Here is a 72089-nt window from a genome sequence, read left to right as displayed (position 1 = left end):
AATACTGGTTCAAGCTGTCCCAGATTCCATTTTCACTTTATACATAACCTTAAGTGTTGATCTTCCGTATTTGACATTACTTTTTATTTTATTTTGTATTTTTATTATTGTGCATATTAGCCAAAACAAATTACAACTTTTTACACAGAGTAAAACATCATTGAGAACAAATATACCTAAATTACATCATTTAAAACAAATAAAATAATTACGTAAGACTTTACAGGCCATTGACATTACAAACATGAGTCTACATTTCCAGGTTGAAAATGGCCATCTTGTGCTTCTTTTCGCCCCCTCTTCTTTCTTCATGTGCTGGAGTGTAGAGATATCGCGAGACCTCTTGGTCTCGCGAGATCTCGTCAGTGCGGCTCCTGCGCTTCCCATGCAGATACACTCGGAGTAGAGGCATGGAGCAACATCAACTCCTGTGTGCTTCTCCACTGGACTGGCCCCTGAGCCTTTATTGACACTATATACTTATATCACCTGCACCAGAGTTCTAGGGCATGTTGCCCCTTTGGAAGTTATATGATTTATGATACACATTTCCAGTTGATGTTCCAGCTAAATAAAGAAGCAACATCTGCAGCTGCACAGTTTCTTGTCCATCATTTCTGTAATTATACAACATAATTGGCGATGAGGATCAACGCTGAAACCCACGCGGTGCCATGCAAGGAGCGACACCACCACCTCCTTTCCTGCAAACTCCAGGTAAGCCTGCCATTCCGTTGCCACAATGGCAACCCCTATTCACTATGTACATAGAGGCCTTAGGCGGTGCAGGCTACTCGGCAGCGAGATGCAGGGCGATGTTACTAAATGCCCTGGGCATCGAAGGACAAAGGGTGTTTGAGAGTCTCACCTCAGAGCCAGTTGCCGGCGACAACAATGATGTATTTAAGGAAGCCGTAAGAAGAATTGTCAAGAGATTCGCCAGCAAGGAGTATACCGTCCTACAAAGGATAAGGTTTTATAGCCACAAGCAGGAGGTGTCTGAACCTGTAGATGACTACGTTACCAAACTGCGCGAATTGGCGGTGCTATGCAACTTTGGAAATAATGCGGACAGTCTGATCTGTGACATGCTGGTGGTCCATACCAACAGCAGGAAGGTGCAAGACAAGTTCATTCTAGAGAAAGAACTACAGCTGGAAAAAGCAATTGAAATAGCGAGAGCAGTGGAAGCGACGGCTGGTAGAAGAAAAGAATTTTCAAGCGGCCACAGCCCTGCCGAAGTGCAAGCAGTAACGTTCCGTCCAAAGAAGGAGAGGCCGGTCTTTGACGCGTGAGAAGGTTAATGGGTGAGGAAAGAACCATTAAAATGCCACAGGTGCACCAGCACGGAGCACTTAGCTTTTGATAAAGAGTGCCCGGCAAGGGATAAGGAGTGCTTAGTGTAAAAAAAGATCAGACACTTCTCAATTGTGTGCCGATGGCGAAACAAAAAAGTCACAAGTGTCAATGTTGAACACAATACGGAGAGGGAATCGTCCTCCGAAGATGAAGGGAGACCTACCGTCATAATGGTGAACAGCCCACGAGCCAGAAGAGAAAAGCCCCACTGCACCATCAAAATCAATGGACTGACTCGGGCTCTGACCTCACCATAAAACCCCTGCACATATACAAAGAGATGATGGGAACAGGGACGGTCCAAGTACTCAGCACGCGGCACAGGCCTACAGTTTTTGGCGCTGCGTCAGTAGACCTGCTGGGCTACATCAAAGGGAAAGTGGAGTTCAAAGGAAGAGAGACTACCACAAAAGTTTACTTTAGTCAAGAAAGCCCAGCAGTACTAGGTTGGGATGACCAGGCAAAACTGAAAATTAAACTAGACCCCAGCACAGAGGACCAGGTACTGTCGGTCAATTGGAGAGGAGCGCCAGTAGCGAAAGGAGATTATCCAAAACTATTTTTGGAAGAGCCAGGACACATCAAAGCCTTTGTCCACAAAATACTATTTAAGTCCAACGCAGTCCTGGCCAAAAACAGAGTAAGACCAGTACCAGAAACCACAAGAAACACACTCAGAAACCAATTGGACAGAATGAGGAAAGATGGCACCATCGAGGAAATTGAAGCATCAGAGTGGCTGAGCCCAGTGGTACTCATAAAAAAGCAGAATTCACAAGAGCTAAGTGTCATGAGCGCTACTCCCGAGGAGTCAAGACTGGCCCAGCGTCCCCGGAAGCAGGCTCATCATCCACACCCCCGGTTCCAGCAGACCCCTACAGGGGCCCTTTGGACCATGTCCTGGCGCCTCTGGCGCCAGGCTCATAAGGAACCACAGTCCCGGCGCCATGGGCGCCGGGCTCATATTCTTAAAGTGTGCAGTAGTGATTGGGTGGACTTACCTGTGGCAGACCATGCTGCATACTCACCTAGAACAATCCAAGCTGGGTGAAGTCCCAGCCACTGGCTGGGAGGGACCAATCCTCTGTTACAGGAACTCTTTTCTTACCTGGGTTGGGCTGATGCTAATCCTCTGACACTGGAACTCTTTTCTTACCTGGGTGAGGCTGGAGGAAGAATACACACCAGAGCACTTCTCCACTATTTAAACCACGCCCGATAGAATTGACGTGCTTCGCGTTATTCTGCAACAGCAGCAGGACGCTCACCGAGTCGGCTCCTGCATTCCAGGTCCAGACACACCCTCAGCTTCTCGAGCAGCAACCTGTAGATGAAGAAAAGGCACAGGAACATCTACTCACCAGAATTCAGCCACAAGAGTCCAGTCTCCGACAACCTGCAAATAAAGACATAAGGTTAGAAAACGGGCAACACGCTCGCAGTTGCGCTCGCTTACCTTATCCATCCGTGATCACACCGGAGTTCACCGCGGCCTTCGCTTCGGCAGCATCCCAGTACCTGGAAGACAAAAGACATTGTTAGTGGTGTCCGAGCCGAAGGGTTCACAACTCAGTTATACTTACGCGCTTCTTCACGCGCAGCAGCGGCAGCATCGCCCTCAGCATTTCGGCATCTGAAAGAAAGTAAAAGACATTATTAGAGGTGCCCATTTTGAAGTGGCCACAATTCAGTAATACTTACGCGCTTCTTCTTGCACAGCAGTGGTGGTGTCGCCAACAGCTCCTCGGCACCTGAAGGACTATTACAAGCCACAAAAGGACACTGAGCCTAAACACTGAAATCATCCAGTGACATAACTGGATTCCACGCGCCCCTGCACCAGAAGCAGGATGGAGAGCTCGGCTTTACTAAACCAAAGGTGAGAGTTCGTGGAGACCAGTCGAGAACCAAGAAGTGGGAAAAGCAGAAGATCGGTGGGAGAACTTATCCAACCAGTTTGTAATTACCCCTTTTTCTTCCACCTGCAGAAAACTCACCTTACAAGCCAGACAGTCAATATTCGGAGGTCGTGCCCAGAGCGTCTTCCGAGTTCTACGCCTCATCATAGACATAGAAGCAACTGTAGCAGTCCAGTTTGGGTCAGCGCCTCCGTTGGAATCAGGTGAGCGTTACACTAAGGGTATGCATTGATCTCTGCAGTCTAAACCTGGAAGTAATCACGGACAGCTACCACCTACCGAGCATCAATGAATTAATCCTCATGATGAAGGAGGCCAGAGTATTCTCGAAGTTGGACATAAGGAATGCTTACCATCAAATACAATTACACAAGGAGTCCAAGCCACTGACTGCTTTCATCACGCCGTTTGGCACTTATCAATTCACAAAGATGTTGTTTGGCCAATCATCCGCAGCCTCAGCATTTCAACGCATGATGGACGCTCTACTACGGAACATCAGGAATGTGTCCTACTTCCAGGATGACATCCTGGTATACGCAAGGGATGAGCAGACGCATGATGCCACATTAAAAATAGTCCTCATCCTCATCAAGCTCCAAGAAGTGGGAGTGAGATTAAGGTATGAAAAATGCGTATTCAAAGGAAAAGAAGTTGAGTATTTAGGGTACAAGATATCAGATCAAGGTATAAGTCCCAAGCAAAACCTACTACAGGCTATAATTAAAGCACCCAAACCCACCAACAAAGACGAAGTGAGGTCATTCCTAGGGCTGGCGGAATATTATGAAAAATTCATCCCCAAATTCTCTGAAACCTCAGCGTCACTCCGCAAGCTTCTCAAAAAAGGGTCGGAGTACACGTGGCAAGAAGCCCAGAAGAAAGCGGTGGAAAGCATCAAATGACACATAGTGGAAGTGCTGTGCTTGCAACCATTCAACCCAGAGTGGAGTACAGTCATCACTACGGACGCCAGCGCACACGGATTAGGAGCTGTTCTCACCCAGAAAAAGGGCGACACAGAGCATGAGGTGGCATTTGCCTCTAAAGCCCTATCGTCAGATGAACAAAACTACTCCACTATCGAGAAGGAGATGCTGGCGTGTACATGGGCTGTGGAACATTTCAGGACATATGCGTGGGGCACAAGGTTCAAGTTAGTCACCGACCACAAACCCCTCATCCATATGCTCAGCCCAGGTGGCACCAAAGTGTCAACACCCAGATTAGCACGGATAGCAGCCAAACTGCAAGAATATACCTTTGAGGTACAACACATCTCGGGGTGGAAGAATTTGCAGGCGGACTGCATGTCAAGATTGCCAGAAGGCAAGGACAATTCCACCACCTTCTTACAAGAAGAATGCATTGTAGCATCCATCACAGATCACAAGGCCCAAGACTACCTAGAGCTAAGTGAGAGACACTGGATGGAAGAAGACGGAAATGACCCCACCATGGCAAGAATTGGAGAATGGGTCAAGAACGGATGGTCAGATGAAAGGGCAGCGCCGGAAGGAATGAGGCCATATTGGAAAGTGGCAGATGAAATCTCGGAAGCTGACGGCATAATTATGAAAACTGACCAGGTGATTCTGCCCACAGGTATGAGGAAAACCATCCTGTGCAGAGCTCATGCAGGCCATTTGGGGAACACCATGATACATTGCAGAGTGAGAAAAGCCTACTGGTGGCCATACATGGATCGGGAGATCCGTACCGTGATTGAGAGATGCCATGAGTGTCTCAACAGTGATAAGTGCCTAAAGATCAGACAGGCGCCCATGATTCCTACAGAAACCCCTGAAGCAGTGTGGTCAAAAGTGGGCCTTGACTTTATAGGACCATTGGAAGCAATGGCGCCCGAACATCGCTATGGCATAGTGCTAGTGGACTACTTATCAAAGTGGGTTGAGTCCGAGTTTGTCCCCAACATTACGACTGCCACTGTAATAGAAGTCCTTACTACCATCTTCCAGAGGGAAGGACTCCCCGATAAATTAGTAACAGACAATGGGGTAAAACTAATATCCAGAGACATGGAACAGTTCTTGAAGAAGCACAAAATACACCAGAAGAAAGCAGCGCTGTATCATCCCCAAGCCAATGGGCTCGTGGAGAGGGCCAACAGGTTTATCAAGGGAGCCATCTAATTGGCGACTGCCTCGGGAATGAATCCCCTCAAAACTACCAAAGAGGCCATCACAGCTCACAGACTGACTCTCAATAGGATCACCCAAATCTCCCCTTTTCGCATGTTGAGAGGGAGGAGAGCAGCCCCCACACTAGTGCCATCATGGTTGGCCAGAGTAAGAGAAGATGAGGAAGTAGACATGTCGGAAGTGGTGTGGAGAATAGAGAACAGCAAAGCATGCATGAAAAGGTAGAGCGACAGAAGAAGAAGGACAAAACAAGGGTCAGACGTAAAGGAAGGAGATTGGATCAAAATACGTTTGCCGAACAAGGATCAAATGACAGGCTCAAGGTTCAGCAGACCCGTAAAGGTGATTCACAGAGGAACCAACCACTTCCGCACCAAAGACCTGCGCACATGGAACATGGAGAGGATAACCATGTTTGAAAAGAGGCAAGAGAGAGAAAAGACCCATGAAAGACCCAAACCCGAGCAGGTAATGGAAAATGAGAGAGAGAGAGAGAGAGAACGAGAGCCGGAGACAGACAGAAGAGAAGTCGAAGGAAATGTGTTCGAAGCAGATGCACCCGCAGTAGAGCAAGAAGATGACCAGAAGCAGGAGGCCCGTAGCGAGAGAGGTGACCGGCCGCAAAGGGAACACAGAAGACCGGTGAGATACAATGACTATGTCCGGCAATAATATGTTTTACATTATCAGAGGGAGGTGGGTAGAGTTATCGCGAGATCTCGTCAGAAAAGCAGAAGTGCGGCTCCTGTGCTTCCCGCACAGATACGCTCGGAGTAGAGGCACGGAGCAACATCAGCTCCTGTGTGCTCCTCCACTGGACTGGCCCCAGAGCCTTTATTGACACTATGGGCCTTTATTGACTATGGTACCGAGTGCGCCCTCATTCAATGGGGACTTACCGGTCTAGTCGGACCTTTCCAGGACCAGTAAGTCCCCATTGAAAATACCATTCCCCATTCCCATTTGGGGCCCCATAGGGCTCAATGGGAATGGGGAAGGTGCAAATAACGCTACTGCAATTTGCGGTACCATTATTTGCTCCCTGGGCCCTTTGTGGCTCCCCCTAAGACTGCCTGGTAAAACCAGGCAGCCTTAGCGGGACCCGCAAAGGGACCTCGGAATAGGGCACAAAGGGATTACCGGCACTGATGTCCTTAACGGTGCCCGGTATCCCTATGCGCCCACCTCGTAATGAGGCCCAATATACTTATATCACCTGCACCAGAGTTCTAGGGCATGTTGCCCCTTTGGAAGTTATATGATTTATGATACACATTTCCAGTTGATTTTCCAGCTAAATAAAGAAGCAACATCTGCAGTTGCACAGTTTCTTGTCCATCATTTCTGTAATTATACAACATGGAGCTCAGTCAGCAAGCAGGCATCATGGTACTATGGAAGAGAGGGAAGCAGGCTGTGGTGGGAAGCTGCGCTCTAGATGTCCATTCCTCAGGAGCAGTGCAGTGGTTTTGCTGCGGTCCAACTTTTGCCTTACTTGGGTACATAGTCCTTGCAGGGAGCAGGCCATGGGTTTTTGCCAAGGCTCCTGATTAGGGCCTGATGGGTGATGATGCGCAGGAAGTGAAGATACACGCTGGATTCATAGTCAATGAACCATCATGAGCGGGTTACTGAGTTGCAGGACGGCGCAGCTGGCAGCAAGGGGATGGCATGAGGGATACACGTCATGATGAAAAGGGAAAGCCTAGCCATGGTTAGCCTTCTGTTGATCTTTCTTCTCTCTGTTGTTATTGCAACCAGTACTGTAATTAGAATGGATTTTGTTGATGTTGGAATGTGGCAAAACATTGCTCCACAGATCCCAAACTGGGGTCGGGGGGTGGTTACAGCACATGCCCTTGCGCCCTTGCTGATTCTCGTTTGTACACAGCATCCACAGTGATGAGCTGTTCTCGTTGGTCAGAGAGATCCCGACCACTAAGGAGCTCTGCACTGGCCTGTCTTTTTGTTTTGTTTTGTTTTAATCCTAGGCACATAAAAGTGCAGTAACGGTTGGATGACTGAAGACACAACAGCAGCGAATGACTAGGAGAGGCCACCCATTCTGTCTTATTAGGTGAGAAGAATAGTTGATTAAACATGGGAGAGTTGCATAAAGATGCATGCTGTACCACACAATGGCTAAATAGTTTTTTTTTGTTTTTTTTTCTTGCAATGCTTCTTTCTAGATTCAGAGCCAATATTTTTAGGCTAACATTGATATTCATGTTGGTAATGTTTTCTTTCAGGATGTGGAAAATAATGCAAGAGCAACATACTCTCTTTGCTGAACTGTATTGTTAGGTTTGTTCATTATGTCATTTCTGCATATTTCAAGTCATCTCTGTTATTTGAGCACAATGTTTTTAAACTGTTTACTAGCCTGTCACTTGTGTATCAAGCATACAGCCCTAGTCCCACCTGATCAAGCCCTCCCTTCCCACCTCATGGGAACCCATACTAATTTATCTCCATCTAAAGCACTGATTGCAATCCGCAGCATGGTAAAAGATGCGTTGTGCCTTTCATTGCACTCAACCATCTTGTTTAACACCACTCACATTTCAAGCAGTCTAGTGCTGCCACGACCATTTATTTGTGTCTAGGTGTGAGGCCCTGTTGCAAATTAGTTGTTAGCCTCTCACCCGACCCAGGTTGAGTGATATGATTTTAAAAATGTCATGAAAATATTATTGACGTTTTGTTCCTTCCTTTTATATGTACCCTGAAACATGAAGAAGCCGAGTCCTGTGCCTGAATTATGAAGGATTGCAGAAGAACCCTTGACTGCAGTGTTGAGGCTCACTGATGCGCTGAGAAGTCTCATCTTTGTGAGGGTGTCATTCTATATGTAGCTTGCCTGACAGGATATCTAGGAGACTTTAAAAAATCCCAATAAAGTTTGATGAAAGATATGTAAATGAAAGATACTTTCTGAACTTTGACTAAACCTACGTTCTATTTCTGCTCCAGAGCGGGTGAATTTCTATTTCAGAAATTCTCAGTTCTCTGTGGCCCATTTGTGGATTTCTGACATTTATTTCAGAACCTATTATAGACCTTCCGATTATGAGTCTTCAGAAGCCTATGAAACTCCACCTACTTTGCTCAATTACAAAACTAGCCAAAATACATCTTCAAAATATCTATGTGTTTGAAATTACTCTTGCATTATAGATAGTCTGATGATAGCCTGAGCTCTGGGCCTATCCATACTCCCTCTGATGAGTCCATCACTGGCATTCCTAATAGTACTGGGATACATCAGGGCATCTTGCTCAGTCCCAGTCACATGCACTACCTGACTTGGCAGTCCCAAGCTGCACTGTCCTCCAGGAGTCACATCTCCTATGGCACAACTTGCTCCCGCAAATCAGTGCCACAATTATAATTTGCCCTAGGGATTTGGATAGCAACCTCGCCTAGACTCAGAACCAAGCTTACGGCAACCTGCAAGACACATAAGCCAACAAAGTCCATCACCCAACATAAGGATGCCACTAAGGTCCCCCTGGCCTGCACACTGGGCATGCACCCACCCTACCTCTGAAATGTGCAATAATCAATGCATGATCCATCCACGCCCATGCTCTTGATATCAACAACCTTATCACAACCCTCAACTTCAACATTTTAGTAACCACAGAAACATGGTTGCATGCTGCATCCAACCCTGCCAACTCGATTGCCCTTCCCCCTGGATACACCATCTACCGTTCTGACAGATCAAACGCCAGAGGCAGAGGAGTAGCACTCATAGCAAAGAACTTACTATCCACCATTAGAGAACTGAACTTGACTGTGTGCCCCCAATCCCTCCTCTGCTCCCGCATGATGTCTGTGTGCCCCCACCCCCTCCTCTGGTCCCCCATGATTTCCATGTGCCCCACCACCTCCTCCTCTGGTCCCCATTGATGTCTGTGTGCCCCCATAACCCCTCTGGTCCCATGTGATGTCCGTGTGCCCGCCACCCCCTCCTCTTCTCCCCTGTGATGTCTGTTTGCCCCCACCCCCTTCTCTGGTCACCCATGATGTCTGTGTGCCCCCCAACCCCTCCTCTGGTCCCCTTGATGTTTATGTGCACCCCACCCCCTCATCTGGTCCCCCATGATGGCTGTGTTCCCCCACCCCCTCCTCTGTTTCCTGTGATGTCTGTGTGCCCCTACGCCCTCCTCTGGTCCTCTGTGATGTCTGTGTGCCCCCCACCCCTTCCTCTGGTCCCCTGTGATGTCCGTGTGCCCCCACCCTCTCTTCTGGTCCCTCATGATGTCTGTGTGCCCGTCCTCCCCCTCCTCTGGTCCCCAGTGATGTCCATGTGCCCAACCCCTTTCTGGTCCCCTGTGATGTCCTTGTGCCCCCCTCCTCCCCTTATGGTCCCCCATGATGTCTGTGTTACACCCACCCCCTCCTCTGTTTCCTGTGATGTCTGTGTGCCCCCATGCCCTCCTCTGGTCCTCTGTGATGTCTGTGTGCCCCCCACCCCTTCATCTGGTCCCCTGTGATGTCCATGTGGCCCCACCCCCTCTTCTGGTCCCTCATGATGTCTGTGTGCCCATCCTCCCCCTCCTCTGGTCCCCAGTGATGTCCATGTGCCCCCAACCCTTTCTGGTCCCCTGTGATGTCCGTGTGCCCCCCTCCTCCCCTTCTAGTCCCCTGTGATGTCAGTTTGCTCCACACCTCCCTTCTGATCCCCAGTGATGTCTGTTGCCCCCCACCACCTCCTCTGGTCCCCTGTGATGTCTGTGTGCTCCCCACCACCCTTTCTGGTCCGCTGTGATGTCCATGTGCCCCTACCCCACTTCTGGTCCCATGTGATGTCTGTTTGCCCCCACCCCCTCCTCTGGTCACCTGTGATGTCTGTGTGCCACCCCACCCCCTCTTCTGGTCCCTCATGATGCCTGTGTGCCCGTCCTCCCCCTCCTCTGGTCCCCAGTGATGTCCATGTGCCCCCACCCCTTTCTGGTCCCCTGTGATGTCTGTGTGCCCCCCTCCTCCCCTTATGGTCCCCTGTGATGTCAGTTTGCTCCACACCTCCCTTCTGGTCCCCAGGGATGTTCGTTGCCCCCACCACCTCCTCTGGTCCCCTGTGATGTCCTTGTGCTCCCCACTACCCTTTCTGGTCCCCTGTGATGTCCATGTGCCCCCACCCCACTTCCGGTCCCATGTGATGTCTGTTTGACCCCCAACCACCCGCTTCTGGTCCCCCATGATGTCTGTGTGCCCCCCAGGCCCCTTCTGGTCCCCTGCGATGTCTGTTTGCCCCCACCCCTTCCACTGGTCCCCTGTGATGTCCATGTGCCCCCACCCCCTCTTCTGGTCCCTCATGATGCCTGTGTGCCCGTCCTCCCCCTCCTCTGGTCCCCAGTGATGTCCATGTGCCCCCACCCCTTTCTGGTCCCCTGTGATGTCTGTGTGCCCCCCTCCTCCCCTTCTGGTCCCCTGTGATGTCATTTTGCTCCACACCTCCCTTCTGGTCTCCAGGGATGTTCGTTGCCCCCACCACCTCCTCTGGTCCCCTGTGATGTCCTTTTGCTCCCCACTACCCTTTCTGGTCCCCTGTGATGTCCATGTGCCCCCACCCCACTTCTGGTCCCGTGTGATGTCTGTTTGCCCCCACCCTCTCCTCTGGTCCCCTGTGATGTCTGCGTGGCACCCCACCCCTCCTCCGGTCCCCTGTGATGTCTGTTTGCCCCCCAACCACCCGCTTGTCCCCTATGGTGTCTGTGTGCCCCCCACCCCCCTTCTGGTCCCCTGTGATGTCCATGTGCCCCCACCCCACTTCTGGTCCTGTGTGATGTCCGTTTGCCCCCACCCCCTCCTCTGGTCCCCTGTGATGTCTGTGTGCCACCCCACCCCCTCCTCCGGTCCCCTGTGATGTCTGTTTGCCCCCCAACCACCTGCTTCTGGTCCCCCATGATGTCTGTGTGCCCCCCAGCCCCCATCTGGTCCCCTGTGATGTCTGTTTGCCCCCAACCCCTCCTCTGGTCCCTATGATGTCCTTTGCCCCCCACCCCTACGTCTGGTCACCTGTGATCTGTGTGTGCCCCACACCCACTCCTCTGGTACCCCATGATGTGTGTGTGCCCCCAGCACCCTAGCCCCTCCCCTGGTCCCCTGTGATGTCCGTGTAACCCCCACACCCCCCTACTTCTAACTATTGCAGGAGTTGTCTTTATTCATTATGGTTTTCACCATCACCGACCTGTTGCCAATGCTTGGTGTATTTCTTGACGCCACACTATCTCTCTAACGGCATGTTAGCGCCATTGCCTCCTCTGCTGCATACACGATTAAGCTAATAAATGCATCCAGACTCTTCCTCTCCAAGCACAGCTGCCTCACAATAGCTTGAGCCACCGTAGCATCCAGGCTTGACTGTTGCAATGCCCTTTTTGCCAGCACCACTGATATAAACATTCGTAAAATGCAGTTTATCCAGAACAATGCATTCAGATCAGCACTGAATATCTTCAAAGCTAAACATATCATGGCAGAAAGGAAAAAAAACCTGCTGGCTCCCTATTCACGACTGGATTCTCTTCAAAACACTCTCCATCGCTCACAGATGTTTGCCCAAGGATGAGCTGCCCTACCTATTTTAAAAAATCACAAAAGCATCATCTTCCAGACCCACCAGGCCAGCCTATGCCCACCGCATCACTGAACCCAAATTTAAATGGGCCAAAGCTGGAGGCACTAGCTAAACATTGGAACCTCCTCCTGCCTACCTTGTATGCTGAACACTCTTATTGGACATTCTGAAGAGCGCTAAAAACATTGATGTTCTCCTAATATTAACTACCAAGTGCCTCCTCCATCTTGGGGCGGGGGGAATGTGAAACTGACAAAACTTGATACCTGATGTAATGCATGTACTGTTATTTGAGTAACTGGTCATGTAAAAGTGCCTTGATGCCTCAGGATTTAGCGCGCTAAATAAATGTAAAAATACATTAATACAAATAAATACCCAAGGCCACTGATTATTGGGCTGCCACCAAACACATTGGCCCAGTTTAAGAGAATTACTCTTAAATGTACATGAAAATGCATTCCTGTAAATTCAAATTGTGGTCTACTATCTGATAAAATCTTAGTTGTTTACATGATGCACAGGCTGATTTTCACCGAACCAGTCCTTTAAAGGAAAGGATTGTACTTAAGAATTTCAACGCTGAACTTTGCCTTCCTGTGCAGTTCACCATCTGAAGTTAATGCAAGGCTTTACAGAGGAACCTGTCACCTACCCGTAGTAATCACTCATTCACAAAGGGCCTCTGACAGTTGCTTACATGATTCTTTATACTAACAGAGGTTATTTATCTGGTAAGTTTATCAGTACTAAAGTGGACCATTTAAATCAGCATTATTAATTGCATTTACAAATAATGTTTGCTATAACTTTTCAATGCAGAGTTTTAGAATCAAAAGTAAAACTGTTCTGAAATGTTAGTCTGCTAGATACAATGAAATATTAATATGTATTAATACATTATATAAATATTAATACTTCACTCAGAATGTATCACAAAAACTGATGTTGGGTGGCCTTGCATTCGGCTTGATCAGACAAATCAAAACAGCCATTATCCATAGATGGGAAACATTCCTACTGAAAGTTTTGGAAGAATATAATTATGCGTCCTCATTGACCAGGTCCACCCACTGACATATACAGACAAATGTTCAACCTATGATTTTAAGGGGTGTATTCTCTGGAGGTGCCAAACTGTGGGGCAAGCCGACGCAAATCAGAAATTGTGATGTCAATATGATATACGGTGGGAAAATGAGAGGGTATTTAAGTTGAAACCCACATCAAGGGGAGAGAGCTCTGGAATTTGAATGGCTTCAGAAAGGGAAACTTTTGTACAAGTGGATGAATGCTGGGCTGGCGTAATGGGAGAGGCCATGGGACTTGTCCAAAAGAAAGCCTGCAGTAGATTTTACCTGAGCCAGACCTGATCCCCAGAGGTAGATAATGTGAAGGGCAAAGAAGCCAAGTTGACTGGGGAGATTACCTGGAGGCTGTGGAAGTTCATTCTTTCTCTGTGTCTGAAAATAATTTTCCAAATGTGAATGTATATGTTCCCAATGCAATTATATATCTGACTGCTAGAATGATTACCCTGCTTAACCCCTGGATGGGTGGAACTAGGAACAACACCACTGAAGGATTGATTCCAAATGGAAAGCTTTACCGTTCTATGGGTCATTCACCTTTCCTTCTCACTACCATGTGAGATTTAATTTAAATGACAATACAATTTGTGTGCTGTGGGTGTTTTTCAGGCCACATAGCATGTTCCTGTGAAGAGAGTGCAGCCTTTTGTAAGTGATAGCCAAGTAAAATAAACCCTGCACAATTTCACAGTGTAGACTTACACTAGATTTGTAGACTGGTGTCAAGCATAGTCACAATTCTAGAATGGATTGATAATTTGTGACCTATGTAAGTCATAGATACTTAACAATACTTATTGGTATGAAAGAGAGCTTGGTTTGGCCACTTCAATCTTCATAGAAAATGATACAAGCTTGAATAAACATTCAAATATCGATCATGTCAAAATCTGAAGATCCTGTACTAGATAATCACAATCTGCAAAATCCAGTTTGAGGGGGATTTGTCATGCTTTCGGACAATCACAAAATGATGTCCCAAAATTATGTAAATAGATCAATATGTTGTACATTCTAAATCAATAGCACAGTTTCCCCAAACTCAGGTCTGTAGATATTGATGCAAGCCAACATATCTTGTATTTCACTTATATGCACAAGCTATGAACTCACAGTGCCACATTGGGGGAACTCAGGTCAAATGTATCTAATTTTAATATGATTGTTCTATTTAACATTTCTTTCTTACCATTAACTGATATTCATATGTATGGGAAAATAAAGTGTTTTGAAGAATATATCATTAATTTAAAGGGAGTCAGTTTTATGCACATGATGTGCAGAGTATTTAAATATTTTGGCTGATAAGCAGTGAGGTAAGGATTGAATTAGACTGTGCTGTTTGAAAGTTGTAATGTATGTTTAAGGATTAGAGTTTTAGAAATACAAATATTAACTCTGGAATGAGTGTGTGCATGTTTTATAATAGTGAGATCTTCAAAGACAGGCAAACGTTTCTTTCTTTTGATCAATATACTGTGGTGACTTCCTCAGCATAACATTAGGGGGACAGCTTTGAATTAATTGTATATTTTAATAAAACAGAATATTGATTCCTTATACAGCATGATATAGAATTATGGCATGTGATTGAAAACGATCAGGTGTTCTATCATTGAAAAAAATGTACAGTACACCAATATATCATTACACACACATACCAATGAAGAAAAAGACTTGGATCTTGGCATACCAAGTCATGTTTTGTACAACCCCATGGCAGGTTCTAAAGGGAATCTCTTCAATAGTTTTAAGGTGTATAAATTTAATATCTTCATTTGAAACTGCAGGGAATTGACAATGTTATGACGGGAGTGGAACTTCACTGACTGACAACTTCCATATATCAATAAATGTGTTGTCAGTAAATTATATGAAATTATAGTGACAATAATCCATTTGAGCGTACCTTCACACATGGGTAAAGTAGATCTTAGCCATCATTTCAAGACTATAAGATTTGATATTTTGAATAGTGATATATTTGATTTGCAAATCCCAATAAATCTCTCACCCTGTCTAATGTATTCGATTAAGGACAAGAACAATGACATTCACCCCCCAGCCACTGGAAAAGATTGCACAACAAAGCTTTACAGAAATAATAAATAGCATTATTCGATGTGTCATGTAGCGGCGTCAAATAGAATTTGGGGTGGCTTTCCAATCGAAGCCCAGACATGAAAGGCAAACAAACTATAAAATAGATTCAGACAACAACAATTGGAAACCAGCTCTAAACCAATGGGGTGAACTCCATATTGCTTCTTAGGATAATGCCTCTAGATGATTTGGCTCTACAATAGATAGGGTGAGAAATTACAATCTCATCCCTAATTTTAAAACAAACATCTTTCGAGAGGACTGCTTAAGCAATTTTTGAAATCTGTTTAGCTCTGAAGATCAAACTAGTGATGTTTCCAAATTCAGTAACTGGGAAAGATCAGAAAATGAATCGCCTATTTGTCTCGAGGGATAGACAAATAGGCCTATTTACTTCCAGGTCGTACAACAATCGGATAGCATATAATTCCACCCATCACCCAAGCCAACACATGCAGCACCCTTATTCAACTCCCCTTATGTCTCCCCAGTGGCTCGACCCTGTCTGGCATTACAAACATTCTGGGCATTATTCCCACCACCAAAGTACAATGACCTTCTTTCATAAATTCACTTAGTCATCACTTGTCAATACCTGCATATCATCACATATCCATATCCTTCCTGTTCATCCCAATCCCACTGTCGACTTCCAGTCTTGTCCTGCTCAGGTGAGGGGCATAGGTCGACTGCCCTCTGATGTTTTCCTCCCTGAAATAAGAGTGTATTGTCTGAGCCAGTTATAACAGGCATAATCCAAAGATGGCACCTGGAGGACCTTCACATACTATCCATGGCCGATAGAAAAGTGATGAGTTTAGTGCCTTCTACTGTGAATGTCCTCTATTGGAGTGTTAAGGCAAGCACTGCCAAAGCCAGCAGCCCTTGAAACACCATCAAACACAGTCTTCTGCAATTTAAAGAAAAATAATCATCTCAGGCTCACATAATAACTGACATAAACATGGGAAGGGGCTCTATTGTAACAAAGACCCTCTCATCGTCATTTCTCCTACTCCATTTGTGAGATTACTTAATGATTTTTGTATTCGTTTATCAGAGCGCCAAAATGACAAAATAATTATTTATGGTAAATTAATATGAAGTTTGAAAGACTGTATAGGGCAGTTGTGGCTCAGAATTCGCACAAAGGTCCTGGTTTTGGGCCTGATCTGACTTGGTTCCTCGATAAACATAATCTGACTCATTGGGTAGGCTTGATTTTAATATTTGGAATGAAATTCCATGCACCTCGATACTCCCCTGGTTGTGGCAGTGTGCATAATTATTTGTGTACAGGCAAAAGGGATTCAGTCATTCCCTACTTTACATTGCCCAACATCATTGCTCAATACTTCTTTAAGATTCTATGTGAAATGAACTACTTTCATTTAAATAATTGAATTCTTAAAAATAATATTCTAATGGACTCTCAGGTGAGGTTCTGTGAGAAATTAGAAACAACAAATCAAACCCACAATTTGTCTTTAATACCAGCTAAATGTATCCTTTTGAGGAAAGAGACATTATATTTTGCATTTTGGGATCACTTAAACACATTTGACTGAGATGACCAGAACAAACGATGGGACTTGCCAGCAGCAGTAGGGGAGGCATTTTTAAACTGTTAGTACCCTTACATGCTACAATTGAAATAACTGTCAGTCTCTGAGTCTGAAATGTACTATAATTATGCATATAATGGGCTCCCTCAGGGTCACACCCTTGCACCAGTTACCTTTAATTGATACAACGATGTGCTTCACGAGCATTTTGAAGAAACATCTATGGGCACTCAAGCTTCCATTCTAGAAGACTGTCACATTTAGCTTATGCAGATCGTGTAGGCATCCAAGCTAGGCTAGCTAGGCCACCTAACCCACTCAAGCTGCTTATAGATCATAATGCATCTTTTATGAATCGAAAAGCTTGGAGATAAATGCAACCAAATCCACAGTTTCCATCGTGGGAAATTCAATTTGGAATCTCAAAAAAACTTCATAGCAAATGGAGCCAAGCTGGAAAAGCTTTTTTTGGAGCCAAGCTGGAAAAGCTTTTTTTGACTGCATAGGCATTCATTTAGGATGAAAAGTACAACAATCCAACATGCAACAAAACAATTTGTTTTGCTGAACTTCTGGTATTTTACTCCTCTCCAGACATAAAATAGAGATCATAGTTAATTTCTACACAGCCAAGCCACTTTCATTTGCACTGTATGGTTCGGAAACTGGGGGATTAGAATCTGTCTATAAGTTCAATACTAAAGAAGACATATTTAATCAAGACCTGACTGATATGCCTGTATAATGAGGTGGGTTTGGTCTACATTGAAGACCAATTAAAAGTCACTGTTGTGCCTCATTGGTTTGTCACATGAATATTAATGGATATCTTTGCCCTTGGAGGAGCTTCTAAATTCTCTTGGATATCTCACACAAAGAACAATTTTATTAAGATGACTGACTCCCATTCATCATTATAATGAGTCTGAAATAATTGATATCACTCAATTGGAAAAGCCCTTTTTCGTTGCTTACAATTCAGAATTGGAAGCAGTTAAAATAATCAAAAAGGCTAATATATCCAACATGAAGATTTCTCTTCCAGATGTCTCTAAACCATATCTAAGCTAGTGCATTACTATATCTCTACAATTTTACTTTGCAATAGCGCCACTTTATTTAACTGCACATTAACATTATAGTTTGGATATGGCTTGGCCATAGTTTTTCTCATTGCCTTTGACCCTATTGTACTGAAGAGGTATAAACATTGCTCGATTTTCTTCTTTTTCTGCCCCATGAATACAATAGTAAGACAACACACATGTATTCCCCTTCTAAGAGGTAGGGTCTTTATCTAACCAGCCTTTTTATATCTATTAGCTGGAGACATGGCCTTGGCAGGGCATCATATGGCTAACTTAAATCAGATGCCCCTCTTAGATAACTACATCAAAACCTGAATGTTGTTACCTATGCTGAAATCATTGTGAATTGACATTACTTTGTCTTTCATATGTCAAACTCATGAAGATAGGTTTGTATTCTTTCATAGTATATTTAAAAGCATAACATGCACCCTCTCCATGCACTTCTCAGGCTATCTCTTCCTTTCCCTTCTACTTCTCTCTTCACTCTCCTCTGTTCAGAACCCTCTGAACTCTCTCTCAGACCTATCAATTCTCCTTTTCTCACTCCACCACTTGTTCTATTCACGAAAACGACTCCAAACATAACTTCCATTACACATCATCTTCTCACATCTAGTGCCTCGCCCTTTCTTACACTCAATGTTGCTATGCTTCTACATCTCATGCTCTATTGCTCTTTGGAATGCACAGACTGTCTGCAATAAAACCTCCCTTAACTCAAACTTGTTCCTTTGTCATTCCTCTTTGCTTGACCTCATTAACTTTACTGAAACCTGGATCTCTGCTCTCTAAAGCTGCAACCCTTGTTGCCCTTCAGGACCCTGCCCACACCTTCACTCACTCTCCTCACCCCACTCTCAGGGGTGGTTGTGTATGCCTGTTTTCATCCTCCAGACATCCTATCTCTCCTACTACCCCATCTCCTACTCCCCTATCTCCTGATAATCTCCATGAATTCAAATACTATCTCCACAATCACTGCCCCTATGACATACATATTATCTCTGTCTACTGGCCATCAATTGAGACTCCCCCCCATCACCAAATAATTCTCAATGTTGTCTTTAACCTCCCCCTCTCTTCACTGCATTATCCATCAACTTTAACTCTCTTCTACTTAACTACTCACTCTCTTCTGTCCACTCTCTTCCCACCCATTTAAATGGAAACACCCTTGACCTTATTCTCATCTTCTCCCAACTCTCTCCCTCTAACATCTCCACTGCGCCTTCTCCCTCCAATCACTCTATAGTCTTTGCCTCAATCTCCACTCCTGCTGCTTCATCACTCTCTCCATCTACTTCAACTATTTATAAGTGCAAGTTTCAATACTTCAAACTCCCTGACTTCCTTTCTGCCCTACAACACTCCTCCTGTACGATGAACATACTTTTTCATCCACTGAAGAAGCCTTCACTAACTTTAACACTGCTGATATTGCTCCATTTTCCTCCCACTACCCTCTCATTACACTCACTTCTAAATCCTCCCCTCCACAGCCATGGTTTACACCTCTCATATGCACCATGAAATAAACGATGCTGAAAAGGCTTTATTTTATTTTTTACATTTATTTATAGAGCACAAAACCCAGAGGCATCTAGATGCTGGTTACAGAAATTGTATTGTACAGGTCATAAGTACAGTGATAAGCATATGAGTTACAGTGTGATTACGCAACGTGGGACAGCCTCACCTCATGGTAACTGTAATTGTTTATATATATAGTGCCTATAGACAAATGGAGTGCTTCAAAGTGCTTCAAGGTGGGAAGGGAGCAAGGGAATACAGTCATCATCATTTTAGGCCTTGTAGTTTGCAAATAATCAGACATAAAAACTAGCAAACTAGGCATGATGGTGTTTCTGCTAGTGCAAGTGCATGAAGTGTTGCAGTCACTAAAATGCTAGGGAGGGGAGACAAAAAAGAGGGGGGGCGAGACATACAAACTTACTGGTCCTAGTACCCTGTACAGATAGGATGCAAGGAAGGGGGAGGAGAGGAGAGAAGTGTGCCCAGTTCAGCGGGACCCTGGGTTAAGTGCAGAGAGGTTGCCCACTCATGGAGTGTAAGATGAAAGTGCAGGAATGATGAATATGAATATAGTACAACGGCCCCGGAGTGCAAGAGTGCAAGAGACTGTCAGGGGAGCCTGGGACCTGTAAATTTCTGGAGGCAAACCAGGCAACCAGTCAGCAGATCTGAGCTGAGTTAGGGAGGAGAAAGAGGAAGGAGGCTGAAGAGAGAGAACGTAGGTTAGCTGGGGAGAGGGAGAGAGAAGGAGGGAGGGAAGAGGAATGTCTTGAGGAGTTTCTGGAACTTAAAGTGCTCAGGCTCAAGATGGAGAGAGGCAGGGAGGCTGTTCCAGAGGGAGGTACCTGCAGAGGATAAAGGTCGACCCCTAAATCTCTGTGTGGAGAAATGGCTTACCCGCAGAGAGTTGGAGGAGGATGAGTGGAGGGCTCTAGAGGACGAGTGGAAGGGGTCTCAAGGAAACAGGGTGCTACATCAGTGAGCAGACAAGCAAAGGAGAAATAATAGGTGTGAGTATGCAATCTGGGAAAATCTCGCCTCATGGTATGGGGGCTACATCAGGGTGCAGACATACAAAGGGACTTAATAGGTGTGAGTGTGCCATCTGAGAGGGACTCAATTCAAATTATCATCTTTTTACTGTGTGTTACACAGCACCTTCAGTGCAGTGACACAGGGTTATCTTTTTCAGACATCCCAACTCCGACTCCATTTTCTGAGACTGACTACTGTCTCTCAGAACAAGTAAAGTTGCCATTGACTTTATTAGTCTTTTTAAACTCACAGACCCAGTACAAACTCTCTTACATAGAGTTCTGGAAAGGGTTAATACTTATCCCTTTGTGCCTGTTTCTCATGGAACATTGTTTCGTTCCCTTTTCATTAAGACTTGGCTGGTGGCAATGGTAACTACCCTATTTTTCCTACCGTGGTTATTTTATATTCCTTGGTTTTGTTTTAAGCTATCTTGGTAGCCTCGAACTTAAACCCGCTGGACCTTGTACGTTTTTATACAGTTCCGGCTGGGTTTATTCACCATTTCTTTTTCTAAAAGTCTTTCTCGTGTTTTACTCTGCATGACAAACCAAGTTTGGTTCCTTTGTTTGCCGTCCTTTCGCGGGCTTCTGCACAGAAGCCCTCCTTAGGCACCTGAATGTCTGAGTGGGACAGGATGTGAGGGAGGGTTTTGAGACTCCCTGCACAGGGTCTCCTTGGAGACCCATGTCGCACTCTGGTATGATTGGCTGTAGTGACTGTCCCGGCTGGACAGTCACCCTGCTGTGTGATTGACAGCCAGGCTGGGTGAATGGGGGAAAACTGCATAGAAAACAGCAGGTCTCTAGGGCTGGAAAAGCAGAGTTGTTACTGGATCGAGAGAACCGAAGAGAAGTTGACAGAAAAGGACCTCTACCATGACTGAACCTCCCGGTGAAGCCCTGCTGCGCGTCTGATCTTCAAACTTCGACAACAGGGTAGATATGCAAGGAATCTTCACCCCTTGAGCTGGTGGGAACAACCAGTTTGCCAAACTGCTAGCCAGGCATCCCTCTACTGGTCAAATTTGCTGCACAGAGCTACAGTGAACCGGATAGCCAGGAGGAACTGGCCCTGCTTGTGTTTTAAGGAGCACACCTTTTATTCGTCGCTTTGCTCTGCTGCTGGTTTCTTCCCTGGGCAGTGCAGGACCCTCCAGTCTTCCTCCTTCTTTTCAGTCCGACAGTCGCTTCAGGAACCGTGAGCCCGCAGGACCTGCCATGAACTTCAACCTCAGCTACAGCATTCTTCTGCTCAAAAGGTACTGTGCTAACCTGGTTGTTCGTTTCATCTAGCCGCGGTGAAAGTGTGTGAAATCTTTTGCCAATCCGAGGGCTTGTCCTTCTTCATTCTTTAAAATAACTTTTCGTCTGACCAACTTCATTCTGAACTCTTGGCAAAGACTTAACCGCGAACTACTCTGAACTGTGTGATCCTCTGCAAAGACTTTGGTCCATTGACTTTGGGCCAGGACCCTTTAATTTGATTTCCTCACTGTAGTTACATTTTCTAGATTGCCCTGCTTACTTGTTGGTGCTGCTCAATTTCTGTCTAGCTTTGTCCGTCCCTCCCTTTTAAATTGCTGAAGTGCCATTTTGCTCACTCTTAATTTTGAGCCTAACTTGTCCAGAAACAATTGGGTGTGGTGTAGTGTATTAGTAACGCGATTTTTCAACTGCTTGATAATAGTGAAATGTTTAATAACTGATGTGTAAATAAATGTATATTCTTTTACTCAGAAACCATGAGTCAGTTTTTGTTTGAATCATAGTAATTGCTATCCTTTGTGTAACTATTGATACTGCTCACTTACTCTTGAGATAAGTCTGGCTGCTCAGCCATTGCTACCACTTTACTGTGTAGTACAGGCTTGTACCAAAGGTGAATTTGTACTGTCACTTGTAGTCCTAATTGTGTGTGGTGGTCCCAAAGGGTACTGCATATAATTCTGCAAGTCAAAGTGCATACACAGCACACGGGTGAAAAGTTATACAGGCAGCAAATGCAGTAAAAAGTTGAGAAGCCTATCCAGGTAGGTTTCAGGTATGACATGAATACAGAATGAGGCTGATAAGTCATGCAATGTACAATATGCAGAGTATGGTTGAAGATGTATAGTCAGATAGGTTACAGTTAAAGTACAATAGCCGTGTGAGGCTCAGGTGGAGACAATCATGGGTGACAGAAGAAAGAACCGGCCTTGGGATGGGGGGGCCAGTCTGGAAAAGCCTCACCTTATGGCATGGGAGGCTACATTAAGTATGCAAGCAGCTAAAGTACATGAGCAAGCAGGGCTCAATGACAAAGTTATGAGGAGGGGTTCCTGGTGACACAGGGGCTGCTGCCACACCAGTGTGTGACCTGACCAGGTCGGTTTAGGATGTTTGCCAGGCCATAGATGCAGAGCGATCGTGCAGATGGCCCAGAGGCAGGGAGGCATATGGATGGTTTCATGTGGGAGGTAGCTTATAATGTGATGGCTCAAGCTGTAATATGGTACAATTGATACCGTGATAGAGCTATTAGGGGTGCAGGCATTTAGGCCATAGCAATAAACAAGGGGTGGTGGGGAGGAATGGTAGAAGGTACAGTCAGGATGGAAACTGCTAACAGCAAGATCGTGAGAGTCTATAGTGCGGCAAAGTACAGCAGTAGGCTGGCTTACCTTGTTAGAGATCATAGAGCATTGGCAGTTCTAACAAGTCAGTACCTACAGCTGCCTCACCACACATGCCAGGGGGAAAGATGACATGCAGCACGATTAGCAATGCCTCAAAGTGGAGCAATCAGAGGTGCAGGGGCCGGGTGCTTTTCATGCCCGGACAGGCCAAGACAGGCTGCAGCCTTTCCCTCTGGCCTTCTCTGATGGTCTGTACCGGCTTGCCGTCTCAGGGGCAAGGAGGAGGCTTGATGCACCAATGGCCAATCAAAGCTCGGAGGAGTGGAGGCAGATGGAACCATGCCGCACTGCTGTCTGAAATGTGAGGATGCAGCAGCCATGTTAGAACGGGGCTCCAGCTCCGTTGTTAGCATGCTGGGCATGTCCTTGTGCTGGTAGTAAAGTCCTTGGTCATCTTAGGGTGCCGCAGGGATAATTCAGATGAATAGCATTGCCAGATAGTGTGGGCCCAAACAGGCTGCAACCTTTTCCTCTGGCCTTCTCCGATGGTCTAAGTTTGCTACATTCTTAGCGCTACTATAGTTAAATCATTACAAGGTAAGGGTCTATTACACAGTTGTTTGTTACCATTGCAATGCCAGATATTTAGAAATATTAAATCTCTCCATGACTTGTTAAGTTTCACCCTGTGCCTGTATAACCCAAGCTATTCTAATGTAGCTTTGCTTTAATTATACAATCAACAATGCCTAGACTGGCATCAGCACAGCATACTTGTCAAGATTATCTATTTTATTATTTATTTATTTGTATGGGTTATATATAACCTTTACAAAACAATTCAGTACATATACAGAAAAACAATTTGATACATAACAATAAAATGTCCACAAAAAAGGAACCTACAATAATTTAAAACAATATAAATAGAACAGTTTGTCTACAGAAATCTTAGATCACAAACTTCTTAAGAAAAAAAATGAAACTACAACATTTGTATTCATCCAGTTCTTATCACGAAGGAGAAAGAACTCCACATTGATCTGTGCTTGTCCCAACCATAACTACCAACTCTTCATTTACCAATCTTGTGTTGTTGATACTAAGTTACAGATATTTCTCAAGTATCTAACAACTGCAAGCTGCAACGAGATTTCATTTCTATATAACATTTCCAACCATAATCTCTGCAGATCCACGTTATCGCAGTTCACAAATTTGCCAAAATATTCTATACAATCCTTTTTCAATGTAACACAATAGATTAGTAAATGTTGCAATGTCTCCGTCAACCTTGGGGCAACACAGAACCGGCACAATGACGGGACTTCTTTCCCCTTCTGCCTCAGGTCTGTAATTTCCCTAGTCAGCAACATATTGCATTCGAAACGCATACAATCAATGCATGTTCTTTTATCCGGAAATATGGTCAAGTACGGCTGCGTACTACCTCCTCCTTTGTGGCCAGATACCAGACATTTGTATAGTTTTGTTTCAAGAACTTTAGCACTGGTAATATTCCAATCCAATTGTTCCAAATATTGTTTTACTTTATTAGGGTTAAAGATCAGCATCTCACACGTTGCCCCGGAGTCAGTAATGAAGGTTAGGCACTCCATTGTGAACTCCCTTAGATAATCTGAAACACTATTTCCGCTACGTATCCCATTACACAGCAGGTCATATAGGGTTTCTTTAGAGCTAATAATCTGTTTTCTAAAGAGGCATAACCTGCGCCACTTGACCATTCTTCTGATAGAACTCAATCCCAACTCATAATGCAATGCTTCTACTGGTACACACTTGACAAGACATTTAAAGACAGATCTTAATATCCTAGCCTCGTATTTACCTAGTTCTTCAGTGGCCCACCTAGGAAAAATCTCCAGCCCATAGCATAACTGTGGTATCAATTTACATTTGTAATAGTGCAGGGTCGATACAAAAGAAAATGTCCTATATTTAGAGTCACCTTTTTTAAGATGCACTGTGTATATTCACCTTCCCCTCAATATATTGCCTATAATGCATCTTACTTTGGTTCTCAAATACTGGATAGCCCAAATAAAGCAAATATGGTTTCACAGTCAATTTTTCATGATTCAAGAACCAAACTGGATTTCCCCTGTGTGCTTTTAAAGTTTTCCTAGCATTGATCAAAAGTGAGTTAGCCAATGTGTAGTCTCTAAATACTGTCAATAGGCGTTGCAGACCTCGTGGAGTATGATCAAACAACATCAAATCATCTGCATATGCAGTCCAGCAGATCTTAAAACCCTCAACTGTTGGTGGTACGAAGGTAGCCGCCTCTAACACTTCACCTGCATATGAGATGTATACATTGAAAATTGTGGGTGCAAAGACAAAACCCTGACGCAACCCATTAATAGCATTAATCGAATGTGTCAATAATCCAGAATTGCTTAATCACACCTGTGATTTAGAGCCTTCATGGAGATGGTACAGAATTGACAGAAGGGACAATGGTAATCCCAATGTATGTAGTTTACCCCAAAGCGTGTTCCTGTCGACCATGTCAAAAGCCATGGTCAAGTCAATTGATGCTATATATACTTGGGCACTTCCATGCTTCCATGCTTTATGTTGTAGAATATTAATAGTCCCCCTGCATCTGTGCCTACATTTTTTCGAAAACCAAATTGCAGCCTACATAAGATCTTATTTGTATCTGCCCACTCTTGGATGTGTTTCAGTACCAGTCCTGAAAATATTTTAGAATCTGCATCCAAGAGTGCTATAGGTCTATAGTTGGCTGGTGACAGCCTATCCCCCTTTTTATAGACTGGCACTATGTAAAACACATGCCAAGTTGATGGGATTACATATAATTTAACCATGTCAGTAAAAAGCATAAATAGTATTTTAGACCAGACATTTGAGTTACCCTTAAAGATAATATTCGCAGCCCATTTGGCCCGGCTGCCCTGGAGGAGATGCCTTGCGTATCAGCATTTAAATGTCCTCATGTACAATAGGAAAATTCCATGAGTGATTTATCACCGTATCAGGCAAGGGATAATCGATCTTGGAGGGGGCTTAAACAACACCAAAATGGCCCCTCCACTGTGTTTCCGGGATGGCGCATGTTTGCACTTGAACCTGTGTGGAATTTCTATTGCTTATCAAGGCCCTAGAAAGATCTAGCAGTGGGATCCTTTAGAGCAGCAAGCATTACCTCCCCATCCACTGGATACAATTTTGCTCTATGTGCCTTGATTTTATTCTTCATTTCATTTATTTTTAATCTTTTTCCCAGCACCTCTTTCTCAATTAAGGATAAAGGTTGTTTATATAAATAACTCAACTCTCTGAGTCTATTGTTTTTTAATGTTCTAACAACTACATTATAAGTATGTAGATGCTTTGTCTTCCTTTGTTTATTGCTAGGGAACAAGACTATATTCCTAATGGTAGTTTGCACATAATGATCAACCGTATCACTAGTATATAGCGTTAATTCTTTTCTAAATTTGAGTTAAGAAAATCAGACTGAAAAACAGCATTAGTTCTTACCACATTTCTGTGATTCCATATAATACGTGTCTTAGATGAATTGACCAAATAAGCACATGCACATTTCCCATTTTTTTCCTTTCCCTCCCCTCTCTCAAATTGTACCTCCAAAATCTTATGGTCACTACAGGTAGTTTTCTTCAGACATAACGAGCTAGCCAGGGCAAAGAGAGGAGTAGACAAATAGATGTAATCAATTCTCGTATAGGTCTTACCATTAAACCATGTGCTAGCGTCCATCGACTCACCCAATAAATCTGGTGTTTTGATTAGGGCCCATACTTCAAAAAAAGTGTCACCACAATTGTTCTTGAAAAAATGTACTAATGCAGTTACCACTTACAAGGCAATTGTCCGTACTCAGAGAGCACCCCCCCTCCTTATCTCTAGGGATTTCGACATTAAAGTCACCATCCACAACTATTAACAAATCTGAATAAACTTCAGACGCTTCTTCTATAATTTTCCCAAGTGTTTCTAAGGAGTCCAACAGATTATTTTTTACCTTCCAGTACATGTTTACCACCAAATAGTTACTGGTGCCAGGAGAGTTTGTTAACTGGAGCAGTACAGCTAAGCACCATTTGGGCACTCGATAAACATTTAAGATTATGGGGCTCCCATCAACATGAAAAACAGTAGTGAGGCCCCCAGAAGGCCTGCCCACTTGCCCTTTGGTGGCCAATTCAGAGCACACTACAAACCATCTAAAACATACAGAGTTGTAAACCAGGTCTCCTGCAGACAAAACATAGTACATTTAGATAAGAAAAGACACATTTCTGGTGAGTTTTTAAAAAAACCAGTGTCCCCTTGTGTTCCAGGATACCAGGGCATAATTGCCTTCAGCATTAACTATTAGGTTTTAAGCCGTGGAGCTGCATTATAGAATCAAGCAATGTCATTGCTAGCCACCTTAGGCTTGAATCATTTGACTCATCCTCTCTTTGTACCCTGTTAGTTGTTCTCTCATTCTGCTCCATAGGCTTACCCTTTGATGTAGGCAGCTCAGTTCCTTTATTACTATTCAAAAGACCTCTACTGAAGCTACACAGATCATAACCGTACTCATAGAAAGATTCGGCCTCCAGGAGAACTGCCTCATAACTGCTTCATAGATTCTTACGTAGTCATATCTTTCTGGATGCACATAGTCATCTAGTTTAATATCCGCTGATAAAATAAGATTAAGACTAGAGATCTCATCAAAGAGGGCCAGAATTCTCCTTCGATTCAGTGAGGCAGATCCACCTTGTGGGAACAGATAGTACAGTAAAACACTGGGATATTCCGGATGATGGGGCTGCCTCAACTGAGATTCATCTCGTACAGGGGGATTTCTGTTGTTACCTCTATTAACGCATTGAGTCTGTTATTCAGTAGAAACCTGTTTTTTCATTTGTGATTTTACAATCTCCAGTTCTCCATCCCTCCTCCCAATATTGCATTCACCTGCTTCTTCAACAGGCACTAGTCCTAGAGTCTCAGAAGCTGTAGCTACCTTGGGATGTTCCTCAATCATTACCTTCATCACTCTCCGCACAATTCTTTCAGTCATAGTTAGTTCACCCTCTTGGTCCTTGGGAACCAGCCCCTTATTAGCATTGTCTGCTATATACCCCAGAACCTCTATTACCGGAATGTCCCATATCACCCGAGGAACCTCTCTAATATGTTTTACCACACCCAGGCTGTTAGATTGAAAGCTCGGTTTAACTCCAAAGATCCTAGAACATGAAGCAGGTGAAAACTTCCCATAGTCAGTAGGCACAACTACTGTCTTGGATATGCACAAATGAGTTCTGACATTCACAGCTACTGGCTCACTGGGGTGTCTAATTTCATCATGTTCTCCATCCCTATTAGCTGAGACGGCAGTAATTTCTGGATGGTTTACAATAGAATCCACTATCTTATTGAATTATTTTTGTGACGTGCATTCTGTCACATTCCCTATTGTTTCTTTAACAGTTTTTTGGGGGAAAAAATTAAGGAGACGAGTCTTACTCACAATATCTTTTTGTGGAGCACCATCAGCATTTGATATCCCTCCTTGTTTTTTATTTTTTCCTTTTTTTTCATGGTTTCAGTAAGTGTGTCAGCCGCCAGATTACCTCCCTCCCTATTACATATCATGTCCTCCTCCCCTGATAAATCTAAATTTGTCTCGGTATAGGTGGCCATTGCATCTTTCCTAATCAAATTTGGCAAATCTTTCTTTGACACCACTTCTGTCCTTTCCCTGACTTCTGTTTCAATTTATTGTTTCTTTTTCTAGTCAGATCCTCCTTATTTTGAGGTAAACAGGAGGTTACTTGTTCCCCACAACACACCCTCTTTGCACTCTACTTTATTGTGCCGTCACCAGCTCTGGGGACAGTCCTGGGTATTTGTTCCGGGGGGGGGGTATTCTTCTCTCCCTGGCTCCCTGGTGGGTCAGACACCCCCTTATCCTGAGGTTGTTCTGTGTTAGTTCCTATAGTAGCAAAAACTTTTTTCTCAATCATCACATGGTGACATTTCTGCAGTTCTACAGCTTTAACTAGATTTCCAATCAGGAGGGAGTGGAGTTGTAACTCTGCTAAGATTTGCATGTTATACTGTCCCTCATTCACCCTCCCCCATTGCCCTCCTGAGGTCTGTTTTCTCTTTGTACCAATGACATCTCCCAATCTGCCTCATGACCTAATGGGTATTGTGATAAAGCAAGTAATGAGCTATCAATTGGTGAATTATTAGTTTCACCCCCTTTAATCTCACCCAATTACATCAGAAGCATAGATGCATCTCCAGCACTCATAAGTTGGGGCACACGCACACGCACAATCTCATTATTGATTTCATCTCCTTTACTCTGTCCAGATTAAATCAGAAGTATGGATGCATCACCTATATTCACTTTTTAGAAGTTCCAACCCATTATCGTTAGGAGGCGATGGGGGTAGGGGCATTTCCATTGCCATTTTCATAGTTCCGTTCACAGGGGTAAATATTAGTGGGGTAGACAAAATGTCATCAAAGACACATAACCTTGTCATTGTTTCCGTTCTGGTTAGCGGCACAGTCCTTTATATGTATATTTAGTATATTCCATAGCAGTCACATGCACCCTTGCACCTAGCGTATAGCCACAGTAATGACCAACGTAATTAGACAATTCCGTGCTACCCAAACAGCATCCAACACAATCAAAAACAGAATGAGAGAAGCACACTATGTTCTGTCACCAATGCGGCATATCATTTAAGACGTTTTGCACTGCTCACAATAAACATGTACAATGCTCTTACCCCTATATTCCATTTGACCATCAGATATTCGTAGTCTGCACCAATATCTATAAACAATCCCCCTTGTCCATATGCCTCGCCACCCCGCCGCCACCCGAACAGCCAAACAGCCTTAGTTAGGTTTACTTGGGTTAACGCACAGGTGCCTCATTCCCCCGGTAGAAGTAGGCTTTCTGGCGTTGAGGTGGGAGGAGCCAGAGGCAGCACACAATAATGCTAAAGCCGAAATAGAAAAAGGAAAATACTAGTAAGACCCACAGCAGAGCTCGCACAGAGTCCTTACAGAGAGTCCACTTCTTAAAAAGAGTCCAGAGTCAACCACATCTAAATATGCAGTAATTACTTAATATTCTCCAAAAGTCTTCAGTTTCAGCACACGTCCAACTTCCTCTTACAGACGGCGTCCTAACAGCGTCCGAGCAGCATGTCAGCCAAACAGTCTTACTTAGGCTTAGGCGGGTGTGCTATTCCCCCACTAGAACTAGGCTTTCCGGCGTTGAGGTGGGCGGAGCCAGAGGCAGCACACAATAATGTTTGATAGTCTCCAAAAGTCTCACGTTTCAGCACACGTCCATCTTCCTCTTACAGACGGCGTCCTGACAGCGTCCGTGCAGCATGTCAGCCAAACGGCCTTACTTTGGCTTACTTGGGTGCGATTATCTATTTTTGTAAGAAATTCTTTCCCACTGTGCAGTGAGGTTGAACCCGAGTGACGGTCTTTCTAATACCAGGCAGCTGGGGGAATAGACACCTGTATGGGATCCAAAAGACGGCCAATGATTATGGAGGAGCCTAGCTTGTGCACACTTCATGCATATGTATGTGGTGGCTAACAGAGTCACTGACCCACTATCTACACACATTGTGAAGCACAAAACTTCCAATGTTGCTCCACACATTACTTCCCACTTCAACTCCTCTCTTGACAATGCCACTTTTCCCTCATCATATAAAACAGCTACTGTAATCAATCTCCTTAAGAAACCTGGTCTACATCCTAAATGTCCTGCCATCCTTTGCCCTGTCTCTCTTCTACTACATTATTCCAATACATTATTCCAAAATCCTAGAGTGAGTAGTATTCAATCGACACACTGGGTTCTTTGATACTTTTGGGACCCTCTTCAATCTAGCATTCTACTGGCAAAGCTCTCTTCAATGTAAACAACTTCATCTGTTCCTCTCAGCATGCAGATCTTTCATCTATTCTAATTCTTCTCAACCTCTCTGCTGCCTTCAGTACTGTCAACAATTCTGACTTTCTCTCTACATTATCTCTACTTGGCATAAGCGATAAGGCCCTCACTCGGTTTGCTTCATACTTTGCCCCCAGACACTTTCAGGTGTCCTAGAAAAGCCTTACCTCCCCACTCATCCCACTTACTGTTGGAGTTCCCCAAGGGTCTGTCATTGGTCCACTTCTCTTCCCTCTCTATACTTCAGTTCTAGGTTGCCTGATTTCCTCTTATGGTTTCTCCTAACAACTCTTCGCTGACGAAACCCAGATCTTCTTCTCCTTTCACTTCTTACACAGTGAGCTGCCATCAAATATTGGTTGGCGTTTCACTCACTCATGCTCAACTCCACTCATACTGAAGTTCTCTACTGCCAAGCCAAGCAGGCTATCTCTTCTTCTCCTCCTCTTCTCTTCTCTCATGACTACATTCCTTACTTTGCTTCTGCTTGTAGCCTTGGTGTCATCTTTGACCCATCACACAACTTCTCGCCCTTAATCTCCAAATCTGCCAAAGCAGCCAGACTTAACATCCTCAATATCAGAACAATCTGTTATCTTCTTCCTTTCAATACTGCTAAACGGCTACTCTCTGCCTCAGTCCTTTCTAGATCTAACCACTGTGCTTGTTTCCTCTATGGCCTTCCCAACAATGTTTTTTCACCTCTGGACAGAGTCCTCAACTTTGCCGTCCGCACACTTTTGAACCTTTTCTGCTTTACCACCTCTCCTCATCGCCAGATTGGTTGACTATCTTTGAAACAAAGGGCTAAATATAAACTTTTTCTCATCATCTTCAAAACTATCCATGGACTTGCCATGTTCCACAAGCAGCTCAAGTTCTGCTCAAAAGTCAATAGGCAGAGGCCTTTAGGGACTGGAAATTCCTCAAAACAGCCAGACACCAGCTTGGAGGCTTTAGGATCAAGTAAAATAAAAGAGAGTGAGTTGGCCCCTCTCAACTGGAATACCTCTGTAGTGCCTGTCCAGCCAGCCGTGCGTGTCTGTCCCCATATTCTTGCCAGCTCCGCTGCCCCAAACAACTGTCTACAGGGCTTGAGTTTACTCTATGTATACTATTTTGGGCCTTCCTTTGTTCCACACCAACAATCACTAAGTTTGATATAGTCCAGAAGTAGAATACAAAGTATTTTGGCGCTAGAATCAATCATTGCTAAAATTCTATAGTTTGCTGGCGAATCTCTAAAGCCTTTTTTGTAAATTGTGATTTATTCCAGGATCTAGGTAATTTGCCAGTAATAATCTCAATAAAGATGATAAAAAGAATACTAGCCCATGTTTTTGGGTCAGTCTTGAATAGAATATTAGGAAGGCCATCTAGCCCAGCGGCTGCAGGAGGGTTTAATTCTTTTCAAATTTGTCATATTTCTTCCTCTGTAAATGTAAAGAACTCTCTGTTGCTTATATTCAAATAGCAGGCGTTTTCCTCTGCTATTTCTTCTGTGTAATATAGCGACAGGACATATTGTTTCCATACAGAGTTAGAGATCGTTTTGATTTCTCTGATACCTAAAACACCAGCATTATGTTTATTATAAATGTGCCAGAATCTTTAGATTTCTTTATTCCTCAGGGTAATATACATTATGTTCCAGTGTGCTGAGATCATGACCCCCCCCTATACACTGTGTACCGGTTTTTAAAATGCATGTTTCAATTTTTTCCACCATGTATTCGTAGCTGGAGATCTTGCACATTTGACTTTACCCATCATATGTTAGATTTTAATTATTTTTTCTTATTCACTGCGGTTTGATCATATACATTCGTATGGCAACAGTGTACAAAGCTGATCTTTCTGTGGTTATTTGAAAACTCCTGCATTGATGTATGAGTAATTTGGGAATAGTTATTTATATTCCCAATACTTGGGGAAGAGTTTTCCATCAACGCATCTAACAAAAAGTGATTCATTTTTTGCACATTATATTCAGACCACTTTATATGGTTTCCTTTTGTGTTTAAGCCAACATTTCCCACCAAGTACTTTTTTAAAGGCTTTCGATTCACTCCAACTGAAAATTCTGTGATTACATTATCACTCATATTATTTGGTATGAGTTTAACATTTTCAATCAATGAGAAACCCATAAAATTTGACAGTATAATATCAATCCATGAAGATTGCTGTCCATTTGACCAGGTGTTGTGTAAATCATGTATGCTCATATTGACAACGTGGAACAATTGCTGGGCTTTAAAAAGGAGCAGCCATGGATTAAGATCCAAGATCTGCTCCTCTTCAACCGGCCCAATCACCTACATAGTAAATTCATTTTCCACATAGCAGTGTTCTTGCAGAAAAGCAACCTTCTTATCTGGCAAGTAAGGTTGCTGATAATTCAAGTCTCCTGCAATGTTAAACAGCTCATTTGGGTAAGTGAATCTCCAAGTATCTATCAGAGTCTCAGTGTGACTTGTTGTAACATTTATACTATCATTGCCTGGAAGGCCATATACATTTATCAATATGAACACAGTGCTATTTTCTTCACTCTGCTATTCAACCTTAATAGCTAACACTGATTCAGATGTATAAGTTGGTCAAACTTCTCTTGCTTTCAAGTGGGATGCAACTGCTAAAATGCAACCTCCAAATGGTCTGCCGTGTTTGTTTTTTTGAGCAAACCTTTGGAAGGTTACATAGGCATCTATATATAATTTCTCCCTTAACCAAGTCTCTTGTAATAAGATGTTTGCTGCAAACAACATTTGAGTACCCAAGGGGTTAACCATAGAGGAATGGTATCCTCTTGTGTTCCATTATCTAATAACAATCTGACGTGGGGGCAACATATTCGGTCATTCAACTTTTCCTATATTCTCTGATAGATATCCAGTTTGCCTCTCAGCAGTGTTCTTTTTAAATTGCATTGCTGAGACTACCTTGGTCACAATATCATTTATAGAATGCTCTCATAACTGAACATCCAAGTCGCTGGTGCCAGAATCAATTATTTTCCCCCAATATTTATTGGTTTTGTCATTTTCATAAATTCAATCCAGGTGCTTGGTTGATAATAAAGTCAGTTATGATTGGAGAGACAAAATGGAGAATTGCCCAATTGGGCCCCAAGCAGTGCATGGTGCCTCTACTCGCCTCAGATTCTGGGTATTAATCTTTGTAAGTGTGGGGAGGTGGTGTATAAGATCAAGAGCGTTAAATCGAATTAGGAAGGGGCTTGCTTAGGTGGCATATAAATCTACTATTTATATTTTATTTGTGTTCATATCCCAAAAAAATAGTAGCCAAGTCTATCTTTGGTGTTATTAAATCCTTCTGTGATGGGGGTATGGGGTTGTTTAAATGCTTCCCCCAGCCACATTCTCTTCCCATCGCACCCCCACTTCGCAAGTTACTAGATTATCAGAGCACCTTTCCTTACTCTGTCTCTCTAGTGTTTTTGAGGGATGCAAAGACATTTTCTATGATTGTTTCCGGTTCTTCCATACTGTTATTAAGATAGACTTTATTAGGTACAAGCTTTAGTCCCAGAATACAGCCATGATATTTATTTTTGTTTATTATTCGGTGCTAATTCAGGCCTTTTGAAAAGCTTCTGGCACAGGTTTTCCTTCTATTGGGAGTCCCAATCCTATTGATTGTGGTACTGCTATAGTTTTGGACCTTTGATTTATTCCTGTGACTGTATTTAAGGTGGTAAGTCTTTTCTTTTGCTTTTGTTTCCCACCAATCTTTACTGTTTCTGAACTATTTCCTTGCTTCATTACGGGGAGCCTATCCCTATACATTATCTGTGGGTTAGTATTGAGGGAGATTTGTGAGTCCTGTATAATTATAGTTGGGCATATACATGCTTTGTCACTACAAACTGCTTTCTTTTTAAAGGCCTGAGTTGAGTAATCAGAGCTAATGCTTTAGCAAGCTCTGATTTCAAAACCAGTTGTTCTTTGTGCATGGTTTTCCACAACCTAACCAAGGCATTTAAGGTAATCAGAATATCAGATTCTGTATCGAGGTCTTTTATACAGGATGGATCAGAGGAGGAACTGCTTTCCTTTCGTTGCGGCGATGAAGCATAGGCATTCATGGTGATCGCTGTTAAATTAGGTGATTTAGTCAGATCCGTAGATAATGTGCATATTTGCAGACTGTTGGTGCTCAATTGAGACAATGTTTGCCTCATTTTGTGGGTTTGATTCTGCTTGTAGTTCTAGACACACCTCCATCAGTTCATTTTCACATGGGTGGATTGGTGATTGGTTAGATGCAGTTACGCAAATCATGATTGTCTCAGTGGGGTCAGCCACACATGGGACAGATATTTTGGACTTTCTAGTGTATTTAAAAAACAGGGTAATCTTCCCTCAGTCGTTCTTGCTAAAACCGTTTAGTTTGCAGATAGAATCTGTGATGCATGCGGCTAGCGATTTAGCTTGTTCGGATGACCTTACGTTTATCTTTTTTTCAAAATGTGCATGGCAGTTAGCACACTGGAGCAGGCTTCACGGTCTATAGATATTTGCGATTGACTGCTGGCATTACTTAGTGTGTTGCTTTAACAGGCGAGGTGGATAGTATGCAGTACCAAGAACATGAGCATTTGCTGCAGGAAGCGTGTCGCAATAGGCTCAAATATCGAAAGACCTGCAGTCACCCCTTTCAAAGCTGGCAATGTTTTGTGACATCAGAGGAAGAACTGTGTCAAACCTGTGCATAATAAGACCCAATCAAAGTCTTCTGTCCCCACACACTGCTGAGCTGCCAGCAACCACAGCAACCACTGATTGTCGACTTCTCGTCTGTGCCGTGCTCCGCAATGGACTGAGGCAATTATAGTGAACAGCTAGACCAGGGCCTCAAACGCTCTGCCTCACAGCATAGAACAGAAAGAAAGACTCCACTGCAACCACCTTTTGTTCACTTCTCATCCGAAGCCTGTATTTTACTAAATATGAAAGTGCTTGAGTCACACTGGGGGTTTAGCAACAAGGCTGGGTATGCGGCTCATACAGCATTCCATATTAAGCATAGCTGACATGTCAGACATGGAAAATCACATGTCAAACCCTTACCCAACCAACCATTCAGAGGCTTACCTATAGCTAACTTTTCCCCAGCTCAACTGGCCTTTCAGGTTTGTGCCTGACATATAACTGATTCTGATCTTGCCCTACTGTGACCTTGCCATCCTACCCTTTCTAAGGCACTAGCCTAACATGGGATTGGAATGGAATTTTAGTCAGTTCTTAGGCGATGGTTGTGCATGTACACAGTTGCCAAATCCACAGACAGCCTGGGAGAACTATGTATGTGGGATAACATGAACTTCGAAAAGTTTGAGTCACATCCATGTTGTTTATTCAAATAGAAAGGGGAAGAGAAGGTTGAGTTCCTTCATAGAGTAGCTGTTTTCCTCACATTGATTTCCATATATCTTAAACATATTTGTCTAATCTTTTTATTGTGCAAATGTATTGAAGCTTTTCATTACTTTTGTAGTAGTCCACCAGGTCTTGTTTTATGAGAACGAATACCACTATGTATTGAACACTTTCATGATTCCACAAATATTGACACTGCTGGAAAATTACACGTTCTTGAGGAAATGACCAAAACAACTCACAAGCCGAAGCAAATTGTTTATTCCAATCTATAAAAGTAAGAACCATGGCAGGTAAGGGTAGCTGGCTGATTATTGTTGTGTGGGTAAATTTTCACTGACTGACTAATCCAGACCGTGGCAAAAAATAACTTGCAGGGAAATAGATGGTGCCAGCTAGCTATAAGCCCCATTTGTCATCAATAGAATTAAGCAGAGTATGTATTTGAAATGGTAGGGACTTATGGAATATGAATCAAGCCACCCCTTACTCCATTTTCAATGTTAACAGGGTTAGATAAGGAAGAAGCCAAAAATGGAACACTGGGACGAGGATAGGGATGATATTACAAACCACAAGATAGTCCTGTGATCATGTTTACTTATACTTAGGCGATTCTGCACATTTGCCATTTTGTCCTTTGTGGCATGGGCCTCGTGGCATGTTTTCTGAAGCAAGGATTTACACATTTACATTTTTGAAAAAAAAATACAAAAAACAGCTAAGGCTGTAGAACATAAAAATGTACCAACTGCAACACATGATTGCAGGGAAAACCTACTGGAATGCAACATGAGACAAGTTGCATGGGAATATTTGACTAATCAATGATGCGTGAAAAACTTGACGGACCCTCCACCAAAAAATTAGGCATGGTTCAGTGCTGCAGGAATTTTGGCTATTGCCTGACACACTATTTTCGGCCTGTGGATACAATCTGCCCATACTTTCAAAGAATTCTAATACTTATTCTTTCTCACTTGTATATTATCTTGTTCATCAAAGAAAGATGATGTACTGGGTGTGCAGGGAGTTTTACACGTGATTTCGCTAGCGCGTGAGGGGTATGTGTATTCTGAGTGGTGCGCGGGGAGTTTTACATGCAATTTCGCAAGCGTGTGAGGGGTATGTGTATTCTGAGGGGTGCGCAGGGAGTTTTACACACAATTTTGTTAGCACGAGAGGGGTACGTGTATTCTGAGGGGTGCGCTGGGAGTTTTTCCTGCGATTTGGCAGTGTGGGTCCTCCTGGGTGTGCCCCTCCGGAGGCCCTGCAGGCATCACACACCACAGGGGACTACCCTACACTCCTGGCCATGCCCTGCAGGCAGCCCATCCAGCCTACCCATGCCCCGCAGGCAGCCCATCCACCCTGGGAATGCCCCGCAGGCAGCCCACATGCCACTATGCACTTGTGAGCCCCAACACATGTCCCACCCAGCATTGACGGGCACCTGCCAGCAGGCCCCGACTCATGTCCCCCTGCACCCCCAGCCACCCAGCAATGACAGGCACCTGCCAGCAGGCTCCGACTCATGTCCCCCTGCACCCCCATGAAAAACTTTAAGAGACTAGAGGGAATATTTATCTGGACCTCTTTAAGACAACCCTCAAAACGTCAAAACACTAAACATACCACACTAATGCTTAAAGGGTCCCTTGCTTCTCCAGTACCTTCTTCTAACTCAGTCCTGCATGCTGTTTAACTCATTAGATTACAACATACTTATTCCAAACAGTTTTTTAATCAAAAATATCAATTTATTTACTCTCAATAAAAACATCACTAAAAATACATTCTTAATTATCTCAACAAGGAAAACATCTTGCACTTTTGTCTAAGTTCAATTATTGCACATTTGCCACTATTTTTGGTATCATTGACCACAGACAACTTCTACATAACATTCTATTTTCTAATACCTATCTCTGCTGTTAAATAGTTCATCAGTAGAAGACAAGTTTTTCAGTTTTTCATTTACTTTTTATGTCTTCTCCTGTCTTCACTGGGTACTCTAACTTCCCCAAACTATAGTGCTCTACTCATTCACACTTATGTCATTCATACATCCTTTCATTCTACAATCCACAATACCCAACATGTTTCTTTCCTTTCTCAGTTCTCATAATTCCAGGAAATTCTTCAGGGGTTAATTTTTGTATAGCAACAGTCTGTTATGTAGTGCCCATTCGGTCTTCTTGTGTTCTTTACACTTCTTGGTCAAGGCTCATGTGTTCGGTTCACATCTGTTTCATTTCTGGGCCACAGTTCCACAAGAAGGTATCTGTGAGAAGCAAGTGTATGACGAATGGATTTAATTATTAACCCAACTTCTATGCAGTCTTATTTCTACATTCTGGGTATACAATTTACCATGAAAGAAAATATATTCTTCCAGTTCTTCAGCACTAAACATGCACTACTTGGTAGAGGACATTATCATGACACAACATCTTTTCATAAGGTGGTTTACCGTTTTTCTGGTGACCTACCCTCTCTATTTTTAACCGTAATTCCCCTGTTCTTAAAAGGGGCATTTGATAATTTATTTAGTTTCCCAAAGCTATCACACTACTGTTGTGGTACACTATTTACCTTCCAGCTTTAACCTGCAGGTTGTTTATTTTCATCCATCCAGGTATCTATCTCTGGGTGCTTCTTAATTCTCAACACTTGTGTGTTACCTTTCTGGGTTCACCTATTAAAACACCTATCAATACAAAAGTGTCAGTTGCAGTCACTGACGGTTAAACTGGTACTACATATCCTATGTATAATAAGCATAGTCTGATGATACACTTAGTTTTAGGGTATGTACCTTAATCAGGAATTCCCATGTTAGAGTCCGCCATGTTTGCCATTTCCAGCTTATCCCGACCCCTAAGTGATCTTTGTACGAGATAAATGCCTCCTTTTGCTCTAATAGAGTCAGGGTAAAACATATATAGAAAATATCACATATTATTTCATATTTCCTTATTGGAGCTTATTTCTATTCATTAACTATTTGGTATGTCATACTTACTCAATAGTTATGACCTCGATCGTCCCGGGTTCCCACGTGATCTTTACACGGCTTCTTAGTGTTCTAAGCGCCGATATCTATTGAAGCAAAAACAAGGAGCGTATCTTTAAAAATAGAGACATTCCGCCCACGTGATCTTTAAACGGCTTCTTAGTGTTCTAGGCGCCGATATCTATTGCAGCAAACCCAAGGGGCGTATCTTTAAAAATAGAGACATTCCGCTCTATTATATATCCCTCCTACAGTCTTGCATTCGCTGTCTCGGATGTTTCGCTTACCTTCTAGCTAGAGGGCTTCATCCATCTGCCTCGTGGGTTGCTGCCGGCGTTCTCTCGCTTCTTCCGACTTCTGTCGTCTCTGTTCCCATACCCGGATGTGTTTGCCCGCATCACAGTCGGTTCCTCCCTCCGGCTTGTGTCCATTTCCGTGTTCTTTTGTACATTGTTGTAGATAGGCGCGGTTCCATCTATCCAATGATATTCCGTCACGTCATCATTCCGGAATTAGCAGGTCCTTTTTTCTTACCTTCGTTGCTCCGTGTTTATTTTTTTCTTCTTTGGTACTGCCTTTCCTGCACCATAGGTAAGGATATAATTTCCTGAATCCTCAAAGTTGTGTACCACATATGTTTCTCTACGCTTTTTTCAACATGTAAATGTTGTATTCAGCCACAAAGCTGGACACGTTAATTTCAATCGTATTTCCTCATCCGTCGCTTTTTGGACAACACTATACGGTTTTAATGTGTATTTCTATGCAGTACAAGTGGTAGCATCCATTCTCATAACTTCATATTGCATCACTCGATTTTTTCATTGAGACCCGTCTCACAGCTTTTTGTTAAAAAAATTAGTTATTTTTCTTTTGTTAGTAATTTCTTCCTGTCGATGTTCATATCATTACTCTCTTTCACCTTGTAAACCACCGACCACTTTAATTCTTCTGCCTTATGGATCATTTCAATGAAATGTCCTGCCATAGGTGCGGAATGAATTCTGTTCCTTATGCAGCTCTTATGTTCCGTTATCCTGGTTTTTCTTTTTCTTTCAGTCTTCCCTATATAGATTTATTTGCAGGGACATCATATCACATATACCACAAATTTGGAATTGCAGTTAGTTAGTGTTTTCTATTTCCACTCATTTCTCAGTCCAAGATCTATTTGGGTTGATTTTTTAGTTTGTGAGCAGCACGTGCAACTGCCGCACGGTACATGTCCCTCTAGCACTCTCATTCCCCAACTCTCTGTCAGTGTTGGTTGAAATGTATGTTGTTTTGTTATGTCATTGCGCATTATTTGGTTCTTCACAGTCTCACTTCTTCGGAAAGCTATTAGCGGTTTTTCCAGTGGGCTTTTTCCTTTCTCCATAATTGTCCAGTTTCGGTATATGATTCTCCTGATCTGATTTGACAGATTACTATACGTGTTCACAGAAACCAATTCATCATTCTTTTTTCTTTTCAATACCGGTTGTTGCTCAAGTAAGGCTTCCCGGTGATTATTATCAGCCCTCTTCATCGCCCGGTTTGTCAGTTTTTTAGGGTAGCCTCTTTCATATAAATTAATTTTCAATTTATTGGCCCCTTCTCTATAGTCTTCTCTGTTCGTGCTGTTTTTTTTCAACCGCAAAAACTGCCCAAAGGGCAAGTTATCCCGTGTGTGGTTCGGGTGAAAACTAGTATAATGTAATAATGCATTCCGATCAGCATTGACGGGCACCTGCCAGCAGGCCCCGACTCATGTCCCCCTGCACCCCCAGCCACCCAGCAATGACAGGCACCTGCCAGCATGCTCCGACTCATGTCCCCCTGCACCCCCAGCCACCCAGCATTTACGGGCACCTGCCAGCAGGCCCTGACTCATGTCCCCCCAACACTTCATCACGATCCACACTCATGGCCCTTATGGCCCCCCAAATCCCAACCCACGCCACCCCTGTCCAAACACCCAACCAAGTATTCCATCCACCCCACATTGAAATCCCCATTACATGATACATCCCAAATGGCAAGTATGCACATCAATACATGTCCATCACACACACACAATGGGTGCAAGTGAATGAGAAAACCCACATCGTGACATGCATGAAACCAATGATAGAATACCACACAAATGAACTATGAAACCAACATGTATTAAATATGAAAGCAAGGGAATGAAAGAAAACCACACAATAATAGAAATAATAAACAAAAGGCTGCATGTCCAAAATAATAGAAAAAAAAGAATATGAATGCATAATCCAAATAAATCCAAATGAAAATGGCTCCAAAGGGTTTGTCCATCAAAGCAAATCCAAGGGAAAAAAACAAAATAACATCCATTGCTCCATGGTAAAAAATAAAAAAAAATGAAGTCTAATCCAGTCTTCAACTGTATAGAATGTACAAATCTAGGGTCCATAAGCCCAACAATCCAAATGAAACCTACATAAAACCCTACCTAATAAACAACTATATACAAAAAGGTGGGGCATAGTCCATGCGCCCAAATTAAAGAAAAATGGAAAGGAAACCTAAGACTAATTAACTAAATACAATGGTGGCGGGCAAGTCCTACGGCTCACTCTGTGATGTTCCGGGGGCCAGGGCATCATCAAACTCCAAGTCAATGTCCCGGAGGCGGGCCTCTCCCCTGTCCTCGAGGTCTCGCAGGGATGAAGTCATGGCCTGTTCCAAATCCCTGCGAGTTGCCTCGAGGCACTCAGCCCGCCTCAATGCCCTGTGCATGGAGTTCTCTGCCCTGACCATAGTGAGCCATGCCTCCTCCACCCACCACCGCTCTGCATCTATCCACTGGCTCAACCACTGCCACACGGAATACACTCCCATTCCAGGCTGCTCCTGCCCTCTGGCCGATGCTTGCCCCTCTGATGTTGATGGACCCGAGCCATGATGCCTCCCACGTCGAGCCTGCCGGTGCCTCCGATGCAACTGCATCTGCCAGCACGACGGCATCCCGGCTGATGGAATCCACCGGCGCCATCGTGCACGTGCCCTGCCCGATGATGCTGGCATATCCTCCATCTGCTGGGGTCCAGTGGCTGGGGTGTGCACCCCTGCTGGACCTCCAACTCCCGACTGTGGCAGGGATGGGATCTCCACCGAGCTGGCTGCGTTGGTCGGGGCAGGTCCATGGGGGGGCCTGGTGGCATCTGGGCCGGAAGACAGCATGGAGAACGACTGGTGCATAGTCTGCACAAAGGAGGAGAGGGCCGCCAGAGTGCCCGACATATGTAGGAAACCCCCGACCATGGCCTCTCCCAACTGGGCCACATTGGCACGCAGCTCTTCGTGATGATGTGCATGCTCCCCCCAGGAAGCACGCACGTCATCACGAATGTCAAGCGTGCGCAACACGAGACCAATCAGGACGGTCTTCATGCGATCAAGGGTCCCCTCGTCTGCAGGTAGAGGAGTGCCAGATGACGTGGACCTCCCCCATACCTGCGGACGGGCCTGGGATGGGGAATCCCTGCTGGTGCATGGTGGTGCAGTCACAGTGTCAGGGACAGTGACATGCACAGGCCCCTCCACGGTGACCTGTGCTGCCTCCTGCCCCTGCCCCTGGACTGCACCGCTTGCACCAGTGGTACCACCCCCACCAGACCCCATGTGCGGCTCAGTAGCGGCCTCCTCCTCCTCCTCTGTGCAAACCACCAACCTGGATGACTCCACACCGTCTTCCGCTGTCGCAAACCCCTGTGGGGGCTCACCCACCCCTTTCGCTGCAGCCGTAGTGGCAGACGCGTCACCAGTCCCCTCACTCCCGGATGATGGTAATTGCTGGGAGGATGACGGGGCCTTGTGTCACCGCCAGTGGAGGCATCCCCGCCGCTTTTCTCCACAGCGCCGTCTCTGCCGTCTTCTTCACTCGCCACTGTGTAGAGGGAGACATAGAACACAAGCATCAGGGTACTGTACAATAGTCCCCTAGACAGGAAGCAATAGCACATGAGTGGCACTGTCAAACATCTCTTCCATCATGTCCCTCCACAACACATGGGTCAGTGCAGGCAACACACATGCAGAAACAGGCATGGCACATGCAAAGAACATTTGCATCCATGTCCAAGGAACTGTTGAAACATACAATGGTGGTTTGAAACTCACATGCATCATGGGTCATACTGATCACATGCACACGCATCACGTAGTTTCATGCATCTGGCCTCGTACACCACAGACACAGTTGATACAAGGATGACTAGGCTGGATCATTGAATCCGAACATCGTCACGGACATGTGTCATGCATCCATGGCTTTTACAATCACACACACGCTACTCAGACACACAGACATGTACACCATACATGTCCATGACAGCAGCACCCATGTCTCACACCCCAACCATGTCCAAGAACAGAGACAGGCATGCATTCATGTGTGCATTCCACATGCTGCTCTGCATGTTGCATTGTAACAAATACACCATTCATGTGGTTCACGCCTGACTGGTCTCACATGCAGCACAATCATGTCCCTGCGCACACACATCCATACATGGCCCATGTCACACATACAGGCAAATAGCTAACTACCAGCACACAGCAACATGCCCTGTTTCACACAGCAATGCATGGCCACTTACCGCTCGACTCCAGACGGGCCTGCATCCTCAGGATTAGGTGGTGAAGCACTGGGCGAATGCGCTTCAGGACCCTCATCTGCTGGTTGGTAAGCTGTACCCAGCGCCCCACTGCATCCGCTGCGTCTATGAGGCGCTGGGCCTTCTTGAGGGTCCTGGACTTGTAGTCCTCCCAGCGCTTCTGGACGTGCTTGATGTCATGGGGTGCCACCCCCTCCACGTTGATGGCACCCACTATGTCCGTCCAGATCCTCATCCGTCCTTCCTTGCCGGCGTGCAATGGTGTGAAGAGGGCATCATAATGCCCCAGGACTTGCTCCAACAAGATGCCAACACATTGGAAGTGAAGCTGGCAGCCTTCTGCCTCTCAGCTGGGGGGGTTGCCACTGGTGCCAGATGGTGTTGTGCCGGACATGGTAACCCTCGAGGCAGGTGTGGGTAGGCAACTGGGTCCTGGGGCTGGGCTGTGGAGCGATGGAATACAAGTCGGGATTCCTCTGTTCCAGCAGGGGTGGTCACAGCAACTGGACCCTTGGAGATGTCAGATGTGCAGGCGCCAAATGGCAGGGCACGGTGGCAGCAGACAGGCAGGCAGCAGCAGATGGCTTGTGGGAGGCTGTTTGAGGCTCTGGTGGGCAGTAATTCGGCCTTCTCGGCAGGAGCGTGGTCTTCCGTGTGTTGTCGCGTGGCTAGCTTGGTACGGAGTGAATAGGCACGTTAAAAAACTGCACGTCAGCAGGTAATTCGAGGAAAGGCCCTTAGCGCGTAAGCGCGTCTGTGACGTTATGCGCGCAGGCGTTTCCCTCGAGACGGGTGCATAGTGGTCCAGCACATGAAAAAACACACATGTAATCCGAGGAAAGGGCCTAAGCGCGTAAGTGACGTGACGCGCGCAGGCATTTCCCTCAGCACGGGTTAAAGGTGAGCGTGGCCAGCAGTTCGCTGTACGTGTCTTTTGTGGAAACTGACGTGTGTGTTGCTACTTCCTGTTGTTTCGCATGCCATCACAACTTCACAGCGGATCACGCTAGTCTGACGGTGAGTCGCACACACTATATTTCCCACTGCGGGTGACCCTTGTGTATCGTGTACCCGTTTTTGAGGTCATAGTAGCCTGCGTGTCCCACGCGTGCGTGTTTTTTGTGTCCCTGTGTGCCACCGCTTACTGCGGGAGGTTAATTCCACACACGTGGGCTACCGGGGATTGCGTGCACAGTTTTACTGCTGTTTTGGGGTTCCTGAGCGTTGCGTGACCCGTCACTTCATCACCGGGGTCACATACAGCCTTGCAGGTGCAGGGGTGCTGTTAACATCTTGTATCCCACCCCCTTCACCCCAATTGCCCAGGTCAATTGTCGTGTACACCTCCCATTGGCACTACTACATCTGTGCTGGCACTACTACATCTGTGCATGGCTGGGAGGCCAAGAAAGGTGAGGGGCACCTCAGCTGGGTGTACTCCACGTGGCGGGCATGGTCAGGGTTGTGGCGGGGTGACCAGGGAGTAGGGGGACTCCAGGGTGTTCAGAGTGGCTGCAGAGGAGGAAGAGGCAGGGGTGCGCCAGCTCGGCACGATGTTGTGCCACATATTGGTGCACTCATGCCACCACCTCCTGCGGCTCCGGGAAATGCAGTTCTTGCATCTGGCACTGGCGCCCATGTGACCCGGCAGTCCATTTCGACTGCTACAGGCCCAAGAGTAGTGGTTGCTGCAGGTGTAGCTGTAGACACCACCACCCAGGCTCAGGGTCTGCCAGCGCAGGCTGCGTTGGCACCTGAAGAGACCATGGAAGATTTTCAGGAGGTCATGAGGCACACCGTAGGTGCACACAGGACTGCCCTTACCGAGGCATGTGTCCCTGGGGCAGTAATGTCATCTGCTGGCCTGACCAGCCGGGTGTTGGCAAGTGCATGGGCAGATGCAGCCGACATGACCCCGGTTGTGAGTCTACCATCCAGGACAGTCCCGGTCAATGACCCTGGCACAGCGGATGTTGCTGCGCAGGGTCCATTCCAGGGCACCCAGCAGCCACTGACGCAAGTCAGGGCTTCCGTCCTTGTTCCACCTGCCACTCCCTCGGTTCAGTCCACCAGCGCCACTGCCCATACTGATCAGGGCAGCATTTGCCAGCCAGGGTCCGTACCACTGTCCAAAAGGAGGAAGGTTGCACCTGCAGTAGAGGCTGGGACCCCAGACACAACTCCGGCCTCTGGCACGTCGAGGAAGAAGCCTTTCTGCAAGCAGGAACTGGACTTCCTAGTGGACTATGTGCGGGACCACAACCGTGATATGCTAGTGGGGCCGAATTGTCAAACTACGGCTGCCCATCGCATGTCCCACTGGAAGCAAGTTGCGGATCATGTGAGTACATTCGGCCATGAGGTGCGCACAGATCGAGTGCAAAAAGCATTGGGATGACCTCAAACGCAGTACTAAGGCGAAGTGTGCTTCTAAATACAACATGACTCTGGTGACGGGCAGTGGGCCACCACCTGAGGAGGAATACCTAACTTCGCACGAGTCAGTCGCTACAGAGTTCATACCAGCAGGAATGGTCGAAGGAGTTGGAGAGATGTTGCACTTTGATGCCCCATCCAGTGAGTGTTGTCACGTGTTTGTCCCGGCCATGTGTGCTTTGCTTGTATGATGTGTTGTGCTTGACTGCCCCTACATGTCATGTGTACATGGTTCTCATGCGCAAGTCATGCAATGCCTCACTGATGTGTGCCTGCTGTGCAGGATGATGGACATGTAGAGCAGACGGGGACTGTCCTCATAACCACCCTTGCACGCTACTCACATGCTAGTCACCCGGCTGCCCCTCCGGTCCATGTTCCAGCTCACTGGACCTTCTGCATGTAGCCTGGGGTGTCTTTCCTCTCAGCACTGGGATTATTTCATTGCATGACTGACGTGCATGTGTCTTCGGCCTGCATGCGGGTACTCCACGTAGGCATGCTCCCTTGCCCCCCGCCCCCGTGCACCACTATTTCACCATGGCACTGGTTTGCATCATGTTGGCGTACTGCAATGGTCTGTTCAAGGCTCCGTTGTACATGCAAACTTCCACCAGCCAACCTGCCAGACACATGCAGTGGGGTACATCCTCTGCCCTTCATGCAGGGTGTCTCACTTGGACTGTGCAGATGGCAGATGCTCCGCAGGGACATGAGTGCCCTTTCATGCTCCATGTGCATTCCAGGCATGCCCCTATGTGTCCTTGACTGGATGATCATTGTAGTACGTGCCCAAGATGACCTACATCTCTTGACATTTGATCATCCATTCCATGCCCACTCTGGCTCAGTCCTGCATCACACACATGTTTAGGGTGTCACAGTCTGTGTGGGGCACAGGCCTTCCCCTGTTTCAGGTCCACTGACTCTGTTCAACTGGTGTAGCAGCTTCTGCACACAAGGGTGTACTACTGAGGGTTCATCATGTGTCCTGCTTACTGTCTCATCATCTGCTGTGTTGTCAGTTGACTCAGATGATGCAATTGTTGCTAGCCAACACTGTCTGCCAATACACAGGTCTCTGGTCATAAGTTCACTGCCATGCAATGCATTTTCACTTAGGGGTGGGGGTTTTGCTTGTAGCCATGCAACCCATTGCATGCGCATTGCACGTGATGCCTGAACTTGCCCTTGCACTGCCTTCACGTTTATTGATACACATCATGACGTACTTGTTCATGTAGATAGTGGGTAATGTACACATGTTCTGCACTGCATCAACCCACTTCTGAGCCCTGTTACACCGTTCTACATCCCTACTCCCTGATGCTATGTCAAAGTGACCTGGCATGCATACCAGGTTCTCATTTGTGTGTGACATGTCTGCTTCATGTGCTGGCTGTCTGTGTGATGTCTATGTCTGTGTGTGTTATGTGCTTCTCACATGTGTTCTAATGTTATTTTTTCTCCACTTTCCAGATTATGACGCAATGGAGCCAGAGGATGGTGTTGTCATGCAAGACACAGGTTTGCTATCACACCAGCAACCAAGCACAAGTGGGGGTCATGGAGTGGTAGACCACGAGAACCCACATGTGTTAAAGACCATCTTGTCTGTGGCTGGCAATGAGTCAAGCCCGGTTGATCACTCTGATGACAATGTCGAGTTGGATGTGCATCAGGTCCATATGCAGGGGTGAGTGTATCTGATGTGGACGTTCCTCTGTCCGCGGCACCTGCACTGAGGGGCCAGACGGTGGTGGGACCTATGCCTGTGGTGGATCGGGACACAGGGTCACCCTCCACACCAGTTGCTGATGTGCCTGGGGCATCACGTCGATGGGGGAATGTAGTCCTGCAGCCGCGGGTGGTGCCAACCCAACAAGGACGTCGGCTCCTTGGGCCCTGCAGGTGTCAAGCCCAGCAACGCGGTGGCCGCGCGCCACTGGGGTATACTGAGTGGGAGCAAGCCATGGTTGCCAATTTAGAACACCAGGGGGCAGCAATTGATAACATCGCTGAGATCATGGAGTGTGTGGCCCAATCCGCGCTACCCCCTGCTAGGCAGGTGGAACTCCTGCAGCGGGCAGCACAGTCCACGGCCTGCTCGCTCATGCTGGGCATGGCAGCCTCAGACAGGTCACGCCGGGCTGTAATGGTGTTTTTGCGTCAAGCAATTGCTGCTCACGCACAGGCACACATGGATGCCAAGAGGGTTGAGTATGATTCCCTCCGATCTACTCTGGGTGTGCTCTTGATGTCCCAGAGGAAGCGGTCAGAGGGGAAGTCAGAGCAGCTAGAGAGTACAATCTCGGCTGAGCTATGTGCTTGCTGGAAGGTATACCAGTTGTCCAGCCAGGCCACGTAGGAAGAACTCTGTGTTACATGTGCTACCTTGCAAGAGGAAGCATGCGTATCACGCCAGGTTCTACATGCTGACCTACGTTTCATCCCCGCACGGAACCAAGCTCACCCGTCCCGCAGACTTGCTGTCGACGAGGGGCAAGCTGCGCCTAGGCGTGGTCAGGGGACTGTGCCACGTCAACCTTTTGAGGAAGAGGGTGATGAGGACGACAAGATATTTCCCACATAGGTCGGGCTGTGCAGGCATTGAGCCCATGGAGGTTTTTTTTTTGTCTCAACATCATCGCATGTGGGTGTTGAGGTACCCTGTACCTCCACCATCCTGGGTGCCTCCTCCCGGGTCGTATGTGGCCATTTTTGATTGTTCTTCTTAGATTAGTTAGTTAATATGGTATTTCATAGTTTGTTTAATTAGGTAATGTAGTTTAAAATTGCTTGTCTATTGTGCATTCATGTGACGTGTGGTGCTTTGTGGCTTTTGAAAGTATCCACTGTCTGTTCCAGTTGGGCCCTTCAAGCTTGTCTCGTGTATGTGTTTGCAGCTTGGGGTCCTGACTCACATAGGCCACTCCTGCTTCCCTTATACATGGGCTTGCAAGAACGGTTTGGTGTAACAAACCTTTACACAAGGGCTTTGGACTGTCATATCTGTGGCCTGTCTGCTGCTGTACTACTTGTGTTAACACCCCTAGTGGGGATTGTGGGGGTTTTATCTACGGCATATCTGTGATCAATTTGGGTGGGTTCATGATTGATGTGTGCATTAATTGATCTAGATTGTGATGTATGTTAGTTTCTTTCATGTATATCTGCTCGATGCACTTCATGCAGTAGACAGTAGCCTGCACCCTTTGCCTGTCAAAGTCACACTGATGGTGGGAGGAGTTCTGATGTAGGTCTCTATCATGGCCCAGTGAATACCAGCATGAAGACACACACACAGGAAACTTTCAAGCGTTATTATATGTTTTATGCCCTTTCTGCAGGACAATGAGCCTCCAGACCACCTTTGCCAGCAGACACAGGGAGAAGTACTACAGAAACCTGGCTACGTTCGGTGGTGCCGACATGCAAATGTGTGCGCAAGCAGAAGCACAGGGCTTGTGCTCAGATGTCCAACAGATGCAGACGTGTTTCCAGGAGCTCCAAGCAAGGTGAGCAGCACGAGGAGGCCACACCGCAGCCAACCTTCCACCAGGCTACTTGCACATGCATGCTAAGTAGCGCCACTGATGGGGAGTTTGGCCAGATATTGTTGTATAAGCGCACAGTACAGCTAAAATGTGTTGAGGGACAAATGCCAAGTAGCTTGACAAGTTGTCAGGGGCACACGCAGGGGCCGTCGCACATATCCTCCAGTCCCCCCTGCTCCATAGAAGCTGAGTTATTCACACAGTAGCATTCCGAGCCAGAAACATATTCAGCACACAGGGGCACCTAGCAAGGCACTGACTTGTGTGTAATGCATGTCATTTGCATGTGCGAAATGCCACTTGCACTACCTATTGTAATCCACGGCTGTCAGAACACAACTTGTACTGAAGTCGCACCTCGCTATACACGTCTAGCAGGTCACACAGGGACCATTCTATCATGTGTGATTCTTGACGCATTGGTCTTCCATTTACCGGGCGCCCACGTGCACCAGCCTTACTGCATTGACAGTGTGTGAACCATCACAGGGGCAAGCTAACGTATACGTACATAGCAGCAGACAAGGGTGTTTGTTTGTGGAGAAATCACCTCCTTTGTGGCAGGAATGTTGTTGTGTGTGTGTTGTAAACACACACAGATTAGTAACTCACGCTCTCTTTGCAGCATTGCACTGATCCTTTTACCGGACCTGAGAGTGCGCAGGCAGGAGGCCAGCACTCACCCCAGAGATAAGTCTCTCTTTGTCTTGCATTTCACTAATTTCGTACTATGTGCATGTAGAAAATGGTTTCTCTGATTATGTGTTATTGTCAATAGTTGTATTTTGTATTTTGCCTACTTTCCCTTGCCAATCCAACTCCCCTCTCCTGCCCCTCTTTCTGGTTATCCTGAATACCAATGACTGGCCAACCAAAGGATCTCTGACCCCCTTTCCCTGCCGGGGTCTCGGAGGCCTACGTAAGTTTTACCTTGCAGGAGCCCAGACCACAGAGGGGGTAGTTGGATCGTGCCACTCCTGCCCCAGGAGACCGGAGCTGTGACACTAACCATCATTTGTTGCATCCTCATTGTATGTTGTTTCCAGAAGAAGGTACCCATCCTGTTGAACCATTGTTCACCTGTGCTACCTTGGTAGTTCTATAATTCTGCTTGTAAATGTGCCTGGACTTTGTTGCCACTTCAAGTAATCTACTGGAGACTCTTCCAGGGTTTTTTGGTGCCTAGAGCCTTTTGCCCTGGTTTGGGGATTTGGCTCCTTGGAGTTCTCTGCGATTTGGTATTTTTACTAGTCAAGGAGGCCTCTGAGGGGGCTGGACCCTATTTACACGCAAGGTGGAACATGAAGACCAAGGGGTAGGGGGATCCAGTAGCCAGGTAGAGTAAAACGGAGAAGGCTACATACCACAGTCATGGTGATGTGTAAATGAGGGAGGGCCTTTTGTTGTTGGACAGTGAGCCTGGGCTACAGTGTTTGGGCACGCTCTGACAATGCCATTATGGGGTACTATGTACATGATGTATTCTGCTGGTAAATGGCTGTTCCTGTGTTGTATTTACTTGTCAGGTGTCAGGGGCTTTTTGTGGTTTGACATGCTGGGGTGTACACATGGGCAATGTTCACATGTGATGTGTATAGGACACTGAGGGTCACTTGATTTGACATGCATATATTGAGTGCATGTCCCTACTGACACACACAGTTCCACAATGCTCCACCGCACGTACAACCACCCTTCCATGCCCACAGGTGCACACATATTGCCTTCTCGGGCACGCTGTGTCCTTGCAGTGCATGATCAGTTACCATTTGGGGATCCTGGACATGCGTCGATGGGAAAATTATTTAATTGGTCGTTTTGATGTGATGCTCAAGGTGTATCCCCAACACAATGGCTGCTCACTGTGCTCTGTGCTAAGCAGTCTGTAGCAGGAGACACACACAGCACACAGGTTTGGGAGTGGCGATTTTGCCTTGCCCAATGTGCATGTGAACAGGAATTCAGTGCTGTGTTGAAGCAGCCACTGGTGTACAGCATTGTGTATGACTTGGTATGTGCGGGAGGTTGCTGTCAGTCATTTCATCTGAATCTATGTCAGGCATCATTGTCTCGGGCCACTTTCCATTCATCACATGTCACTTTGTGTATTATTGGTCATTTGTTGGCCTTTTGCTGTTGCATGCCATGCCATGTCATGGTGTGGCAGACAAGGGTGATGTTATTTGGGAGGGTTTGGGTGACATACCAGGGATTATCATGGCCTGTTTTGCGGGGAAGGGGTGATACACACTTTGCATGTGTTCCTTTTGGTCACACAGGATTGGTTATGTTTAAGTGTCTTGGGATGCGCACAATGTAGCACTCCATGGCAACAGCCTCAGGGTGGTAAGGTTGTGACAGTTGACTGTCTCTTTGTTATCATCGATTGTCACCTGGTATGTGCCAGGCCTGTATGCACTCCGCAGGGGTGGGAGTTTAGGTGAAAAATGTGGCCACAAGCTGGGTCCAGGCTGCCTCGTGACTTGCCCTTTCCCCTCCCATGGGCAGCGCCTGTGCGTGTCGTTGGGGATGTGGGGGCACCACCATGTCCACCGGTACGCCCTGCCGTGTTACAACATTGTGCAGGACACATGCTGCCACAAAGATCCTCCACACTACTGGGGGTGCATATAGTAGCTAGCCGCCAGAGCGGTCAAGGGAGCGGAAACTTGACTTGAGCACTCCGAATGTGCGCTCCACTATGGCCCTGGTTGCAAAATGGGCAGCGTTGTATCTTACCTGGCGTGGTGTAGTGGGGTTCCGGATTGGCGTCATCATGTGGTTGCTCAGAGGGTAGGCACTGTCCTCTGGGGAGGTGATAATGGTTGTGATTAGTTGGGTTTGTGTATTTGTCTGTGTGTGACATGCATGCATGTGCACAGGCATTTGTACTCACTTAGGAGCCATGTGTCCCCATGCTTCCCAGCTTCCAGGGCCCGGCTCAGGACGGACAATCTGTATATGAAACTCATGGGTTGAGCCAGGGTAGTTTGCATAGACAGAGGTGATGATTCCCTTTGCATCACATACAACCTGCATGTTGATGGAATGCCGTGCTTGCGGTTTCGATAGATGTGCTCAGTGGCCCGAGGTTGACGTAGGGAAACATGGGTGCAATCTATGGCACAGAGCACTTTGGGGAACTGTGCCACCCTGTAGAAGTCCTGGACTACGACCTGCCTTTCTGCAGGTGTTCTTGGCATGTAAATGTGCCTGCGGACTGAGGGCGCACAGTCATGATGTCCAACACCTAGTGTGGGTAGCGTGACTGCGTGACCTGTGAGACACCCCCACTATGGCAGTTGTCCGCTGAAATGACCCAGTGGCCAAAAAATGCAGGACATTGAGCACCTTCTCCAAGGGGCTCAATGCTTGGGAGCACAGAGTGGGGGATGTAAGGTCATCTTCCCACTCCCTGACAAGGTCTAGGATGATATGAGGTGGAAATCTATACCTGCCATAGACCTGCTCGTAAGGCATCCCAAAAAGGCTGGTCCAGGGCAAAAAATGTGGGGCCTGGCTATTCTCCTCCTCCTGCGGTGTCCCACGATCAGCGCTGCGACAAATGGGGCATTCATCGTAGCTGTGTATACGTGTTTGTTGTTGTGTGCACTTTTATACTGTGCGCGGGGATGCTCCCGCCTGTCTTCGTGTGGCGGGCGTGTTGATGCCTGTGTGCATCTTTAATTGTGTGCGGGTTTCCCGTATTCAATTCCATGAATACGTATTGTTCGTGTGCATGTGGGTGTTCCGTGAATTTCCCTGCAGTACTTACCCAGTTACGCCTTCTTTTTCACACGTTGTTCCCCATTCTGCGTGTTACGCCCCATGCCCCACCCCCTTTTTGGTGTGTGCGCTATTGCTGTGCGCGTCGCGGCCAGCGTTCGGGATGTTGGATTTGGCGCACATCCCGCAGTAAATGCACGCAGGCACTTCCATGAATCGCACGTGTGCGTGCGTGGTGCGCTTTTTCGCGGTTGCGCCACCCTGCGCACATTTGTTCCATGAATCGGCCCCTTAATGTTCACAACTATCCTATAATTACAATGTTTGAAACATTTAACCATATATTGAGGAAGCCTCAGGATTAGGATGTGAGGATAAGGTGGCTGCAATACTATCAATCCAATGGGCTTGTAAAATCTTTTGTAGATTCACGTATAGATATAGCTAATGTTGATTCTTTAATTTAACACCTACTGTTATGCAATCCCACTACATAAGTCTAGGACAAGAAACTGGCTGTATTTGGAGTTAGAAGCAAAATTTAGTTAAATAAAAGAAAAACACAGGTGGTGCCCAAACGTTATGCTGGGGAAATCACCACAGTCAAATATATGTACATTGGTAGCTGGTTTACAGAAATGGGAATTGGTCTGCCTCTGAAAGTCTCACTAAGGTACAGTGCACACATCCATTCAGACTATCAATCACCTAATTTACTTCTAAATATTTTAATTGTGAATAATACACTGCAGCTTATAAGTAGCACCCTTAATTCAATAATTGCTTATTGGCTGGTGTGTTCCAATACGTCCCACATATTTACACAGAATTTGTGTTTGTTTTATAATTGACAATGTAAAACATTTTATTTTTTCCAATATCAAAAACAAGTATTGCTTTCAGAGAACAGTTACACAGAAAAAAGAAGTTGCTTGAGATTTACATATTAACAATGCACACCCATGTGCATGTGGCATGATTGGTTTCTAGCCAATATATCTAAAAGAACTGCCGGTAATTCAAGCATTGCCCCGTGGACTCCATGATGTGGAATTACTTACAGTTGCCGGCACCTGTAATCTGCCAGCAATTACCGTCACTAGCGCATGATCTGCTGGTAAAACATCAGCAGATCATGCGCCAGTAACAGTAATACAGTTTGCCGGTATCCTGGTGATATTACTGCCAGTATACCGGCAAATATGTAATGAGGCCCAAAAGTGTAATTAGTGAAATGTTATTGTTCCTTTGAAATGTCATAGTTTTTATGGAAATTATTCAGCTAAGAACGCTTCCATCCCAATATCTCTTTTTAAATGACTAGGGGCCTCATTACGAGGCGGGTGGTAAGGGATTACCGGCACCGGTAAGGGCACCGGTGCCGGTAATCCCTTACCGCCCTACTACGAGTTCCCTGGAGCTAATAACAGTACTGCAATTTGCAGTACCGTTATTAGCACCTTCCCCATTCCCATTGAGCCCTATCGGGGCTCAAATGGGAATGGGGAAGGGCCCTGATGAATGGGGAATTACTGGTCCTGCCAACCTTGGAATGGACCGGTAATTGCTCCATTCACCAGGGCGGAGTTGGAACGAGTTTGCAGGCAGCCATGGCGCTAATAGTGCCATGGCTACCTCCAACCTCGTAATGAGGCCCTAGGTGTTCAGAGGTCACAGATTATTAATCATTGTGGAAATGTGCAAGTTGTACACCCTTTCACAAATCCAGCATCAGACTACACCTGTTGAAAGTGCAGGGTTCCGTCATGTAGTGATGAATGAAAAAATACTACACTCTCTGTATTGGGAAATTGCTATCTATTTTACACTGTCTACCTAGCACAAAGAAAGGTAAAATATACTATTTGTTGTTATTAAAATGAAATCTCCCATGATTTTGAATACTTTGAAAGCAGGCTACATTTCAAACTAACAAGCTCCAACATCCTATTCCTATTCAGTAGGTGATAATTTATCAGCAACTGCGCACTGTGCACAAGAACATGCTATGTGTTCTACAATAAATACGATTTTATTTGGCTAGATGTTTAGTGAGTAAGCAATGTTGCATTTAAGACTAAAATGTTAAAGCACTCTACTTAGAATAACACCCTGCCATATCCCTCATAGACCACTCACTACAGGGATTTATCAGAGAGATAGTTCTAGAGGGCCTATAACTAATTACTTAGGGGGATATTCATATTCATTTTTGAATAATGATTTACGGCCCATAGAGCAAGGGCCTTCAAGAGTTTACATGCAAGTCATACTCGGTTATTCCCCACTAGCATGTAATCATTTTCTGTGACTGCCTGTGGTCAAATCTGCTTCAGGCTTCCTCATGGATAAAGATACTTAGGGGTCGATTCATGGAGCAAACGTGCGCCGAAAATCCCAGCGCAAGCAGGCGCAAGGTGGCGCAAGCGTGAGAAACACAGCGCACGCGCATGCCTGCGATTCAAGGAAGACGCTGCGCGTGTTTCCCACTGTCCGTGCACCAAATCCTGCCATGGCGAACACGGGCACATGGGTTGAGCCAGGGTAGTGAAAAAGAAGGCGTAACTGGGGAAGTACTGCAGGGAACTACACGGAACGCCCAAACGCACACGTACAACCCGTATTCATGGATTCGAATACGGGAAACCCACGCACGGCAAAAGACGCACACAGTATATACAGCTTCGATGAATGCCCCATTCGTCGCAGCACTGATCGTGGGACACTGCAGGAGGAGGAGAATAGCCAGGGCACGCATTTTCGCACCATGGACAAGCCTTTTTGGGATGCCTGATGACCAGGTCTACGGCAGGTATAGGTTTCCACCCCATATCATCCTAGACCTGGTCAGGGAGTGGGAAGATGACCTTACATCCCCCACCCTTTGCTCCCAAGCATTGAGCCCCTTGGAGAAGGTGCTCAATGCCCTGCATTTTTTGGCCACTGTGTCATTTCAGCGGACTACTGCCATAGTGGGGGGGGTCTCACAGGCCACGCAGTCACGCTGCCTACACCAGGTACTGTCAATCATGACAGCGCGCCCCTCAGTCCGCAGGCACATATACATGCTCAGAACACCCGCAGAAAGGCAGGCCATTGTCCTGGATTTTTTCAGGGTGGCACACTTCCCCAAAGTGCTCGGTGCCATAGATTGCACCCATGTGGCCCTACGTCCACCTAGGGCCACTGAGCACATCTACCGAAACCGCAAGCACTGGCATTCCATCAATGTACAGGTGGTATGCGATGCAAAGGGAATCATCACCTCTGTCTATGCAAACTACCCTGGCTCCACCCATGACAGTTTCATATACAGATTGTCCGCCCTGAGCCGGGCCCTGGAAGCTGGGCAGCATGGCGACACATGGCTCCTAGGTGAGTACAAATGCCCTGGCACATGCATGCATGTCACACACACACACACAAATACACAAACCCCAATAATCACAACCATTTACACCTCCCCAGGGGACAGTGCCTACCCTCTGAGCAACCACATGATGACGCCAATCCGGAACCCCGCCACACCACCCCAGGTAAGATACAACGCCGCCCATATTGCAACCAGGGCCATAGTGGAGCGCACATTCGGAGTGCTCAAGTCACGTTTCCGCTCCCTTGACCACTCTGGCGGGCAGCTACTCTATGCACCCCCAGTAGTGTGCAGGATCATTGTGGCAGCATGTGTCCTGCACAACGTTGCAACACGGCAGGGCGTACCGGTGGACATGGGGGTGCCCCCACATCCCCAACCACAGGCACAGGCGCTGCCCATGGGAGGGGACAGGGCACGTGGCGAGGAAGTCCGGGCCCAGCTTGTGGCCACATTTTTCACCTAAGCTCCCACCCCTGCGGAGTGCACACAGGCCTGCCACATACCAGGTGACAATCTATGATGACAAAGAGACAGTCAACTGTCACAACCCTACCACCCTGAGACAGTTGCCATGGAAGTGCCACATTGACTGCATCCCTAGCTACTTAAACACAAGCTATCCTGTGAGACCAAAAGGCACACATATGACATGACATGATATGGCATTTGTAACGTGCCTATACACAAGTATTTCAAGGTGCGATGAGGCAGGGAGGGGGGAACAAGGGAAGACAGACAACGATACTACTAGGCCACGTGTAATTTAGATTGTGCAAATGCAGGTGTAGGGGGAAGGGAAAAGTGCAAGGGGAAGGGGATGGGGAGAGTGCAGTACAGGGTAAGTAGACTAAAAAACAAATAAATAGGCCAGCTGGTGGCAACTGCAAAGGTAAGTGCAGACAAGTGCTGGGAAGGGGGGGCTGTAGGGATAGAGAGACAGTCCCGCAGTGCATGGGTTGCCAGGGAGGCAGTGCAAGTGGAGAGTGGCTGGGCCAGGGACCGAGGTCGGTGAGAGTGGCCCAGTTGCAGATCCAGTGCAGTTCCAGTGAAGAATTTTGCAAGGGAGAGGCAGAGAGAAAGCAGAAGAAAAAAAGAAGGTCTTGAGGTGCTTCCGGAACCGGAGATGGTTCTCTTCAAGTTCCAGTGAGGCAGGAAGGCTGTTACAGAGGGAGGCCCCTGCCGCAGAGAGAGATCTACCCCCAGCTAGTTGCTTTGAGAAGCGGATGACCCTGACATGCAAGGTGTGAATCACACACACCTGCAAAACAGGCCATGGCCATCACTGTTATGTCACTCAAACCCTCCCAAACCACAACATGACATGGCAAGCAATAACCATACACCAACACAGTACCAATAAGGTACACATTGCCATGTCAAAAATGTACAGTTGCATCAGACAATGATGCCTGACATGGAATCAGATGAAATGACTGACCAACAACCTCCCACCCAAAATAAGTCATTTCCAAATGCATTACAAGTGTTGTAGACGTAACATAACAATGAATGCCTGTCTACATGCACATTGTGCATTGCAAAATCAACACTGCAGCTTCGGTGTGCTGTGTCCAACTCCTGCAACACACTGCTCAGCGCACAGCACAGTGAACAGCACTGTGTGCACAATCTGAGCATCACATCTAAGCGACAGACCACATCAAAAAGCAAATTAGGCATGTACAGGATCCCTAATTGGTCACAGAACATGTGCTGCAGGGACACAGTGGGCACCAGAAGGCAAACAGTGTACACGTGGATATGCAAGGGTGGTTGTACATGTAGTGCATCATAGTGCAAGTGTGTGGGTCAGTAAGGACATGCACTGAACATATGCATGTGCAATCAAGTGACCATCAGTGTCCTCTACACATCACATGTGAACATTCACCATGTGTACACCCCAGCATGTCAAAACACAACTATCCCCTCACACCTGAAAGGTAAACACAACACATGAACAGGCATTGATCAGCAGAACACAACATGTACATAGGATACCACCATTACAATGTCAGGATTACCATGACACTGCAGGGCAAGGCCACTATCAACAACAAACCCCCCCGCCCCCTCCCTCACAAATGACCATGACCCACTGAACAACTGCACCTGGGTCATGGAGCCTTCAACCCTCAATTTCACCTGGCCACAGGATCACCCTTCCCCTTCGTCACCATCTCCCACCTTGTGTGTAAAAAGGTGCCTGCACCCTCAGAGTCCACCCTCATTTGCAAAATCACAAAATCCAAGCCAGAAAAACGAACCAGAACACCCTCCAGTAGATGACTTGATGTAGCAGTACCTCACAAAGGCCAAGTAATACCACAATGATGTAACAACCAAGGTAGCACAGTAAAATGTCACAACAGGATGTGAAGCATGTGTGGTACATAACATAGAATGATGCACCATGAACGGATGTGTACTGTCACAGGTCCCTTGTACAGGCGCGGGGGTGTCACGAAACAACCACCCCCACCGTGTCCCGGGTGCCTGCAAGGTCAAACTCACACAGGTCTCTGAGACCCTGGTGGGGAAGGAGGGTCAGGGATATGCAGTCGGGACAGGTGTTGGCACACTGGATAACTGGAATGAGTGGCAGGAGAGGGGAGGAGTAATGACACATGAAAGTAGGGAATGCACGAAAATGTACTACCTGCATGAACACATACACAATCCGAACAAATTTGGACATCATTGTCATGGCCTTCTGTAGTCCAGGCTTAGGAGTGGCACGAACCAACCACCCCCTCTAGGGTTTTGGCGCCTGCAAGTTTGGGGCTTACACAGGCATCCGCAACCCCAGCGGGGAAAGAGGGTTAGGGAATGTTGCTTGGATAGGTACGGGAAGCAGGATCACCGGGTAGAGGGTAGAGGGTTTAAAATTGGATAGGACTCCGGGTGATTAGGGGAAAAAAAAACATACCAAATTGAATTACACATTTATCCATGCATTAGCGCACCCCCCAGCAAGCCTATGCAGAGCAGTTTGAAAGAAAAACAACAAGACACTTAGCTCTGGTTTTGAGTGCTGGCCTCCTGCCTGCGCACTCTCAGGTCCAATTACAGGAGCACTGCAATGCTGCAAAGAGAGACACAGTCAATAATCTGTATGTGCCCATTTCACAAAAACACACCACCAAACATGCCCCATAGCAACAAACTACTAAACAAACAGACAATCAGGTGTAGATGCTTCGTACCCATATATAACATTACCCCTGTGATCGGTCATACACAGTCAAAGCAGTAAGTCAGTCGCCGGTGGGTGCATGGCAAATGGAAACCAATGTGTCACAATTCACACAACATGCAATGTTCCCTGGGTAAGCAGACAGACCCATATAGCAAGGCATGACTTCAGAACAAGTCGTGTTCCACCATGACTGAAACAAAGTTGACAGTGCATGTATCAAAATGTACATGGAAATGAAATGCACTGCACCCGAGTATGTCCCTTGCTGTATGTCCCTGTGAGCTGCCCCTTTCCATGTCTCGGAAGGCTACATGGTTGATACAAGTGCCTCAATGGACCTTGGTGTACCGGAGGGTATGTGCCACTGCCCCTGCAGGTGTCCCAGACAACCTTACAATCAACAGCCATCAGTCCACCAACACATCTGAGCTGCATTGTGTGCTTCAACACCAATATTCGTCCAAGCTCACCCTCAGTGCTGTGACTAAGCCTGCATGTGCAACTCGCCTGGTGCAAGCTTTGCTGTGTTGTGGCCCCCCTGTGCTGCTCACCTTGCCTAGAGTTCCTTGGAACACGTCAGCAGTTCTAGGATGTAGGTCTGAAATCCCTGTGCCTCTGCTTGTGCACACATGTGCATGTGGGCACCAACAAATGTGTCCAGAATTCAGATGTCCAATGGGCCATGTCTGCTGGCAAAGGTGCTCTGGAGGCTCATCCCCCTGCAGAAAGGGCATGAAACACATGATTAATGCTTTAAAGTCATCTGTGTGTGTCTCTTCAGACATCTCATTACTGGACCATGTCAGAGACTTACATCAGAAATCACACCATCAGTCCGTCTTTCACATCCAAATTGTGGAACACACTATCTACGGCATGAATTGCAACAAGCACGGGTACAGTAAAGATAAGAAACATACTACACAATGCATAGCAATGAATGTACACATTAATCATTAAACACCCCATCTAGCAAAAGCTGAACAGTGGACAATAACACCGCAATCATCCCCACTAGGGGTGTCAACACAAGTCACACAGCACCAGACATGCCACAGATATGACAGTCCAAAGCCCTTGTGTAATAGGTTGTCACACCGAACCATCCTTGCGAGCCCATGGAGAAGGGAGGCAGGAGTGGCATATGTGAGTCAAGGACCCCAAGTAGCAAACACATACACAAGACAAGCCTGAAGGGTCCAGCTGGAACAGACAATGGATGCCTTCAAAAGCCACAAAGCACCACACCGTCACATGAAAGCACAATAGACAAGCAATTTTAAACTATATTAACTAATTACACTAACTACGAAAAACCTACATTACTTAATTAAACTAACTATCAACCAGAAACTTAACTAACTAAACTAAAAGAAAAAACAAAAATGGCCACATACAACCCGGGGGGGGGGGCACCCAGGAGGGGGGAGGTACAAGGTGCTGCTCAACACCCACATGCGATGATGCTGAGCCAAAAAAAAAACCTCCATGGGCTCAACGCCTGCACAGCCCGACCTATGTGGGAGATAGATGGTCGTCCGAGTCTGGCTCATCCTGGAAAGGAGGACGTGGCACAGTAGCCTGGCCACGCCTTGCCGCAGCTTGCCCCTCGTCGGCAGCAAGTCTGCCGGACGAGTGAGCCTGTTCTGTGTGGCGATGTGACGTATGTCTGCATGCAGAACCTCACGTGATACACGTGCTTCCTCTTGCAAGGTAGCACGTGTAACACAGAGTTCCTCCTGCAAGGCCTGGCTGGACAACCGCTGCACCTCCCGGCAAGCCTGTAGCTCAGCCGAGATGGTACGCTCAAGCTGTGCAAACCTCTCCTCTGCCCGCTGCCTCTGGGACATCATAAGGACACCCAGAGTGGATTTGAGGGAAGCATACTCCTCCCTCAGGGCATTCATATGCGCCTCTGCGTGAGCAGCAATTGCTTGACGCAGAGATGACATTTCAGCCTGGCGTGCCCTGTCTGAGGCCGCCATGCCCAGCCTGAGCGAGCGGGCCGTGGACCGTGCCGCCTGCTGCTGGAGAAGCACCTGCCTAGCAGGGGGGAGCACATATCGGGCCACACGCTCCATGCTCTCAGAGATGTTCTCCATTGCTGCCCCCTGCCATTCTGAATTGGCAGTCATGTCTTGCTCCCACTCAGTATACTGCGGTTGCGCGCGGCGACCACGTTGCCGGGCTTGACCCCTGCGGGACCCAAGGACCGGGGGTCCTCGCTGTGTTGGCACCGCCCGCGGCTGCACGACTACATGCACCCATCGACATGATGTCCCAGGCACATCAGTGACTGGTGTGGAGGGTGACCCTGCATCCCGATCCACCACGGGCGGAGGAACCAAGACTGTCTGATCCCTCAGTGCAGGTGTCGCAGACAGAGGAGTGTCCACATCAGAATCACTCACCCCTGACACATGGACTTGATGCTCATCCAACTCAACATGGACGTCAGAGTCGTCATCAAGGCTGGACTCATAGGCAGCCAGAGACAAGATGGTCTGTAGCTCTTGGGGGGTTTTCGTGGCCTACCACCCCACGACCCCCACTTGTGCCGGGTTGATGTAGTGGTAACAACACTGTGTCTGGCATGACAACACCATCCTCCGCCTCCATTGAATCATCACCTGAAAAATAGAGATAAAAAAGGTCACTACACATGTCAGAAGCACACAACACACACACACACCGACAACAAACACATCAGGCAGACATGTGATACACCTGGCATGCATGCTGGGTCAACTTTGAATTGCTTCTGTGATCAGACCTGTTGAAAGATGGCAGTTTCCATGGAAGTGGGTCTATGCAGTGCAGAAAATGTGTACGCCACTCACTACCTACATGTACAAGGACTCCATGGTGTGTGCCAGGAAATGTGAAGGCAGTGCAAGGTCAAATTCAGGCATCACGTGCATTGTGCATTCAATGTGTACCATATCTAGAAGCCAAGCACCCCTCCACCCCAATACAAAAGCAGGGATGCCTAGCATGGTATCAAAAGGCTGACCATACACCTGTGTATTGACAGGCACTGTTGACTGGCATCAACAGCTTAATGTGATTCAAGTTACAACACTGCAGATGATGATGGGACAGTAAGCAGGACACATGATGAAAACTCTGGAGGCCGCCCACGTGTGAAGAGGACACAACAACAGTTGGACAGAGTCATTGGCCATTGAACAGGCTGAGGCCTGTGAGCCACACAGATTGTCAGACCCTAAACACGTGTGCAATGCAGTACTGAGCCACAGTTCACATGGGAAGGCTGATGAGATGCCATGCAATGTGTGTCACCCAGGACTTGTATTACAGTGATCATCCAGTCAAGGACACATAGGGGCATGCGTGCAATGCACATGGAGCATGAATGGGCATTCATGTCCCTGCGGGACATCTGACATATGCACAGTACAAGTGAGATACCCTGCATCAAGTACTAAGGCTGTACCACACGGCATATGTCTGGCAGATTCTACGCTGGAAGTTAGCATCTACACAGGACGCATGAACAGGAAAGTACACATTGGCGAGATTGAAGCAGACCAGTGCAAAGGTGGAACTGGGGTGCAGAGTGGCGGAGGAGGGGCAAGGGAGCATGCCTACATGGACTCCCCGCATGCAGGCAGAGGAGACATGCATTACGGAAGCATTGCATTACTTACACATCAGAACCATGTACAAGTCACATGTAGTGGCAATCATGCACAACACATCCCACAAGTGAAACACACACGTCCTCAACAAACACGCATCAACACTCACTGGACTGGGCATCAAAGTCCAGCATCTCTCCCACTCCTTCGACCAATTCAGGTGGTATGAACTCCGCAACAATTGCCTCATGCGGAGTGAGCTCTTCCTCCTCTGGTGCAGGCCCACCGCCAGTCACCAGAATCAAGTTGTAATTGGAGGCACGCTTAGCCTTAGTGCTGCGTTTTATGTCATTCCAACGCTTTTTGCACTCTTGCGCCATGCGCACCTCATGGCCGAATTAACTGACATGTTCCGCAACATGCTTCCAGTGGGTGTCACGTTGGGCAGCCGTAGTCTTACTATTGGCACCCACTAGCATGTCACGGCTGTGGCCCCGCACGTAGCCCACGAGGAAGTCCAGTTCCTGCTTGCAGAAAGGCTTCTTCCTCGACGTTCAGGAGGTGGTGGCTGTGTGTGGGGTCCCAGCCTGTGCTGCAGGTGCAACCTTCCTCCTCTTGGACTGTGGTGCAGACCCTGGCTGGCTAATGCCGCCCTGACCAGTATGGCCAGTGGGTTTGGTGGATTGAGCCAAGGGAGTGGCAGGTGGAGGGACGACCAAGGGCCTGACTTGTGTCAGTGGCATCTGGGTGCCCTCTAATGGACCCTGTGCAGCAGCATCAGCTGTGGCAGGGTCATTGACCGCAACGGTCCTGGTTGGCAGACTCACAACCGGGGTGTTGTTGGATGCATCTGCCCCTGCACTTGCCAACACCTGGCTGTTCGGTGCAGCAGATGACATAACTGCCCCAGGACACGTGTCTTGGTCTGAGCAGCCTGGCCTGCCCCTATGGTTTCCCTCCTGGCCTGTTGGAAATCTACCAAGGGCTCCTCAAGTGCCAACGCAGCCTGTGCTGGCAGACCCTGAGCCTGGGTGGCGGTGTCCACAGCTGCACCTGCAGCTACCACTACCCTTGGGCCCGTGGTAGTCGATGGAACGGACTGCCGGGTCACACGGGCGCCAGTGCCAGATGCAGAAGCTGCATCCCCCGGAACCACAGGGGGTGGTGGCATGACTGCACCGACACATGGCACAACATTGTGCTCAAGTGGCGCACCCCTGCCTCTTCCCCCTCTGTGGCCGCCCTGGACACCCTGGAGTCCCCCTACTCCCTGGTCACCACGACCACGTCCCCGACCACGCCCGCCACGAGGAGTACACCCAGCTGAGGCGCCCCTCACCTTTGGTGTCCTCCCAACCATGGCACAGATGTAGTAGTGCCGGCACAGATGGAGTAGTGCCAATGGGAGGTGTACACCACAATTGACCTGGGCAATTGGGGTGAAGGGGGTGGGAAGCAAGATGTTAACAGCCCCCCTGCACCTGCAAGGCTGTATGTGACCCCGGTGATGTAGTGAGGGGTCACACAAGGCTCAGGCACCCCAAAACTGCAGTAAAACCGTGCATGCAACCCTGCAGCCTACGTGCGTGGATTCAACCTCCCGCAGTACGCGGTGGCACCCAGTAACACGATTAATGCGTACGCGTGGGACACGCAGGCTACTATGACATCGAAAATGGGTGCAATACACAGGGGCACCCGCAGTGGGAAAAATAGCGTGTGCGACTCACCGTCTGACTAGCGCGATGCAGAAAAACACGCGTAGCCAATACCCCTGCCAAAAGAAGAGATACGTCCTTGATAGCTGTGAAGTTGTGATGGCGCGCGAAACAACAGGAAGCAGCAACACACGTCGGTCTCCAAGAAAGGTACGTACAGCGAACTGCTGGCCCCGCTCACCTTTAACCCGTGCTGAGGGAAACGCCCGCGCGCATCACATCACTTATGCGCATGGGCCCTTTCCTCGGATTACACGCGGACGTGCAGTTTTTCACGTGCACTGAAACGCCCATGCGCGTGTCACGTCACAGAGGCGCTTGCACTTGAAGAGCCTTCTGTCCAATGAAATTGCATATGCGTGCAGACGCGCTTACGCGCTAAGGGCCTTTCCTCGAATTACACGCTGACATGCAGAATTTTCACGTGCCAAATCACTCCATATCAAGATGGCCACGCGTAAGCACACGGAAGACCACGCTCCTGCCCAGAAGGCCGAAATACTGCCCCCCATAACCCCGAGCACGCTCCCACCTGCCATCTGCTGCTGACTGCTTGCTGCCCATGTGCCCTGCCATTTTCTGCCTGCACATCAGCCAGGGGTGCTGTTGCTGTGACCACCCCCTGCTGGAACCGAAGACTCCCGACTGGGATTCCATCGCTCCACAGCCCAGCCCCAGGATCCAGTTGCCCACCCACTCCTGCCTCTGGGGTTGTCATGTCGGGCACTGCAATATCTGGCACCACTGACAACCCCCGGCCAGAGAGGTAGAGGGGTACCAGCTTCAGTCCCAGGGAAGTTGGTGTCCTGGTGGAGCAAGTCCTGGGGCAGTATGATGCCCTCTTCGGAAGCTCCCGCGCCAACAAGGAAGGACGGACTCGGATCTGGACGGACATCGTGACTGCCATCAATGCGGGGCAGGTGGTAGTCCACGACTAGCTAAAATGTCAAGAAGCGCTGGGAGGACTTCAGGTCCAGGACCCTCAACAAGGCCCGGCGCCTCTTGAAGGCAGCGGATGCTAAGGGGCGCTGGGGCCACTTGTCGGAAGATCAGATAAGGGTCCTGGAACACATATCCCCAGCGCTCCACGTCCAGGTCCTTGAGAGGCAGACCCGTCTGGAGTCGAGCGGTAAGTGTACATGCATCCTGGTTGTAAGCTGTGCGTGTGGTGATGTGCCAGTAGTGTGCAGGTTGCACATCTGTTTGTGTGGGGCCGAGTATGGGTGGGGGTGTACAGGGCCATGAGGCTAACACATGCGAGGGCTGTCATGTGTGAGACATGGATGGTGCTTGTGTGTGTAGGCTTGCATGCCAAATGCAGTTTTGTGGGCACACATGTTTGGATGAATGTGTATGTAAGTAGGCATGTTCGTGATGTCACGCATGTATGTTGTTTTCAGCTGCATGTATCAGCACTGTGTACATGTGCATGTGTGTGTATTTGACAAGGGTGCAACAGTGATGCAACATGGATGCATGTGACAGCGGGATGTGGAAGCCTGATTGGCAGATGTGACATGGATGCCCATCTGAACACTGCGACAGTTGTCAGAGGTGTACACATGCATGCAAGTGTGGTGGTGTGTGTACATGTGTAGTGCACTCCCTGTGTTGCATGTGATGTCTGGCTCACCTTTGCCTGCTCATGCTTTTGTATGTGTATGGATGGTGCTGGCAGTTGCGATATGGCTGTGGTATGGCTCATGTGTGCAAGTTGAAATGACATGTGTTTTGGGGATTGTGATGGCATTGCCTGAGGTTTGCCAATGCCACTCATGTACAACTGTCATGTGTGTATGTGTCCATTGTACAGTGCCCTGATGCCTGTGTTTTATTTCTCCCTGTCTGCAGCGTCAACTGATGAAGAGGGCGGAGAAGGTGCTGTGGAGCACAGCGGCGGGGATCGCACCGCCAGCTGGAGACGCAAGGCCTGGCTCCCCTCCCAGGTTGTGATCTCGTCGGGGAGTGAGGAGTCCGGTGCCGCGTCCCAGGCCGCAGCTGCCGGGGGGAGGTCCAAGAGGCGGAGGTTGGAGTTGGAATCCTCGGCAGCAGAAGGGGCAGCTGGGACCCCACAGGGCCCAACGGGGGAAGATGGCACAGAGTCATCCAGGTTGGTGGGGGGTTTGGTGGAGGAGGAGGCCGTGCAAGCAACAGAGACGGGGTCTGGAGGTGTGGATTCCACTGGTGCTAGTGGTGCAGTGCAGGACCAGGGACAGGAGGCAGCACAGGCCGCGCGGAGGTGCCTGTGTGCAATCCTGTCCCTGATCCTTCACTGCATCATCTTGCACCAGCAGGGATGCCTACGTCCAGACCCGTTTTCAGGCAGGGGATGAGCTCACGACAACTGGCCTTACTCTGCCTGTGGACGTGGCTATCCGGGTCCGGGTTGAGCCTGTCCTGACTGGTGTGGCGTTGCGTTAACGGGCCATGCAAGGTGACCTGCAGTCTTTTCATGAGGAGACTGCACGTCATCTCGAATGGCTCGTTGACCGCGTTGGCCTACTGGGACAGGTCACCCAGGCCGGATTCCTCCATTTGATGGGGCTTGCTATGACCCCCTTTTCAACTGAACCCCCTATGCGCCAGTCATCCTCCGTGCCATCTTCCCACCCATCAGTCACCTGGGTGCCCTGTGGAGCTGCCTCTGACGGTGCGGCCAGGCTGGTGGAGGAGGCATCTCTGCCACAGTCAGGAGTCGGACGTCCAGCAGGGGTGGCCACATCAACGACTGCACCCCAGCCAGCGGAGGATGTGCAGGCAGCAGGAGGCAGTGCACGGGCAGAGGCACAGAAGCAGCAGCAACGTGGTGGGAGCCATGATGGCTCGGGGCCTTTGACATCGGAGGGGCAGGCATTGGCCGGAGGGCAGGAGGACCCAGTACGAGAAGTGTCTTCCGTGTGGCAGCGGCTGGGCCACGCCATAGATGCGGAGCGGCAGCGGGCGGAAGAGGCACGGCTCACGATGGTCTGGGCGGAGAACTCCATGCGGAGGGCCCTGAGGCGGGCCGAGTGCCTCGAGGCAATCCGCAGGGGGTTGGAGGTGGACACGTCGACGGCCCTGCGGACCCTCGGGGCCATGGAGGAGGACCGCCTCCGGGACATTGAGCAGGAGTTCGATGATGCCCTGGCCCGGGACATCCAAAAGTGAGCCGTCGGACTAGCCCGCTGCCCTTGTAAATAGTTCTGTAGTTAGTGTTAGGTTTCCTTTGGTTTTGCATTTTTTTTGGACCTTTTGGACAATGGGCCACATTTTTGTATATAGTTTTTTTTTATTAGGTAGTGTTATTAGATAGGTTTCATGTCTTCTGTTGGGATCATGGACCCTGGATTGTTTATCTGTATATAGTTGACTGTTAGATTTTCATTTTTTTTTATGATTTACCCATGGAGCAATGGTTTTCGATTTTAATTTTCCATTGGATTTACTTTTGTGGACTGTGACTTTGGACACCTTTCCTTTGGATTATGATTTGTGGTTTTGCATTATTTCACGGACATGCTGGTTTTATTTTTTTAAATTCCCATTTTTGTTTGTTTATTTTTGATTCAATTTATGTTGCTTTTGATACATATTTTTTGTTCAAACTTCAATGTGTAGTATCATCTCATTGGTTTCATGTATATCATGATATGGGTTTTGTGATTCACTGACACCCATTGGGTGTATGTGAGGGACATGTGTTCATTTCCAAACTTGCAATTGGGGTTCTATCATGTTATTGCCATTTCTAAGTGGGTGGATGCAATACTCGGGTGGGTGTTTGGCATTTGGAGGCTGACCATAAGGGCCAGGGATCTAGATTGTGATGACATGTTGGCTGGGGGACATTGTGGGGGCCTGGTGGAGGGTGCCCCACAGTGCTGGGGGGTGCAGGGGGACATGAGTTGGGGGCCTGGTGGAGGGGGCCCCACATTGCTGGGGGTGGGGGTGCAGGGGGACATGTGTGGGGGCCTGGATGAGGGTGTCCCACAGTGCTGGGGGGTGGGGGTGCAGGGGGACATGAGTTGGGGTCCTGGTGGAGGGTGCCCTGCACTGCTGGGGGGTGGGGGTGCAGGGGGACATGAGTTGGGGGCCTGGTGGAGGGTGCCCTGCACTGCTGGGGAGTGGGGGTGCAGGGGGACATGAGTTGGACATGAGTGGGGGCCTGCTGGCAGGTGCCCCACAGTGCTGGGGGGTGGGGGTGCAGGGGGACATGAGTTGGACATGAGTGGGGGCCTGCTGGCAGGTGCCCCACAGTGCTGGGGGGTGGGGGTGCAGGGGGACATGAGTTGGTGGCCTGGTGGAGGGTGCCCTGCACTGCTGGGGGGTGGGGGTGCAGGGGAACATGAGTTGGGGGCCTGGTGGAGGGTGCCCTGCACTGCTGGGGGGTGGGGGTGCAGGGGGACATGAGTTGGACATGAGTGGGGCCTGCTGGCAGGTGCCCCACAGTGCTGGGGGGTGGGGGTGCAGGGGGACATGAGTTGGACATGAGTGGGGGCCTGCTGGCAGGTGCCCCACAGTGCTGGTGGGTGGGGGTGGAGGGGGACATGATTGGACATGAGTGGGGGCCTGCTGGCAGGTGCCCCACAGTGCTGGGGGGTGGGGGTGCAGGGGGACATGAGTTGGGGGCCTGGTGGAGGGTGCCCTGCACTGCTGGGGGGTGGGGGTGCAGCGGGACATGGGTTGGACATGAGTGGGGGCCTGCTGGCAGGTGCCCCACAGTGCTGGGGGGTGGGGGTGCAGGGGGACATGTGTGGGGGCCTGGTGGAGGGTTCCCCACAGTGCTGGGGGGTGGGGGTGCAGGAGGACATGCGTTGGGGTCCTGGTGGAGGGTGCCTTGCACTGCTGGGGGGTGGGGGTGCAGGGGGACATGAGTTGGGGGCCTGGTGGAGGGTGCCCTGCACTGCTGGGGGGTGGGGGTGCAGGGGGACATGTGTGGGGGCCTGGTGAAGGGTGCCCCACAGTGCTGGGGGTGGGGGTGCTGGGGGACATGAGTTGGGGGCCTGGTGGAGGGTGCCCTGCACTGCTGGGGGGTGGGGGTGCAGGGGGACATGTTTGGGGGCCTGGTGGAGGGTGCCCCACAGTGCTGGGGGGTAGGGGTGCTGGGGGACATGAGTGGGGGTGCAGGGTAGTCCCCCGAGATGTGGGCTGCCTGCAGGGGCCATGGAGGTTGTGGAGCGAACACCTGGGAGGACCCACACGGCCAGTTCACGTGTAGTACTCCACGGAATCCGTGAAATACACGTACCTTTCTGATGTCGCGTGTGAAACTTCCCGCGCACCCCAAAATACACGTACCCAGGACATTCGCGTGTGGAACTTCCAGCACACCCCTGGAATACATGTACCCAGCTGAAATCGCGTGTGAAACTTCCCACGCACCCCTGAAATACACGTACCCTGCTGAATTCGCGTGTGAAACTTCCCGCGCACCCCAGTAATACACGTACCACACTCGCTCAGGGCCAATCGCGTGTGAAACTTCCCGCGCACCCCTGAAATACACGTACCCTGCTGAATTTGCATGTGAAACTTCCCGCACACCCCAGTAATACACGTACCATGCTCGCACAGGGCCAATCACATGTAAAACTTCCCACGCACCCCAGTAATACATGTACCCTGCTGAATTCATGTGTGTAACTTTTCGCGCACCCTGAAATACATGTACCCAGGACATTCGCGTGTGGAACTTCCAGCGCACCCCTGATATACAAGTACCCTGATGGAATTGCGTGTAGAACTTTCCGCGCACCTCTGAAATACACGTACTCTGCTGAATTCACGTGTGTAACTTCCCGCGCACCCCGAAATACACATGCCCAGGACATTTGCGTGTGGAACTTCCAGCGCACCCCTGATATACACGTACCCTGAGGGAATCACGTGTAGAACTTTCCACGCACCCCTGAAATACACGTACCCTGCTGAATTCACATGTATAACTTCCGCGCAGCCCGAAATACACGTACCCAGGACATTCGCGTGTGGAACTTCCAGCGCGCCCCTGATATACACGTACCCAGCTGAAATCGCGTGTGAAACTTCCCGCGCACCCCTGAAATAAACGTACCCTGCTGAATTCACGTGTGTAACTTCCCACGCACCCCGAAATACATGTGCCCAGGACATTCGCGTGTGGAACTTCCAGCGCACCCCTGATATACACGTACCCAGCTGAAATCGCGTGTGAAACTTCCCGCGCACCCCTGAAATACACGTACCCAGCTGAAATAACATGAGGAACTTCCTGCGCACCCCAGTGATACACGTACCCCGCTTGCCGTGCTGGTACAGGGTTAGCGCAGCCCTTTGCGCTGGATTGGGGATTTTGATGGCTTTTCCCTGCGCAAGGGGCGTTCT

The sequence above is a fragment of the Ambystoma mexicanum genome, chromosome 6q, assembly GCF_040938575.1.
Source record: "Ambystoma mexicanum isolate Mex_15411 chromosome 6q, UKY_AmexF1_1, whole genome shotgun sequence".
Lineage (NCBI taxonomy): Eukaryota > Metazoa > Chordata > Amphibia > Caudata > Ambystomatidae > Ambystoma > Ambystoma mexicanum.
Note: the sequence above shows the minus strand (reverse complement) of the source record.